The sequence below is a fragment of the Oculina patagonica genome, chromosome 5 (genome assembly GCF_052425735.1).
Source record: "Oculina patagonica isolate OP01 chromosome 5, crgOcupat, whole genome shotgun sequence".
Lineage (NCBI taxonomy): Eukaryota > Metazoa > Cnidaria > Anthozoa > Scleractinia > Oculinidae > Oculina > Oculina patagonica.
Genome location: NC_135762.1, coordinates 32,891,422 through 32,948,314, shown reverse-complemented (window position 1 = coordinate 32,948,314; position 56,893 = coordinate 32,891,422). Strand labels below are relative to the sequence as shown.

At 37.1% G+C, this 56,893-nt stretch overlaps 3 protein-coding genes and 1 long non-coding RNA gene across 4 annotated transcripts; all 4 read left to right on the top strand.

Annotated features, from left to right (window-relative positions):
* Positions 1-623: 623 nt before the first annotated feature.
* LOC144653526 (uncharacterized) lies at positions 624-3,180 on the top strand. Its single transcript, XR_013570756.1, has 2 exons — positions 624-778; positions 3,067-3,180. It is a non-coding gene; the product is annotated as an uncharacterized LOC144653526 (long non-coding RNA).
* Positions 3,181-12,480: 9,300 nt separating this feature from the next.
* On the top strand, positions 12,481-21,038 carry LOC144654931 (zinc metalloproteinase nas-15-like). Its single transcript, XM_078515167.1, has 8 exons — positions 12,481-12,561; positions 13,879-14,052; positions 14,985-15,108; positions 16,319-16,410; positions 17,287-17,370; positions 18,594-18,730; positions 19,605-19,714; positions 20,922-21,038. The coding sequence occupies exons 1-7, from the start codon at positions 12,504-12,506 to the stop codon at positions 19,692-19,694; spliced, it is 759 nt and encodes a 252-aa protein (XP_078371293.1). The 5' UTR covers positions 12,481-12,503; the 3' UTR covers positions 19,695-19,714; positions 20,922-21,038.
* Positions 21,039-28,080: 7,042 nt separating this feature from the next.
* On the top strand, positions 28,081-36,633 carry LOC144654933 (zinc metalloproteinase nas-15-like). Its single transcript, XM_078515168.1, has 8 exons — positions 28,081-28,219; positions 29,567-29,740; positions 30,851-30,974; positions 32,201-32,292; positions 33,120-33,203; positions 34,161-34,297; positions 35,176-35,285; positions 36,517-36,633. The coding sequence occupies exons 1-7, from the start codon at positions 28,162-28,164 to the stop codon at positions 35,263-35,265; spliced, it is 759 nt and encodes a 252-aa protein (XP_078371294.1). The 5' UTR covers positions 28,081-28,161; the 3' UTR covers positions 35,266-35,285; positions 36,517-36,633.
* Positions 36,634-43,795: 7,162 nt separating this feature from the next.
* On the top strand, positions 43,796-51,531 carry LOC144653790 (zinc metalloproteinase nas-15-like). The gene is made up of 8 exons (XM_078513891.1): positions 43,796-43,876; positions 45,174-45,347; positions 46,277-46,400; positions 47,636-47,727; positions 48,546-48,629; positions 49,572-49,708; positions 50,092-50,201; positions 51,415-51,531. The coding sequence occupies exons 1-7, from the start codon at positions 43,819-43,821 to the stop codon at positions 50,179-50,181; spliced, it is 759 nt and encodes a 252-aa protein (XP_078370017.1). The 5' UTR covers positions 43,796-43,818; the 3' UTR covers positions 50,182-50,201; positions 51,415-51,531.
* Positions 51,532-56,893: the final 5,362 nt, after the last annotated feature.

Sequence of the window (56,893 nt, the reverse complement as noted above, 5' to 3'; positions counted from 1 at the left end):
CCGTCTTCACGGTGAAATAAGACCTGTTATCCTTGCGCTTGTGCTTGTGCCTGTGCTTGCGTCTCTAGTGAAAACCAGACTTTAGTCGTCGTCCGTGTAGCGTAAGGACATATTGAGAATCCCGTAACAGGACCAAAAACTCTAATTTTCTTTTATTTCGTCGAAAGGACCTATTTGGTGAATATTTTTGAATATACTGTTTAAAAGTTCCATTGAGTTTAAATTTTTTGTGAAATCCACGAAAGTTCGAAATACCCCGAAAGAGCCAACAATAGCGAATGGAATTTACGCAAAATAGAGCACTTTCAACATACTCGTGCAGAGAGAAGAAAACTCGCCTTGGATTTATTTTACACAGTTTGCTATTTGCCTTTTATCACTTTGTCGAGCTAAATATCATCTCAAATAAATAGGTTTTGTCCATTCTTAGCCGTTTGAAAAACACAACTATACAACTGCATGTCAGTGATCAATTTAAACAAATAAGCATCAGAGAATATTTGATTGGTGAACTAAAATGGCTGATAGTGTGCGACAGCTGAGGGAATCGTAATGCAGCATGTGCATTAGTAAATAAGTAGAATTTTTCTTGGTAGGGTCTATAAATATTGTATTGTTAATCCGTTTGATTGCATTTTTAGGTCTCGCGTTCGCTTTTCAGAAGCAAAAAGATACTGACTCCCTTGGGTTCCCGTATGATTACGGTAGTATAATGCATTACGGCCCCAAGTTTTTCAGCAAGAACGGGAAACCTACAATCGTTCCAAAGGAGAAAGGGGTAAGGTGCTGCTGTCAATAGGGACCTCCGCTCTTTTGACAAGATGACGTTGAATTGTTTGAAGAAATGCCTTCATTCCAACTAATTTTACAGGATAAAGAAGATACATAACATTTAAAATCAACAAAAAGTGGAAAAGGTTATCGCTTCTAAAGTTCATGAGCACCGCTATTTTTGATTATATGACGTGAAATGATTAAACTCAAATTATTGAGATGACGCCAGGAATATGCTTTACTGCCGGAGATAAAACAAAGCGGTCCTTAATAAAACAAGCGCTCAACGAAAGCGCAAAATCAAATGCCTGATAGATTCGACATGCTGGAAGCTGTCAGTCTGCTGTATAGCTAAAGAAAGATTATGAATGAAAAATAACTGTGCACGGCGACGCTTGAACTAAAGAGTTCGAAATAGCCTATAGTAAATTACTTAAAGGCAAGTTCAAGGGATATGGGTTTAGTTCGAAATTACGGGAAATTCGAAATAAATGAGTTCGAATTAGCGGGGTTAAACTGTACCTTGTACCGACTTGTACGAACATGAACACCCGCTGAGGTTGCGTCCAAGAAAAATATATTAATCCATAATTTGGCAATGAAGGAATATAAGCAAAAAATAAATTAGCTAGCGGAGGCAATAGTTAGAGCTTTTTAAAAGTAGAAACAGTTCGCCCTTTCGCTAAAAATTTATCCGTTAAGAATTATAGCAAAACAAGGAGCTAAACTGAGTTAAACAATGGCGTGTTATTGTGCATAACGCCCCCTTTTATAGGTGGTTTTCACTGTCACGCCACTGTCAAGCCGCAAAAAAATATATCCAAAACTATTGAGTCAGAAAATTCAAGAATATTACAGGTTGTAGAAAACTACTATTTAAACTACTTGTCCAAGTCTCAGGTCTGTACGTTATTCCGTACTCGAGTTATCAGTCAAAATGTTTCACGCAAATTTAGAGAGCACAGTATGGAAACGACATGTTGGAGTCTAACTGCTTGGGCTCCAACATGGCAGCTGGAAATCAATGAAAACATCTGGCATTAAATTTTGCTACAAAAAGCGGTCAAATAATCCGCATGAACAAGTAAACATTCACATAAGCACTTCCGCAAAACCTCAACTGTCCAGATTGTTAAAAACGGCAGGATAAGGCATTTTTTAAGTAATGTTACAGCCTTCTGGCGGCCATCTTTGATCTCGGGTGGCGTGAAACTCTAAAATTCAAAATGCTCTATCTTAAAGACAGCGAATGCTTTCGAGCTAAAAACCTTCAACAAGATATATGTTAAGAACGTCTAACAGCCAGTGAAAGATAAAAACTCAGGGGTCTTGCGATTCTGGGTTAAAAATTTTTGATGACGTCACGTGAAAACCAAGAATTAAAATGTGCAGAAAATGAACTATTGTGTTCAATAGCAAACAGTAATTGTGCACTTATCTTATGAAGAAGAATAGCTCCAGATATATATCTCGAGGGATGTCGCAGAGCATCAACCATGGAAAAAACCATCGGTATCTTCTCGCCACGCAGAAAATTGTCGTCGCTTGCTAGACATGTAACGAAAGAGAATTCACCACGCTTGCCTCGATTCTATATAAGGACACATGAAGAATATCCCGTATGGCCGGAAATAACCCCCAGACTGGAAGTTGGTAGATGCATACGTCGCAAGCTGCATAAAATTATTTATTTCTACAAATAAATAGCATAATATTGCCGCTTTTCTTTGGAAGCGGGGGATCTTTTGTGTTAAACAATTGGGCAGCATTACACGTCATAAAATTCAAAGTGGCGGAACGCGGGAAATTTAAAAGCCATAATCTTTTCTATTTTTGGTTGCTTTTGAATGCCAATTTGCCCTTGTCCTTTTAAATTGGGAATAAGGCATAACTTCAAACCATTTAACGTCAAATTGTTGTAAGAGCGGAGGCTCCCTTGAAAGAAGTATTGATCATAAGGGAGCGTGACTTGGGCTTTTTATGAACCAGCAAACATCTATAGGAATTGAAACCGTTTGTTTGTCTCGAAGTCTCAGAAAACTCTTCGCATTTATTGATACATGGTTTTTATGAGGACTTGTTTTTGAGTAAAAGGTAAATGCATTCATATTCAATGATTTTAGACCCCTTTTTCAGCAAGAAATTGTTGTCACAACGACAGAAATAAATGTTAACAGATTCGCATGAACTCCCATGGCTAAGCCAATCAAACTCTTGAATTGGATCATCTTATGCTCCAGTTTTTAACGATTTCAAATATCGATTCGCGTAATTCTTGTTTTTCTTTTACAGGTTACAATTGGTCAGCGAGAGGGCCTCAGTGATATAGATGCAGAACAGATGGACGCGAAGTACAAAAAAGAATGTAAAAATCGACGGTAATAAAATTGCCTTAGTCTGATGTTAGTCTGTGTTTAATAATTTATTTGGTTCTGTGCCTATTTAATGCAACCCTTTATATGTTGAAACATTTTCGTCCCAAGAGCCCCTTGTCCTTGTTAGCTGTCCGCGAGAAACAAGTGGCTCTGGAGACACATGATTTAAATGGCGACATTTTAACAAAGGATCCGGAGTTTCAAATCAAGCCAATCAAATCAAGTAAACCATTTCAAACTCTAGTATATTAAAAAGGATTTTATAACGAATCCTTTGATTGGATGTTCCTTTGGTTAAAATTGCAGCCAATCAGATCATGCATCCCCAGAGCCACTTGTTTTATCATGCACGGGCTCAACCGGCTATAAGGAACAAGCGTCTTCGGAGACGAGAATGGTGTTGAACCGGGCAGATTAAGCCCTTGAGCGAGGGAATCCACGGTCCACGGTCTTTCTAGCTCTCTATTCTCGTTTTTACCAGAAAGGTGCTTTTTCGCACAATTACCATAATATTGTGGCTTAGTACGCGGCTGTTCCAATGAGAGTTAATATGGAACGGTCCATCCCACTGTAAAGTTTTCAAATAGAACACCCTCATCCCCGACCATTGTGTTTGCTCCTTTTCTCCTAACGAGTTCATCGAAGAGTAGAATGTGACGGTGGATGTAATAATTGTAAAAAAGTGCATTGGTTAGGGGGGGGGGGGGGAAAGGTGACTCTATTGTTTCCAGTTGTTTATTCGTGACCGACTCATCACTGCCAGTATGACGTCACATGGCAACGCGCGAGCGATTCCCTCGGTTTGGTCAGATGAGCGGGATTAAATCGCGAGTACGCCACAGCAGAGGTGTAGAAAGGCTTATCATTAGTGCTTATATCGCTATTGTTCGCTAATTCTTTCCCAGTAGTTAGGTTTGATGCCTTAACTTTCTGTGTGTATGATCTGTTTCTGTTTTGTAGCGCCCGTTTTCTTGTAATTTGGTTATTATTTTTAACTCTTGAACGGGACAATAGGCGGGACCGCCATTTTGCTTTCGGGTCAAGCGAAGTCCATCAAAAACATCCACCTTTTCACCCAAACATTTTTCTCCTTGAATATTAACGATTTATCTCTGGGCCCTTCTGTGTCGCTTGAATTAGCCAAACTTCATGTCTTTCCGTTCGAGTGCAAAGGTATAATTTTTATCCAGAACATGTCAACAACGCCGATCGCTGCTTCGCGATCTCATGTAGAATTCTTTTTCCATATATTTTTATTCGCATTCATTGGCTTATTATAATGTTTTACTGTTGGTATCTGTGCAGTTCTGTTGTATTTTGGGGCTTTCCTCGCCGTGACGACTCTTAAATTTCATTAATTGCATACCTCCTGAAAAAAAAAAGAAAAAGAAAAGCTTACAACACGGGGTATTTCGAGTCGGGCACCCATCCAAGAGGTGACCCCGCCCAGCAAGCCTCAACTTTGGCCAGCTTGAATTGAGCAAGCGCTTTCATTGTGGTTTGAACGAGGAAAAACGTGTTGTGCGAAATAGACATAAGCTCAAATTCGTTGCCGCAAGACAAGTAGTAAAAAATTACCGATTAATTAAGACTTGAGTAAAGTTATTCTGTGTTGTTTTTCTATAATACCCAATGAAAGCGCAGGCTCCATCCGATCTGGCTGAAGTTAAGTCCTGTCGGGCGAGGTTAATACATGGATGGGTGACCAACTGGAATTACCGTGTAGCGCCTTTTTCCTCTTGATTGCTCCGATTTTCACCTTTAAGGGGAAAGACATGAAGATCCACGAATGCTGAAAGTCTGATACTGCACGTACATCAAGAACCGTACATCCTGTGCCAAATCTCCTATTTCTGTTACAATAAAAATAAAATTCGCTGTGCAAGGACCCTCGAAAGCTCGACCTGTTTACAGATTTCATCGATCATTCTACAAAAGTGTTTCTGTTGATTTAAAAAAATGAATATAACGTCTTATCTACCAAAAAATAGCAGAAGAGAGACGGTTGCATTCGCTAACATCTCTGCGTTATTGACTTGAGTAAATGAAGGAAGGTAACAGAGTAAAATGCCACATTCTTGACTCGTTTCTCGATCGACGCTTGCCCGCCATCTTTAATATCACTCATGCGAAGCGTGACGTCATACTGGCAGTGATGATTGAACCAACATTTTCCTTAGAGACACCTCCCCCCCCTGGCATTGGTTTACACGTCGTTCTTAAAAGTGGAAATTTTTGAAGCCTAAATTGCCGTTCAGTACAATGTTTGAGATTTGCCCAAACAAAAAAGGGAAAATTTTGGGATTTAGGAAAATTGCGCGAAAAAAGAAGAATGATTGTGCGTGCAATAATCTCAGTGTCGACTTATCGGCACTGATAAGGGCTTTTATAAAATTCTTGCAGGTCATTTTGTATCCGGAAATTGAACATTGATACAGAAGTGGTTTTAAATTTAGAAAACTTAAATGGCAGTATCGGAGTTAAGAAGTCTAGAAATTCAGGAGACTTATATAAAAGTGGCCCAAATCTCTTTATTTACGCGATGGTTGCATTTTTTAATCGCGCTTTTTGGCAGAAAAAAATTCACTGATTTTTTTCGAATATTTGCGTCCTGAATGAAAAATGTTTGAAGTTACGGAAAATGGCATTCGTTTTTCAGTCGGAACATATTTGAACATATTTTCAAAATGTAGTTTTTACCAAAAATGTCTATAACTTTAAAACCCGACGACAGATTTCTCCTAAACCTTAGCAATTAAGCCTCAGAGCTCTCAAGTTTTGTATCAGGAAGTTTCATGACAATCCTGACCATGCAATTCGCTGCACAAAATTTCTCAAATTGGTCAAATTTTATCTACAAATGCTGCGCTAATGCATTCATGTCAACTAACTCACAAATAGCGGAACAGTGAAGCCAAACTATCGGTCATCTGCAAGAATAATGCTAACCAAAACCTTATCAAAAGAAAGGGAGTAATCAGCCGACCTACAGCAAATACAAGCGCAACAAGAAGCACAATTTTATGACGCAATTAAATATATTATATTCACTTCACCTATCACAAATTCGTTCATTTATTTTCGAAAACATCTTAGCATATCAAGAATGAACATCTACGAAAACCACTTACCAGTTTTCGTCACAGCAGGTTCCCATTCTGAGGAGAAATGAAACCGCCAAGTTGAGTACTTTCCACCATCGGCTTTTCGACTGCAATGAAAACCCTGTGCCTGATAATATATTCAAGCTAGCTGACTTTGTTTTCGCATTCCTTACGACCAGTTTGCCACTTGGGGATAACAAGTTTCGGGAAACATTAAAACATCATTTTAATAAGAAAACCAACTGTCATATTTGAATTAACACTCGCAATGCCCAAGTAGTGAGGAATTCGAAAACAAAGTCAGCTATCGTGAATATATTATTGAGCACAAAGGTTCTCGATGCAGTCGAAAAGCAGATAGTTAGAAGTACTGAACTTGGCAACTTTATATTTCTTCTCAGAAGGAGAACCCATTGTGAAAAAAACTGGTAAGGGTTTTTCGTAGATGTTCTTGTTGTGATGCTTGTGTTTGCTGCAGGTTTCCGATTCGTCACTTTCTTTTTGATAAGGTTCTGGGGATCATTATCCTTGCAAATGACAGGTAGTCCGGCTGCACTGTCCCGCTATTTGTGCGTCAGTTGACATGAATGCATTAGCGAAGCGTTTTTAGATAACATTTGACCAGCATTTTGTGCAGCGAGCTGCATGGTCAGGATTGTCATGAAACTTCCTGATACAAAACTAGAGAGCTCTGAGGCATATTTTCAAAAATCTGGGAGAAATCTGTCGTCGTGTTTTAAAATTATGGACATTATTGGTAAAAACTAGATTTGAAAATATGTTCAAATCTCAAAAGATTTTTTTTCCGACTGAAAAACGAATGCCATTTTCCGTAACTTCGAACATTTTTCATCAGGACGCAAAACGTCGAAGAAATCGGTGAAATCTTTTCTGTATAAACCGCGATTAAAAAATTCAACCATCGCGTAGATAAATTGGTTCGGGCCACCTTCAATGGAGTAAATGTAAATCACTTAGAAGCAAAATAAAAGCATTATAAACTGCATTTCTTGGGTTTTGTCATAAAACTCCGAAACCAAACCCATTTTTTTTTTTTTTTTTCTCTTTTTTTTTTTGGGGGTCCCCTTACCTCCCCGTGGCCCCATATAAAAATAAACAAAAAATCTAAAAATCTAACAATCTAAAATTACAAAATGAAGAAAGCATCATCAAAGTATGACAAATCCATGTCAAGTTCGTGACTATGGCTTCAGAAGTCTGAATAGGGAACATTAACTTTAAAATGAGCTTTACCAGATTACCAAAAATAGAATTGATGTCATCCAACACGCGTGAACTGTAAAAAGTTTTCATGAACATGGTCATTTTCTAAGGATAATCGACAAAGCCGGCAATTTTTCGGGGCCGTAACTAGCAAGAGGCAAGACGAGGTACTTGCCTCGTCTAAATTGTAACCCTAAATTGAAAAAAAAAATATATGTTTCTTGTCGGAAAAAAAGCGTAACAAGACCGAATGGCAGTATGGGTACAAGTAAAGAGCTACTACACGTGCTGAATACTAATAAGATGGCGACATGACAAACGCGAATGTGCACGTTTTCTTTCTTTTCAGACATGTGGAAACAAAGTACTTTTAGCCCCCTTAAGTTTAGATGAATTTTCAAAACTCAAAGAAATGCGACAGTAAGCTACAGAAGAAGACCTCCTGAAAGGGAAAACAAAATCTTCACGCCGGTGCAAAAATAAAAACCTGTACATTTCCTCTAGGCCAACAACCTTTCTCGAATTTGCTGTATATTAGAAATCTCATCCGTTCGCTACGCTCACTCGTTCGATTTCTGATACTTCACCAACTCGTGCGCCAAACACCGTACGCGCGCACTTTCCATAAAGTGCACTATCTATATTCGATGACTTCTGCTCTATCTTTTCCACATTATTTTGTTTCATAATATATTACTCTTGGGTTTCCACTGAAAATAGTATACCATATTTTGAAACACAAAAGGTAAATAATTCGATTCGCAGATTTGCAATAAAACAGGCTACGTTTCTACTCAAAATGAGATTCATCCAAATTTTTAAGTTGGCTTATCTTAAGGCGATATTTTACAGACCGGTCGAAACGGCTTAATGAATGTGTTTTTCCTTGTTAGTTGTTAGTGGTTTCGCCTGGATAGTACTTCTCTGCAATTTTACCCCAATGTCTCGAACCCGCAGATTCCTCGAAGCAATTTTGTTTTGTCCTGGAGGTTCGAGAAATCGCGATTTTACTGTATAAGTTATGAAGTTTTCGTGGTAACGGTGCTTGTTTTCTGTTGGTTATCCCATTTTAGTGCATTTTATTCAATTTTATTTAATACGTAAGAATTCCGGGATCCTTTTGGGTGAAATAAAAAAGCCAATAACTCGTTCATAGCCTTAAACCTAAGAATCGACATACATGGTGATCCACAGGCAAATACCAATTTAAGCATCAGCTTATCAGGAGGATCAACTCGAATCAAATGAATGATGCTCGCTAATGTTATGAACAGGAATTAAAAAGAATTGGATTGCAAATTGTGCTAATTTTACATAAGAAAATGATTTAAACCGAAGTTAACGAAATGACCAAAGTACTATGACGGGAATAATGTGAGATCCATTAATATACATTAGGTTTGACATACCTGTTTGAAATATTTTGTTCCACAGCTTTCCGCCCTATCGTCACCTACCCAGCCCACCCATTGAAATTCAATCTGTAGGCCTATGGTCTTATGGTGATGGCCATCTGTTACAAACTCTATTGATATTTTAAAACCGGGATCAAGCAATAAAGTAAAAACCCGCGAGTAAGAACATAACATTTTGGAACCTGCTAGGCTTAATTTTGCAAATTAGAATCCTTTTCGTAAGAACCTATTTAGCCTAAAATAGGTTCTTATTTTCTAAAATTGATTAAAAATGTTTACTTTTGGGAAAATAAGTTTGGACATGGCATTACTGTTATACATGTGAACACATTGGATAATGTAGTATTTCAAGCTGTAGAGTTCAATGTAAAAACTAATTGTTTCGGCAGCGCTGCCTTCAACAGTAGTAAAAAGTGAAAATTTCGTTGCTCACGTATACAAAAGAAACGATGGGAATTTAAATTAGCGAGTGCGATAAAAGCGCCTACGAGTCGAAAGTCTTGGTTTAGCCCGCTAAATGAATCGCATTTTTTCACGCCTTCTCTTTGTTTGGTCAGCCAGGTTTGCTCTAATCACTGCGACCATCATGTCGTTCAGGTTGTGGCTTGGTTTTGTAAAATGTTTCCGCTCCGGCAGCTCAACGCCTTTCCGTATGACATCCAAACGGTGCTCTCTGAAGCGATCTCCAAGCCGACGGCCTGTCTCTCTAATGTAGACAATCCCGGGGCATTTTCGGCACGAAATGCAATAAATAAGTTGACTTGTGGTGCACGTATAATGTCCTGAGATCTTGATTTGTCAATTGTAAGTTCTTATTTCTTCACTGAAGTTTACAAAAGGACAAGTTCGGCAGTCACGTCGGTTGCATGTGAAAGTACCGACTTGAATCTGGGGATCTGAGGGCAGAATAGAATGTACTAATTTATCTTTGAGATTTTTTGCACGTCGAAAGGCTTTTAGCGGCGGCTTGTTGTAAATGGCGCTCGTGCGAATGACTATCAGTGCCTTTGTAGTAAACTGATGTTGCTATGAAGTTGCCACGTGGAATCATGTAGATGTCCAGGAACGGGAGTTTGTCGATCAAGACAGACCACGTGTAGTCAATCTTGGCTAACCTGGAAAAATTAGATTTTTACTCGAGAGGTTTAAAGCAGGTTGATTCCCTTCTTATCTGTGAAAGTTGTCTAGAATTGTTTGAAAACTTCGAGCGTTGGAAAATCTAAATTTTCAACTAAAACACGTTCGTTTGACCGTTATTACCTGTACTGTATCTCTTCAATATCCTCTCGAAGACAAATGCTTCATCAACTGTGAAATTTGGCTATTTTTTTTATAAAACAAAGTGAACTACGAACAACTTACACCCGAAAGTCCGGTTTTTCAAATCATTATTAACGACCGTTTTCCTAGCGATGCCCAACTTTTTGAACAAATTAAACGGCGCCAGCAGATTTCTTTTATAAACTCCCCCAGAAAGAATGAATTTGCAAATATTCAAGTATAGTGCGGAATATTAAATAAACCTCGTGGTAACCCCCCATATCTACAATACCCAAAACGTCTCCTGCCTTGTTAAACACAACCGACCGAATAAGAAATATCAGAAGTACTATACTTACAACGGAACCCTTATTGCGGCAATAGTTACATTCGAAGTCATCTACTGAAAGATGGACGAAATTTTTATGACACATCTCAAGCAAAAATGCCGCTATCCTAAATACGAGCTTCTGAATTCAGCTAATTTTTGTGTTGACGTGAGTTACAATGTGCCAGGCGTCCCTCCCTTATGCGTAGCTTCACTTATTGGGCTTTGAAAGTCGATTAAAGTGACTTTTATATTTAAAAGATAAAGTAAAATCTCATCTTAATGCCTAGCTGTTCCCTCATTTTTTTCCAGATTGAATTTGGCGACTAGGGCCTTCAACTTTAATCGTTTTTAGATCGATCTTTGACGACTCTTTAGAAAGAAAGCGGTGACTGAATCAGACTGGAAACGAGTTGTGGTGGTGGTGCAGCCGCGCTTTTTCGCGCGAAACTCAGAGCAATACAATTAATTTTTAATTGTTCAGCTATCCATATAATTTGGAATAAATTTTTTTGGCAAAAGGCAAAGTTTGAGAAAAATCTCAGTGCAGGTTCTATTTCAGTCAAATGACCGTTAAAGGAACAGAACACGTCCAAACGGTGAAATGAACAATCTTCGTAAAGATTAATTTTAACCATCACTCGATGATCTCGACCAATACTGAGCAGCCTTATCAGTAAACGTCAACCTGAAATAATATTTCGTTTTAAAAAATGAGTCCTTTAATCCAGTTATGTACATATCAATAACCAGAGAAACATTCGAGTAAAAAACAGACAGGCTACCGCTACTAACAGAGAACAGCTTTGATAGCATTAATCTACAGGTTGAATTTTTATGTGGGATGTTTGGAGGTGGTGAGGGCAGGGGAAATATGCTGCGGTAAATAAGAATCTTATGACGTGGAGACTGCCTTTGAATTCACTCATACTATATTGCCATTTCAGTTTACTTCATATTTTGATTCATTTATTGCAATATCTTCAAACATTATCTGGATCCAATTTTTATTCAAACTCTATTTCTAATTTTTTGCTTCCTTGGCGAGATAAATTTTATTTATTTCTAAAGTTTATCTCTGCTTATAGTATTTGTCATGCTAGCACAAAATGTCAATCAATGCTGCACAATAAAATATTATTACGTGATATTCATTGAAATTAATTTAATGGGATTTGTCACGGATTTTAACAGGTGTTTGAGAAGACAAAATTTATATTTGCGTCGTACGAAACCATAAAATTATGGTCAAAATTTATTAACAGTTGCTATATTAGAGCACTGAAACACGCGTCTTTGGCGTCAAGCGTGTTTTTCCCTTTAGCTGTTCAATGTTTTTCGTAGGTAAAGTTGCCCAACACTAATTTAAGAATTGCTCAGACCAAAATCAGCGAAATCCCTGAGACCAAGCTCTTTTAATAACACCTGATTGCGTAATGCCATGTGGTGCGAAGCCCGGGAGGCGAGGGGGGGGGGGGGGACTCCCATATGAAAGGGACGGGGATGCTCGTCGTCTCACTTAGCGGTATAAATTTTGGACTTTGGGTCTCGCTTAGGGTGTTTTGGACAAAATGGCAAAATTTTTAGCCGTCAGGGTCTCTTTTAGGGATGCACACGAAGAAATATACAAATATAAATTTTCTTTTCAGAATTATGGTATCTTTTGGGGGTCTTAAATAGCTTGAGCCACGCCCAGATGGGTCTCTTTTAGAGGTTCTTTTAAAAATTTCAGATGAGCATCCCCGTCCCTTTAATATGGGAGTCCCCCCAGGGGTGCGAAATTAGTTTGCTATTTGTCGTCTTTCACCTGTAGCATGTATTTGAACAAAATTTTCAGATGACTTCCCACGGCTAGTCCAATTTACTGATTGTGTTTAGACAAGAATCAAACACCTCAAACATACTTAAAACAGAAAAAACAAAGTTTCGATACCTTTTCCAGGTGAGTTAACAATTGTGGTCCATAAATTCTCAGCCATTTCGCCGTTTTCGTCACACTACTTCGGCACCGTGAAGAAGCAGCATGGAGTGGCTATACCTTCTTGTTCTGTGCGGAGTGGCGCTCGCCCAAAGTCCTGAAGGTAAGCAGTTTTCTTTGCAGGTTTTTAAGGGCAAACGTCAGATTTAATGCAAATGGAACTTATCAATTTATAGTTACACCCATCAACTTTATATATAGAATTATTTTATAGTTCAATATATGATAAATTAGTAGGAATTGGAAAGGCCTTTGTTAAACCAGATATAGAGCGGTCATCTAATACACTCGCAACGCTTAAAGCATTCATTCTTTTTGTTGAAAACATACACAAGTTACCATATTTAATCGTTTCTGTAACCATTTTCGACTAGAGCTGCTTCTCAGGCTAGTGTCAACGAAACTTTGGTAGTTCGCAAAATAAAAATTAAAAAAAGAGAAGAGGCTGAAGGAAAGTACTGGCTTCCTGAAAAAACAATAGGGTTTCAGTGGAACCGGCGGGCAGCCAATTACATCTTGACATCCTAACCAGTCGGCAATGTGGTTAGTTTAGTGGAAAGTAGATAAAAAAAGAGTTCAGCTTAGGCTCGGGATCACACTTATCTGACAAAGATAGTGATCTGATAGTCTGTACTGTACAGGAGAACCAGAGTCAACTGATCATATTTTCATTGAACACTGTCAATTCACTTAGAACTTCATTGATGTATGCAATTTTGCATTGGTTTAAAAAAACATTGGTTGTAAATTCGCTTCAGCCGCAATCGGGTGCTTTAGTAAAAAAAGAGATAGAAATTGACACAACTATTTTATTTATGTTTTAACGTCATGAATGGAAGAGGGTCAAATGCAAAAAGACACTTCTCGGATTTCACAATTAAACTAACTTTAACGAGGCTCGATGTATTTTTTTTGCCTCTGGGTGGTGGTTTTGAAAATAAAAATTCGCTTGGAAGCTAGTATTTGAGTTTCGTCAAACTACAACATAATAATGAAATATCGACTTTTTGACACAATTCTTCTATTTTTCCAGTTTTCTAAGGCAAAAGTCGTATATTTGAATGCTCCATAACCATTTGGGATATAGTTTGTATTACTTTCCGTAAAAAAAAGTGTATTAATTTTCGTAAATTCCAATAAGGGGGATCCAAGATGGCGGATCTCATGACGTTATGGCTGGATTACCAACAAAGTCAGTCAGTCAGTCAGTCAGTCAGTCAGTCAGTCAGTCAGTCAGTCAGTCAGTCAGTCAGTCAGTCAGTCAGTCAGTCAGTCAGCCAGTCAGACAGACAGACAGACAGACAGACTGGCAGGCGCGCAAGCAGGAAGGCAGACAGGCAGGCAGGGCTGGCGGGCAGTTGTTCGTAGGTTATTTTGTTGATACCTGCATTGATTGATTTTTTTTTATGTTTGACTCAAGAAAATGTCGGTGTTAATAACCCGAATTTGTATGAGGGAGACATAATCCTAAACGCTGAACAGCGCATGGCGGTTGCGATGGGACTGGACATAGATAATCCATTCGGAAGAGGTGTACGTAGAGGCAGAAATTGGCCAAAAGGAGTGATGATTTATGCCATCCACCCCACTCTAAGTAAGTTTATAGAAGGTTAAAAAGTAACCATTAAGAAGAATTAAATACAAACTGCTGCTACAAAAATAGCATATGGACTATATATGGTTTGAAAACCTACTTCGCCACTTCTAAATAGGGGTGTGCTGTAGCAAACGAAACTTTAACTTAATACTGGTGTTTTTTTTTTCAAACCATGTGTAGTCCAAGTGAAATTTATGTTTGCATTCATTTCTTCTCAAATTGAAATGACCAAAGAACAAGAGCCATAAATACTTCTTTATTCAGTGAAACAACATGGAATCGCCCAAAATATAATGAGTAATAAGAGTTGTAAAAAATGCCCGCCTGATAGCCCAGATAACAATTAAGAGACATAATAACATGTACAAGACATTTAGGTAAGTTGATTCTATTGTCAAAATATCATTATATTTAGCTGTAAATTCGAAAGAGTTTTCTCCCATTCAAACCTTTATTAATATGAACTGTTGTAGCACAATAGCTTCATATAGAGTATTATGTTAATTATTTCAACTCCTTTCATCGTGAGCTTGGGCCGCCTTTGAAGGAGACTTAAAGTTCCTTAAATGCCAACTAAGGGGTTCAACGGCCTTTAAAACATTTAATTGAAAGGTTAAAGTTGGATTACCAACTTATGTAATACCTTTGATTTTCCGTAAATCTCTATTTTCATGCTGGGTCGTTCGCATACGTTTTCCTGCGCTTCACGCCAGTTACATGCAATTACTTTGAGATTGGTTTAATGGACTGTCTGCGTCTTTTGTGATTTGCCAGAGTGATTAATTTGGTTTTGGTGTTACGACACTCAAATGAAAGCTGCTCAACGATTAAACAGTTCATTGTTATTTCACGATTGATTGACGTTTCACATGCAAAGGTTGGGACTGAAGTGCATGCGCATTACTGTTCGGTTTTGTTGTGTTTTCCAGGGCGTAATCGTCGGGCTATGCGGGCCATTAGTCAAGGAATGCGAGAATGGACGAGAACATCTTGCGTCCGCTTCAAGCATAGGAGAAGGGAAAGAGCGTTTGCATACTTCGTACCTGGCTCAGGGTAAGCAACATCTTGGAAGTCTTAAAAAATATTATTTCTGTTTGATATGTTATTGACAGTGCGCTAAAATGCCTAGATTTGCTTTTAGTGTAAAGGTTTTGACAGTCGATGAACGTTCAGGCTACACGTTTCGAGAGTGAGGGGCACAGAATGTATATTTCTATAAATATAAATAAAAAAGTGTAGCAATACGCAGGTGATGGCTGGAAGGTGTAGACCCCGCTAAAGCCATTATTATTAAAGCAATTATTATTATTATTACTATTATTATTATTATTATTATTATTATTTTCTAAATGCATTTATTAAACTATCAGAACTAGTCTAGTCAAATTTTTATTTTTTTTAACTAGAAATTATCTGTAAGCCAAACATTCATTGGATGTTCTATTAGTTATTATATGGCTGTGTCTCAAAAGGACTGGGAACTACCAAATTCAATAATTTGATGGCTGAGATCGATATTGACTTCAGTTTGGACCTTCTAGACCGGCATGTAGGCCGACGACATTTGCTGTGAGAAAGTTACAAACAAAAAGTACAAAAGCAATGACTTCTCATTGATGAAAACAATGAAAGGAAGAGCCAAATTTAAAAAGCTTGAGGATCATGAACAAAAAGTGAAGAGAACGAGAAAAATTTGGCAAATTATGATTCAGCTTCAATGTCATCAAAATATTAGCTGAAGACGATATTGCAAAAGATTGCAAGGCCAGAAGGAACGCAACACGACTGCTGAAAGCAACTTAAACGCCTGTAAAAATGTCCTGTCAGTCAATGAAAGAGGCTAGAGAAATCAAAAACATATAGGTCGGTGATTTCGACCTCATCTTGTCCATTTTTTTTTACCGCAATTTGCAAGCAAAACTTCTGCGAGTACGAGCCTGCTATTTAAACAATTTTGAGACTTTTTGCTTGGCCATATGAAGAAACCGAGCCTTAACACTCAGTCGGATTCAATTCGAGCGAAAGTATTTATTTAGGCTTTCAACAGACAATGCACTCATAACCAGTGTTTGTCACCTCACTGGAATGAACATGAACATGAACACTGAACAGTTATTATTTTAATCATATGATAAACATCTTATTAATCAAGTTTAGTCCGACTGTGTGAGAAAATCTTAATCTCGGTCAAGATTCTCCCATGTAGACCTCCTGCTAGACTATTTAGACCAGAAAATATGTCATGATTATATTTCTACATTAGGTGTTCATCACATGTGGGAAGGCAAGGGAATCGTCAACATATCACACTTGCACCAGGATGTTGGACCAAGGGAATTGCAGCTCATGAAATTGGTTAGTGTTACGGCTGATTTAATAAACTTGTTTTTTCCCTTGCGAATTACTTTTCAATCCTAATATGTTTTAAAGAACAGCTTCTTTGTAAGCTCATAGATTAAGAACACTTATAAGGAAAAACCGAGCATTGAGTAACAGAAGTTGAAAAATCGATTATTTCCCCCAGTTTTGGTTAAAAGGGCTAAAATATCTCATGTTTATAGACAGAGCCCAAACTTCCCTTACGAAAACGAAAATTGTGGGGTTAAAGTTTTTCAAATCTGGGACTCCCTTCACGCATACCTAACCTGAAAAACATATATATATCTTCCGAAAACAGACTACACTGGATTTCTTACGTTGTTAAGAGAGACATTTAGAAAAAATTGAGCAAAATCTTGATTTGGTTGGAAGAAGCTCAAAAAACGTTTTATTTCTTTTTTCTTTTTGTTCATATATAGCTATAAGGTTGGAAACAAACCTGATGTAGTTAGTTTTCGCCAAAAGCCCTTTAATTCGAAAAACTAAGGAAATCGGTTTTCGAGGTCCAAGTCACAAATTTGCCAAATTTCAAACCAGTAGTAAGCTGTCGTAAACACTCCTTGCGTTCGAACCCGAAGTGAGCTGTCATGAACACTCCTTGCGTTCGCTTACAAAACAAAAATTTGGACAATTTCCATCAACAGAAAAACTCTTTTCCTGTTCACTAGAATTTGATTTCACGGCAGTTTAGCGAATCTTTTGAATCAAGGAGTAACAATTACAATTTTCAATTCTCGTTTTAACGCACATGTACATATCCATCTAAAACATACCTAGGAGTTGGCTTGGGTTGTTGTAGGCAACCTCTTTACCAATGACCATCGTTCTTTAGACCCGACTTCTTTTTTTCAGGTCACGCATTGGGATTCTATCACGAGCAGTCTCGTCCTGACAGGGACAGATACGTCAGAATCCTGTGGCATAACATCCGTAACAGTAAGTAAAACAACCCCATTGCTTTGGGTGATTCAGTCTTTCTAAGTTTCTTATTTTTCTAAGTTTTATAAATAAAGCCTGGTTTTCACTAGCGACGCAAGCACAAGCGCAAGCACTAGCGCAAGGCCGGATAACAGCTCTTATTTCACCGTGAAAACGGCTTTGACTCAAGCAAAAGCACAAGCGCATTGCATTTTGATGCTTGTGCTTGTGCTTGCCGCAAGCAAAAATACAAGGATCTAAATTTGTCTTTGTTGCGTGATTGAGCTTGTGCTTGCGCTTGTGCTTGCGTCGCTAGTGAAAACCAGGCTTAAGTGTACTTTTTTCGTTTTTGAAAACATCCATAATGGCAAGTTTCGTTTCGTTCATTTTAGAAGTTAGAAGTTAGCAGTCGTATTCGATTCGTTTAAGGAGACTCAAAACAGTTTCCAGTACTTTCCAGTATTTTCTCATACTTTGATTGGTCAGTGCTACAAACAATCAGTTACCACTACAAAATTGTATAAGACAAATGCACAATCATTGACAAACAAATTTTGTTTTTTTCTGACGTCACTGGTAACCATAGCAACGGGGTAACTTGTTAAAATCACCCTTAATTTTCTCTTTTAGTTCTTATAACTCAAAAAACAAGTCCGGTGACCCCCATTTTTTACTGTTGAATAATGATTAGCATGTTAAGATACAACTTTTTGCAAAGTGAAAAAAAAATTCTCTGGGGCAGTTTCAAAGCCACCTTAAATATTTTCGAAAATGCCGTTACTATGGTAGCAGGTGACGTCATGAAAACGACCACAACTTGTTAAGCAATGATTTGGTATTTGTTTGATACCATTTTTGAAGTGGTATCTGATAAGTGTTTGTAGCACCCATCAAAGTATGAGAGCTGGAAAGAACTAAAAACCGTTGCGAGCCTCTTTAAGTAAAGTCAATAACGAATTCCTTTACATTTTACAAGCAGCTATCAGCTCAATTCAATTTGAAATAAATTTCGAGTTTTTAAAGTTGCCCCACAGCGACTGTACTATAAATAATCACGAAATCAATATTTAAATCTGTCTCCGAAAAAAAATCACGTGATTTTGTAGACTACCAAGCCACTGTACACCAATGGTTGATAGTGAACGATAGCTCAGTTAATCATATTGTAAAATTTGCTTTAACATACCAGTAGAATCTACTAACTGCAGTTATATTGTTTCTCCAACTCATTGAATGTCTAGATGCAAAGCACAATTTCCAAAAAGCTGGCGATATTAACTCCCTTAACTCCCCGTATGATTACTGGAGTGTGATGCATTACGGAACCAAGTTCTTCAGCAAGAACGGGAAACCTACAATCCTTCCAAGGCGAAGAGGGGTAGGTTTCACTTTTTACAGAACTATCGATAGGAGTAAAGCGTTTTGTGTGTCTTAAATCTGATGAAATGCAATCAAATTTCTAGAAACCCCTTTTATATATATATCAGATACATCAGGCGCTTAATTGATTCGAACATTGATTTGATAATTAATTTTGACATGGAAAAATGAAATTGTGTTTTCATTACTGAGTTTCAGCCCCTCAAAGAAATCAAATTTTACTTCCGGCCCAGTGTGTGCGCAAAGTTAAGTCCTGGGGCAAGTCGAGCCGTGACGTCAAAACAAGAATGCTTTTCGCGTAGTTACCCTGTCTTCCTCTTTTGTGCTAATGTTTTGTTTATAGACAAAATTAAGATGAAGTTATATGCGAGGAATGACAAAATTTCAGTTAATTGATGGTTTTTGACCCAACCGGAAATAAAATTTACACTCTTGAATGGCTAAAACGCAGTAAAGGGAAAACGCATTCGATTTTGTCTTTGATTGTTCAAAGCAGGATCGGATGTAGATAGGATCAAACAAATAAAAAGGACTTTTTTCTTTTAAATTGCTTAATGCTTTCTGTGCTTATTTAGTCGCAATCTTCGTACATTTTCATAAATTTTCAACTGAATGTTTCATATTTAGCCCAGTGTATCTCTTAGTAGAGCTCATTGTGCAGGTTTTTGAGTGGCAGGAAAATGCCACCTATATTTTATGGTTTTAGCCACCTTTTACAACAAAGGATCTTTTCACACAAAAAAAATGTTAACATATTCGCATGAGTTCCAAAGGCCGCTAAGCCAATAAAACGCTAGAAATAAATTAACGTATGCTCCAGTTTTTAGCTTTTTCAAATATCGATTCGCGTAATGTTTGTCTTGCTTTGACAGGCTAAAATTGGTAATCGGAAGTATGTAAGCAAGCAAGATGGAATACAGATGCACAGAAAGTACCATAGAGAATGTCGCAAACGAGGTTGATAAAACTACCTAAGTCTGAGGTAACGTCTGCGTCTACCAATTTATTGTTTTATTTGGTTCTGTTCTATTGAATGCATGTAACCCTTTAGAAATAGTCCATTTTAAAATTGCCTGCCAAGTGACCTGGCCTTTGAATGTTAGTGAGGCTGGAGGTGACCTTGCATTGATACAAACCTCTCTGCTTTTTCATGTAAATGCAAACTAGTTTGCATCAAAACAGCATGATTAACACAACAAAAGCAGTGAGGTCTGTATCAACACAAGGTCACCTCCAGCCTCACTTTCATTCAAAGGCCACGTCACTAGCAGAAAACTGTAAAATGGACTATTGAACCGGACAGATCGAGCTTTTGCGAAACTTGACAGTTATCTGGTTGTCCTTGAGCGAGGAAAAGTAGTTGTTCCGCTGAAAAATCAAATGGTACGGTCCTTTTCGAAAAAAAAATTGAACACTTTCAGAGGTAGTTCTCTTTTCTCGTAATTACTGGAAAGCTCGGAATATTTAGTACTGTTAAGAAACATTTGCTTTTTCGCACTATCACCATTTAGCATAATACGTGGCCGTTCCGATAGGAAATGAAAATGAAACGGCCCTTTCTACTGGAAAGTTTTCAAATGGTACACAATCGCCCAACTGTTGCGTTTGCAAAAATCGAAAGTGCTTCTTTTCTTCTGATGAGTTCATCAATGAGCGGAATGTGAAAGTCGATTTGTCAACTTAAATATTTCCTCTGGTTTACGCGACATTGAATGTGTTTAAAAGGTTCCAGCTCGGTCAAATAACATGTGAGACTCAATATGACGTAGTAAAACAAAGGTGGTTATAATATGGAAAATTTCACAGGCTCGTTGACCGGGGTAAACCTTTTAAAATGTTTTTTTTTTTTTTTTTTTTTTTTTTTTTTTTTCCAAGAGATTTGCTCTTTGTGACGGCGAAACCAAAACGGGGTGGATTTCAGCGAGACCAATTCTCACATACTCACATACAGCTGCCCTAGCCTGACTGGCTTTAATTTGTGTCACATGATACCGTGCGAACAAGTATGAATGAAAACTAACAATTTGTGATTATATCGACATAAGATTTGCTCGGCGTTAAATGCAAACGAACAATAATAATTGAACTAATAATTCAATACGCTAACTGTGAATATGAAAGAATGAATGCGCATGCTAAAATCTGTGATGACTTCTTGGGACTAAACTGCTTGTATTTAATTCTTGCAGGAGATATTCATCTGGAAATCAAAAATTGAAGTGGTTTAAAATTTAGAAAAAAATAGAGTTAAAAAGAATAAATGTAAACCACTTAGTATAGCAAAATAAAAGCATTATAAACTGTCAGTTTGTGTCTGTTATGAATTTTTTAAGTTATGTAAAAATAATCCGGCACTAGGGCCCTCTTTTTATAGAAACCACCATGAAAAAAATATAATAGACATATGTCTTGTTCGCAAACATGGCTGAGTAATGGAACATAAACTTTAAAATGCGCTTTGCCGCATTACAAAGGACAGAAATGATGCCATTTAACACGCGGGAACTGTAAAATGTTTTTTTTTTATATATATAAGGATCAACAAAGCAATTTTCTCCATAAGTTAAGAAGTAAAGAAAGGCAAGGAATTGAATTTGACTGACCAACTGTTGTATTTAATAAGTGTAAACACGTGTGGCCTGTGATCAGAAACTAAATTTTTGTTCGAACATTGATCGGCGCTTGCCTATTATTGAAGTTGACTAACAGATTCAAATTTCAAATACGCTTCACTTGGCACGACTGTCAAGGACCATCGTGTTTTTTTTTTTTCAAAAATTATCGTTGTGATGTTTTGGAAGAGGATAATTTTGCAAGTTTTAATTAACTAAACTTAATCATTAATTATGCTTTAGAAAGATCTTAACAATTCGAACTGTGGGATATTCTGTGCTGGTTCTCGGGATTCCAGATTGAGAAATATCCTACTGTAATATATATGATGTGAGTGCAACTTTTAATTTTCTTTGACATTTATTAAGTTTTTAAAAAGAAAATAATGCAACCCAGCCTATAAATAGTTCCACCCTGATGTGTTTTATTTTAATTTACCACACTATGCTACCTTATTCTGTTAGTAAGTGAAATTTTGGCCAAGAGAAAATTTGTGGAGGACAGAAAACTGACTGCGAACAAAGCTATTTAAATCCATCATTGCTGTTCGTAGTATATCAAACATTCATTTCTCATTTTAATAAAATGATGAGAAAGCTAGGCAGCAACTGCCAACCTGAAATAATGTTTTCTTTTCTGTGATAGACAACAATTAAATTAGTGCAAAGCTAGAATACGGCGGTAAAAGTTCGAAAACCTGAGCCTAATGTCGTGACCCTATTTCTTCCTTGTCGGCCGTACTTACTTTATTAACGGGAGCCCCTCTTGATCACTGTGCGGAGCACGATGGCTAGGTTTAATAGTTAGAGCTCTAGACTTTAAATAAAGCGGTCCGGATTCGTTGTGTTGTGTTTAGGGGTAGACACTTTCTTCCAAACTGCCTCTCTTAGACAAGGTGAAAATTTGTTACTGGTAAAGTAAATGCCGGTGATAACCTTTGCGATGGACCAGCATTCGTACCGGAGAATAAAAATACTCTTAGTCACTCTATTCAATTGTGGCCGATGACCGAAAGCCGACCTGATGTGCCACTGGGATCTCAAATTGTCATTGTTACACGAATTATTAAAGATAATTGTAACAGCGCAGATATTTAATGACCGGTAATAACCAGAAGGAAACAGAATCAAGCCTCTATTGTTCTTCAAACCCCTTCTTTGATGTGAATTTTTGTAAAAGACGGCTGATGTAAAAAGATATGTTCAAACTTGTATAACAAGCGTAGACAAATATCAAACGAATTTGCTAGCGACAGACGATGGGGAAAAAGGGGGAAAAGCTAATAAAACTGCGTTTTGTTCAAATACCGATCAAAGCTAAACAAACGTCACGGAATTTGAATTATGCAATGTTTTATTGAAACTGCGTTATATACATAAACGTATGAAGTTTTGATTATTCTGGATTTTTTTTAATGTTATTTGAATTTATCTAGTTGTTTAGGCTTTAAAGAATGTGAGCTGCAAATCAAATTATTTGCTCTTTAAAAGACGAATGAAATAAGGGAAACTAAACTCACGTTAAAAGACGAATGAAAAGAAGAAACTAAACATGGACCGTGATATAGTGCGATCAATACTAGACTTCTCGGTGGCTTTTTTTTCACCTCGTTCACAACAGAAACGTTTAACTTCTTCTTTGGTTGCCATGGCAAAAAATAATAATAAATATAAGAACCGCCCCGATTGGCTTTTAAGTACTAGCATACAAGATCTTATTGGGCTTATATGGCGTTAGCAAGGTATTTTTTACAAGAGCTATATAAAAGAACCCTGAACTAGTTGATACTTTCCTCCAAACCTTGCTGATTAACAAAGTAGTTTTACGCCATAGCGTACACTGTTGAGTTATGGATGTACGCGAGAGGTTGCTAAAGAAGCGTAAGAGTCTAGCTTCTTGAGTGCTTAGCAAGCCGCCCTAGTACATCCATAACTAAAAAGTGTACGCTATGGCGTTTACCATTTGTTTCACAGCACAACTTTTAGGGGATTTATTACAGTTTCTTTGAGGTAAAAGTAAGCGTTCTTATTAAAACAAATGCGTGTAGTGCTCGCGTAAACGCTGACGAAAACTAGAAAGAAAAAACAAACAAACAAACTTTTGAAATAATTCAGACGTGCCTTATGCCTAAACGTCTTTCAGTATTATGGAGATATGGATTTTCTTATGAAGTTCGAAAAAAAATATGTAAGTTATGAAGTTTTCGTGGTAACGGTGCTTCTTTTCTGTTGGTTATCCTATTTTAGTGCATTTTATTTAATTTATGCAAATAAGTTCAAGAAGGGAGTCTGCAGTAGGATTAGGCAGAACGTAATAATTCCGGGATCCTTTTGGGTGAAATAAAAAAGGCAATAACTCGTTCATAGCCTTAAACCTAAGAATCGACATATATGATGATTCACAGGCAAATACCAATTTAAGCATCGGCTAATCAGGAGGACCAAATCGAATCAAATGAATGATACTCGCTAATGTTATAAACAGGAATTAAAAAGAATTGGATTGCAAATTGTGCTAATTTTACATAAGAAAATGATTTAAACCGAAGTGACTAAAGTACTATGACGGGAATAAGGTGAGAACCATTAATAATATAATAATATATGTTTATAGTGGTCATGCACTTAGCTTCATATCTCAATGAGATAGCTAGTTTACAGGCATGCCACTGAAACAGAGGAAACAAATAATTTTAAATGAACATAACAAGGTTAATAATCCCAACTGGCAGGAGGCAGACCAGTTGGCTATATACAAAGCGTGGTCGAGGATTTAAACTCGGGAAAATCGAGAAACAAATCCAGCTATCCATACCTGTTTGAAATATTTTGTTCCACAGCTTTCCGCCCTAGCGTCACCATTCACCTACCCAGCCCACCCATTGAAATTCAATATGTAGGCCTATGGTCTCATGGTCATGGCCATCTGTTACAAACTTTATTGATATTTTAAAACCCGGATCAAGCAATAAAGTAAAAACCCGCGAGTAAGAACTTAACATTTAAGAACCAACCAGGCTTAATTTTGCAAATTAGCATCCTAAAATTTGGAAATAGGTTCTTATTTTCTAAAATTGATTAAAAATGTTTCCTTTTGGGAAAATAAGTTTGGACAAGGCATTACTGTTACATGTGAACACATTGGATAATAGTGTTTAAAGCTGTAAAGTTCAATGTAGAAACTAATTGTTTCCGCAGTGCTGGCTTCATCAGTAGTAAAAAAGTGCCAAATGCCGTTGCTCACGTATACAAAAAAAAAAAAAAACGATGGAAATTCAAATTAATAGAATCTTGGAACTCGCGCGGGCAAAACTCGCATACGAGTTCAAAGTCTTGGTTTAGCCCGCTCGGTGCCAGGGTCTTGTAATTGAGGATGAATCGAATTTTTTTACGCCTTCTCTTTGTTTGGTCAGCCAGGTTTGCTCTGATCACAGCGACCATCACGTCGTTCAGGTTGTGGCCTGGTTTTGTAAAATGTTTACGCTCCGGCAGCTCAACCCTTTTCCGTATGACATCCAAACGGTGCTCTCTGAAGCAATCTCCAAGCCGACGGCCTGTCTCTCTAATGTAGACAATCCCGGGGCATTTTCGGCTCGAAATGCAATAAATAAGTTGACTTGTGCATGTGGTGCACGTATAATGTCCTGAGATATTGATTTGCAAATTGTAAGCTCTTATTCCTTCACGGAAGTTTACAAAAGGACACGTTCGGCAGTCACGTCGGTTGCATTTGAAAGTACGGACTTGAAGCTGGGGATCTGAGGGCAGACTAGAATGTACTAATTTATCTTTGAGATTTTTTGCACGTCGTAAGGCCTTTAGCGGCGGCTTGTTGTAAATGGCGCTCGTGCTTTGGTCATCGCGTAAGATTGAAACGTTCCGCAGTATGATGTTACGAACATCGACGTTCTTGGGATGATACGTGATGACCAGAGATGGGTGGTCGACGGCTTTTTCTATTTCCTGTGGTGGATACAAGCAGATCTTTTCTTCGTTTTGCTTCCGCTCGTACGCGTGCTCTTGTTATTAGGTCTTGTGGATAGCCATGTGCCGCAAAATGCGTTTCCATGTTAACTGTCTCGTGGTGAAAATTATCATCGTCACTGCAGATCTTTCGCAGCCGTAGGAACTGACTATACGGAATCGATGATTTGCACTTGGATCGGGATGCGATGATCTAAGTGCCCTGAAGTGTCCTATCAGTGTCCTTGTAGTAAACTGATGTTGCTATGAAGTTGCCACGTGGAATCATGTAGATGTCCAGGAACGGGAGTTTGTCGATCGAGACAGACCACGTGTAGTCAATCTTGGCGAATCCAGAAAAATAAGGTTCTTAATCGAGGGTTTTTAAAGAAGTTATGACAGCGGGTTATTAAAGCCGGTTGATTCCCTTCTTATCTGTGAAAGTTGTCTAGAATTGTTTGAAAACTTCGAGCATTGGGAAATCTAAATTTTCAACTTAAACACGTTCGTTTGACCGTTATTACCTGTACTGTATCTCTTCGATATCCTCTCGAAGACAAATGCTTCATCAACTGTGAAATTTGGCTATTTTTTAAATATAACAAAGTGAACTACGAACAACTTAGAACCGAAAGTCCGGTTTTTCGAATCATTATTAACGACCGTTTTCCTAGCGGTGCCCGCCGTTTTGAACAAACGGGGCCAGCAGATATCTTTTATAAACTCACCCAGAAAGAATGAATTTGCAAATATTCAAGTATAGTGTGGAATATTAAATAAACCTCGTGGTTACCCCCCATATCTACAATACCCAAAACGTCTCCTGCCTTGTTAAACACAACCGACCGAATAAGAAATATGAGAAATGTTATACTCACAACGGAACCCTTATTCCGGCAATAGTTACATTCGAAGTCATCTACTGAAAGATGGACGACATTTTATGACATACAGTCTCAAGCAAAAATGTCGCTATCCTAAATACGAGCTTCTGAATTCAGCTAATTTTTGTATTAACGTGAGTTAAAATGTGCCAGGCGTCCCTCCCTTATGCGTAGCTTCGCTTATTTTGCTTTGAAAGTCGATTAAAGTGACTAAAAGATAAAGTAAAATCTCATCTTAATGCCTAGTTGTTCCCTCATTTTTTTCCAGATTGAATTTGGCGATTAGGGCCTTCAATGTTAATCGTTTTTAGATCGATCTTTGACGACTCTTAAGAAAGAAAGCCGCGACTGAAGCAGACTGGAAACGAGTTGTAATGGTGGTGCAGCGGCGTTTTTTGGCGCGAAGCAATATAATTTTTTTTTAATTGTTCAGCTATCCATATAATTTGGAATAAATTTTTTTGGCAAAAGGCAAAGTTTGAGAAAAATCTCAGTGCAGGTTCTATTTCAGTCAAATGACCGTTAAAGGAACAGAACACGTCCAAACGGTAAAATGAACAATCTTCGTAAAGAATAATTTTAACCATCACTCGATGATCTCGACCAATACTGAGCAGCCTTATCAGTAAACGTCAACCTGAAATAATATTTCGTTTAAAAAAATGATTGCTTTAATCCAGTTATATACATATCAATAACCAGAGAAACATTCGAGTAAAAAACAGACAGGCTACCGCTACTAACAGAGAACAGCTTTGATAGCATTAATCTACAGGTTGAATTTTTATGTGGGATGTTTGGAGGTGGTGAGGGCAGGGGAAATATGCTGCGGTAAATAAGAATCTTATGACGTGGAGACTGCCTTTGAATTCACTCATACTATATTGCCATTTCAGTTTACTTCATATTTTGATTCATTTATTGCAATATCTTCAAACATTATCTGGATCCAATTTTTTATTCAAACTCTATTTCTAATTTTTGCTTCCTTGGCGAGATAAATTTTATTTATTTCTAAAGTTTATCTCTGCTTATAGTATTTGTCATGCTAGCACAAAATGTCAATCAATGCTGCACAATAAAAGATTATTACGTGATATCTATTGAAATTAATTTAATAGGATTTGTCACGGATTTTAACAGGTGTTTGAGAAGACAAAATTTATATTTGCGTCGTACGAAACCATAAAATTATGGTCAAAATTTATTAACAGTTGCTATATTAGAGCACTGAAACGCGCGTCTTTGGCGTCAAGCGTGTTTTTCCCTTTAGCTGTTCAATGTTTTTCGTAAGTAAAGTTGCCCAACACTATTTTAAGAATTGCTCAAACCAAAATCAGCGAAATCCCTGAGACCAAGCTCTTTTAATAACACCCGATTGCGTAATGCCATGTGGTGCGAAGCCCGGGAGGGGGGGGGGGGGGGAGCTCCCATATGAAAGGGACGGGGATGCTCGTCGTCTCACTTAGCGGTATAAATTTTGGACTTTGGGTCTCGCTTAGGGTGTTTTGGGCAAAATGGCAAAATTTTTAGCCGTCAGGGTCTCTTTTAGGGATGCACACGAAGAAATATACAAATATAAATTTTCTTTTCAGAATTATGGTATCTTTTGGGGGTCTAAAATAGCTTGAGCCACGCCCAGATTGGTCTCTTTTAGAGGTTCTTTTAAAAATTTCAGATGAGCATCACCGTCCCTTTAATATGGGAGTCCCCCCAGGGGTGCGAAATTAGTTTGCTATTTGTCGCCTTTCACCTGTAGCATGTATTTGAACAAAATTTTCAGATCACTTCCCACGGCTAGTCCAATTTACTGATTGTGTTTAGACAAGAATCAAACACCTCAAACATACTTAAAACAGAAAAAAACAAAGTTTCGATACCTTTTCCAGGTGAGTAAACAATTGTGGTCCATAAATTCTCAGCCATTTCGCCGTTTTCGTCACACTGCTTCGGCACCGTGAAGAAGCAGCATGGAGTGGCTATACGTTCTTGTTCTGTGCGGAGTGGCGCTCGCCCAAAGTCCTGAAGGTAAGCAGTCTTCTTTTGCAGGTTTTAAAGGGCAAACCTTTGGATTTAATGCAAATGGAACTTATCAATTTATAGTTACACCCATCAACTTTATATATAGAATTATTTTATAGTTCAATATATGATAAATTAGTAGGAATTGGAAAGGCCTTTGTTAAACCAGATATAGCGCGGTCATCTAATACAATCGCAACGCTTACTCGAAAGCAGTCATTCTTTTTGTTGAAAACATACACAAGTTACCATATTTAATCGTTTCAGTAGTCATTTTCGACTAGAGCTGCTTTTCAGGCTAGTGTCAACGAAACTTTGGTAGTTCGCAAAATAAAAATTAAAAAAAGGGAAGAGGCTGAAGGAAAGTACTGGCTTCCTGAAAAAACAATAGGGTTTCAGAGGAACCGGCGGGCAGCCAATTACATCTTGACATCCTAACCAGTCGGCAATGTGGTTAGTTTAGTGGAAAGTAGATAAAAAAAGAGTTCAGCTTAGGCTCGGGATCAAACTTATCTGACAAAGATAGTGATCTGATAGTCTGTACTGTACAGGAGAACCAGAGTCAACTGATCATATTTTCATTGAACACTGTCAATTCACTTAGAACTTCATTGATGTATGCAATTTTGCATTGGTTTAAAAAAACATTGGTTGTAAATTCGCTTCAGCCGCAATCGGGTGCTTTAGTAAAAAAAGAGATATAAATTGACACAACTATTTTATTTATGTTTTAACGTCATGAATGGAAGAGGGTCAAATGCAAAAAGACACTTCTCGGATTTCACAGTTAAACTAACTTTAACGAGGCTCCATGTATTTTTTTGCCTCTGGGTGAGTGGTTTTGAAAATAAAAATTCGCTTGGAAGCTAGTATTTGAGATTCGTCAAACTACAACATAATAATGAAATATCGACTTTTTGACACAACTCTTCTATTTTTCCAGTTTTCTAAGGCAAAAGTCGTATATTTCAATGCTCCATAACCATTTGGGATTGAGTTTCAATCAATCAATCAATCAATCAAACTTTATTTGTATTACTTTCCGTAAAAAAAAGTGTATTAATTTTCGTAAATTCCAATAAGGGGGATCCAAGATGGCGGATCTCGTGACGTTATGGCTGGATTACCAACAAAGTCAGTCAGTCAGTCAGTCAGTCAGTCAGTCAGTCAGTCAGTCAGTCAGTCAGTCAGTCAGTCAGTCAGCCAGTCAGCCAGACAGACAGACAGACAGACAGACTGGCAGGCGCGCAAGCAGGAAGGCAGACCAGCAGGCAGGCAGGGCTGGCGGGCAGTTGTTCGTAGGTTATTTTGTTGATACCTGCATTGATTGATTTTTTTTATGTTTGACTCAAGAAAATGTCGGTGTTAATAACCCGAATTTGTATGAGGGAGACATAATCCTAAACGCTGAACAGCGCATGGCGGTTGCGATGGGACTGGACATAGATAATCCATTCGGAAGAGGTGTACGTAAAGGCAGAAATTGGCCAAAAGGAGTAATGATTTATGCCATCCACCCCACTCTCAGTAAGTTTATAGAAGGTTTTTATTTTATTTTTTGTGGGGGAAAATAAAAAAAAAAAAAAAAAAAAAAAAAATTTAAAAATTATTATTTTAAACAAAAAATTTTTTTTTTTTTTTTAATTAAAAAAAAAAAAAAACCCGCAAAAACCCCACCCCCAAACCCCCCAACAGACTCCCCCATATTTTATCTACTACAACAGTAGCCATTAAGAATAACTAAATAGAAAACAGCTGCTACAAAAAATAGCATATGGACTATATATGGTTTGAAAACCTACTTCGCCACTTCTAAATAGGGGTGTGCTGTAGCAAACGAAACTTTAACTTAATACTGGTGTTTTTTTTCAAACCATGTGTAGTCCAAGTGAAATTTATGTTTGCATTCATTTCTTCTCAAATTGAAATGACCAAAGAACAAGAGCCATAAATACTTCTTTATTCAGTGAAACAACATGGAATCGCCCAAAATATAATGAGTAATAAGAGTTGTAAAAAATGCCCGCCTGATAGCCCAGATAACAATTAAGAGACATAATAACATGTACAAGACATTTAGGTAAGTTGATTCTATTGTCAAAATATCATTATATTTAGCTGTAAATTCAAAAGAGTTTTCTCCCATTCAAACCTTTATTAATACGAACTGTTGTAGCACAATAGCTTCATATAGAGTATTATGTTAATTATTTCAACTCCTTTCATCGTGAGCTTGGGCCGCCTTTGAAGGAGACTTAAAGTTCCTTAAATGCCAACTAAGGGGTTCAACGGCCTTTAAAACATTTAATTGAAAGGTTAAAGTTGGATTACCAACTTATGTAATACCTTTGATTTTCCGTAAATCTCTATTTTCATGCTGGGTCGTTCGCATACGTTTTCCTGCGCTTCACGCCAGTTACATGCAATTACTTTGAGTTTTTATTGGTTTAATGGACTGTCTGCGTCTTTTGTGATTTGCCAGAGTGATTAATTTGGTTTTGGTGTTACGACGCCCAAATGAAAGCTGCTCAACGATTAAACAGTTCATTGTTATTTCACGATTGATTGACGTTTCACATGCAAAGGTTGGGACTGAAGTGCATGCGCATTACTGTTCGGTTTTGTTGTGTTTTCCAGGGCGTAATCGTCGGGCTATGCGGGCCATTAGTCAAGGAATGCGAGAATGGACGAGAACATCTTGCGTCCGCTTCAAGCATAGGAGAAGGGAAAGAGCGTTTGCATACTTCGTACCTGGCTCAGGGTAAGCAACATCTTAGAAGTCTTAAAAAAATATTATTTCTGTTTGATATGTTACTGACAATGCGCTAAAATGCCTAGATTTGCTTTTAGTGTAAAGGTTTTGACAGTCGATGAACGTTCAGGCTACACGTTTCGAGAGTGAGGGGCACAGAATGTATCTTTCTATAAATATAAATAAAAAAGGGTAGCAATACGCAGGTGACCAGTAGAAGGTGTAGACCCCGCTAAAGCCATTATTATTAAAGCAATTATTATTATTATTATTATTATTATTATTATTATTATTATTATTATTATTATTATTATTTTTTCTAAATGCTTTTATTAAATTATCAGAACTAGTCTAGTCAAATTTAATTTTTTAACTACAAATTATCTGTAAGCCAAACATTCATTGGATGTTTTTATTAGTTATTATATGGCCGTGTCTCAAAGGGACTGGGAACTACCAAATTCAATAATTTGATGGCTGAGATCGATATTGACTGCAGTTTGGACCTTCTAGACCGGCATGTAGATCGACGACATTTGCTGTGAGAAAGTTACAAACAAAAAGTACAAAAGCAATGACTTCTCATTGATGAAAACACTGAAAGGAAGAGCCAAATTTAAAAAGCTGGAGGATCATGAACAAAAAGTGAAGAGAACGAGAAAAATTTGGCAAATTATGATTCAGCTTCAATGTCATCAAAATATTAGCTGAAGACGATATTGCAAAAGATTGCAAGGCCAGAAGGAACGCAACACGACTGCTGAAAGCGACTTTAACGCCTGTAAAAATATCCTTTCAGTCAATGAAAGAGGCTAGAGAAATCAAAAACATATAGGTCGGTGATTTCGACCTCATCTTGTCCATTTTTTTTTACCGCAATTTGCAAGCAAAACTTCTGCGAGTACGAGCCTGCTATGTAAACAATTTTGAGACTTTTTGCTTGGCCATATGAAGAAACCGAGCCTTAACACTCAGTCGGATTCAATTCGAGCGAAAGTATTTATTTAGGCTTTCAACAGACAATGCACTCATAACCAGTGTTTGTCACCTCACTGGAATGAACATGAACATGAACACTGAACAGTTATTATTTTAATCATATGATAAACATCTTATTAATCAAGTTTAGTCCGTCTGTGTGAGAAAATCTTAAGCTCGGTCAAGATTCTCCCATGTAGACCTCCTGCTAGACTATTAAGACCAGAAAATATGTCATGATTATATTTCTACATTAGGTGTTCATCACATGTGGGAAGGCAAGGGAATCGTCAACATATCACACTTGCACCAGGATGTTGGACCAAGGGAATTGCAGCTCATGAAATTGGTTAGTGTTACGGTTGATTTAATGAACTTGTTTTTTCCCTTGCAAATTACTTTTCAATCCTAGTATGTTTTAAAGAACAGCTTCTTTGTAAGCTCATAGATTAAGAACACTTATAAGGAAAAATCGAGCATTGAGTAACAGAAGTTGAAAAATCGATTATTTCCCCCATTTTTGGTTAAAAGGGTTGAAATATCTCATGTTTATAGACAGAGCCCAAACTTCCCTTACGAAAACGAAAATTGTGGGGTTAAAGTTTTGCAAATCTGGGACTCCCTTCACGCATACCTAACCTGAAAAACATATATATATCTTCCGAAAACAGACTTCACTGGATTTCTAAGCAAAATCTTGATTTGGTTGGAAGAAGCTCAAAAAACGATTAATTTCTTTTTTTTTGTCCATATATAGCTATAAGGTTGGAAACAAACCTGATGTAGTTTGTTTCCGCCGAAAGCCCTTTAATTAGAATTTCTTTAATTTCTTTAATTTCTTTAATTCGGTTTTCGAGGTCCGAGTCACAAATTTGCCAAATTTCAATCCCGTAGACAGCTGTCATGAACACTCCTTGCGCTTGCTTACAAAACTGCACGGGAAAATTTGGACAATTTTCTATCAACAGAAAACCTCTTTTCCTGTTCACTAGAATTTGATTTCACGGCAGTTTAGCAAAACTTTGGAATCAAGGAGTAATAATTACAATTTTCAATTCTCGTTTTAACACACATGTACATATCCATCTAAAACATACCTAGGAGTTGGCTTGGGTTGTTGAAAGCAACCTCTTTACCAATGACCATCGTTCTTTAGACCCGACTTCTTTTCTTCAGGTCACGCTTTAGGCTTCTACCACGAGCAGTCTCGTCCTGACAGGGACAGATACGTCAGAATCCTGTGGCATAACATCCGTAATAGTAAGTAAAACAACCGCATTGCTTTGGGTGATTCAGGCTTTCTAAGTTTCTTATTTTTCTTAGTTTTATAAATAAGTGTACTTTTTTCGTTATTGTTAACATCCATAATGCCAAGTTAAACAGTCGTAATCGATTCGTTCATTTTAGAAGTAAGATGTTAGCAGTCGTATTCGATTCGTTCAAGGAGGCGCAAAACAGTTCCCAGTACTTTCCAGCTCTCATACTTTGATGAGTCAGTGCTACAAACATTTATCAGTTACCACTACAAAATTGGTATGAAACAAATGCCCAATCATTGACAATCAAATTTTGGTTATTTTCTTGTCGTCACTGGTAACCATAGCAACGGGGTAACCAGTTAAAACACCCTTAATTTTCTCTTTTAGTTCTTATAACGCAAAAAACAAGTCCGGTGACCCCCATTTTTTACTATTGAATAATGATCAGCACGTTAAGATACAACTTTTTGTACAGTGAAAAAAAATCTCTGGAGCAGTTTCAGAGCCACCTTAATTTTTTTCGAAAATGCCGTTACTATGGTAACCAGTGACGACATGAAAACGACCACAACTTGTTCAGCAATGATTTGGTATTTGTTTAATACCATTTTTGTAGTGGTATCTGATAAATGTTTGTAGCACTTACCCATCAAAGTATGAGAGCTGGAAGAACTGAAAACCGTTGCGAGCCTCTTTAAGTAAAGCTCAATTCAATTTGAAATCAATTTCGAGTTTTTAAAGTTGCCTCACAGCGACTGTACTATAAATAATCACGAAATCAATATTTCAATCTCTTTCGGAAAAAAATCACGTGATTTTGTAGACTACCAAGCCACTGTACACCAATGGTTGATAGTGAACGATAGCTCAGCTAATCATATTGTAAAATTTGCTTTAATATACCAGTAGAATCTACTAACTGCAGTTATATTGTTTCTCCAACTCGTTGAATGTCTAGATGCAAAGCACAATTTCCAAAAAGCTGGCGATATTAACTCCCTTAACTCCCCGTATGATTACTGGAGTGTGATGCATTACGGAACCAAGTTTTTCAGCAAGAACGGGAAACCTACAATCCTTCCAAGGCGAAGAGGGGTAGGTTTCACTTTTTACAGAACTATCGATAGGAGTAAAGCGTTTTGTGTGTCTTAAATCTGATGAAATGCAATCAAATTTCTAGAAACCCCTTATATATATATATATCAGATATATCAGGCGCTTAATTGATTCGAACATTGATTTGATAATTAATTTTGACATGGAAAAATGAAATTGTGTTTTCATTACTGAGTTTCAGCCCCTCAAAGAAATCAAATTTTACTTCCGGCCCAGTGTGTGCGCAAAGTTAGGTCCTGGGGCAAGTCGAGCCGTTACGTCAAAACAAGAATGCTTTTCGCGTAGTTACCCTGTCTTCCTCTTTTGTGCTAATGTTTTGTTTATAGACAAAATTAAGATGAAGTTATATGCGAGGAATGACAAAATTTCAGTTAATTGATGGTTTTTGACCCAACCGAAAATAAAATTTACACTCTTGAATGGCTAAAACGCGGTAAAGGGAAAACGCATTCGATTTTGTCTTTGATTGTTCAAAGCAGGATCGGATGTAGATAGGATCAAACAAATAAAAAGGACTTTTTTCTTTTAAATTGCTTAATGCTTTCTGTGCTTATTTAGTCGCAATCTTCGTACATTTTCATAAATTTTCAACTGAATGTTTCATATTTAGCCCAGTGTATCACTTAGTAGAGCTCATTGTGCAGGTTTTTGAGTGGCGGGAAAATGCCACCTATATTTTATGGTTTTAGCCACCTTTTACAGCAAAGGATCTTTTCACAACAAAAAAAAATGTTAACATATTCGCATGAGTTCCAAAGGCCGCTAAGCCAATAAAACGCTAGAAATAAATTAACGTATGCTCCAGTTTTTAGCAATTTCAAATATCGATTCGCGTAATGTTTGTCTTGCTTTGACAGGCTAAAATTGGTAATCGGAAGTATGTAAGCAAGCAAGATGGAATACAGATGCACAGAAAGTACCATAGAGAATGTCGCAAACGAGGTTGATAAAACTACCTAAGTCTGAGGTAACGTCTGCGTCTACCAATTTATTGTTTTATTTGGTTCTGTTCTATTGAATGCATGTAACCCTTTAGAAATAGTCCATTTTAAAATTGCCTGCCAAGTGACCTGGCCTTTGAATGTTAGTGAGGCTGGAGGTGACCTTGCATTGATACAAACCTCTCTGCTTTTTCATGTAAATGCAAACTAGTTTGCATCAAAACAGCATGATTAACACAACAAAAGCAGTGAGGTCTGTATCAACACAAGGTCACCTCCAGCCTCACTTTCATTCAAAGGCCACGTCACTAGCAGAAAACTGTAAAATGGACTATTGAACCGGACAGATCGAGCTTTTGCGAAACTTGACAGTTATCTGGTTGTCCTTGAGCGAGGAAAAGTAGTTGTTCCGGTGAAAAATCAAATGGTACGGTCCTTTTCGAAAAAAAAAAATTGAACACTGTCAGAGGTAGTTCTCTTTTCTCGTAATTACTGGAAAGCTCAGAATATTCAGTACTGTTAAGAAACATTTGCTTTTTCGCACTATCACCATTTAGCATAATACGTGGCCGTTCCGATAGGAAATGAAAATGAAACGGCCCTTTCTACTGGAAAGTTTTCAAATGGTACACAATCGCCCAACTGTTGCGTTTGCAAAAATCGAAAGTGCTTCTTTTCTTCTGATGAGTTCATCAATGAGCGGAATGTGAAAGTCGATTTGTCAACTTAAATATTTCCTCTGGTTTACGCGACATTGAATGTGTTTAAAAGGTTCCAGCTCGGTCAAATAACATGTGAGACTCAATATGACGTAGTAAAACAAAGGTGGTTATAATATGGAAAATTTCACAGGCTCGTTGACCGGGGTAAACCTTTTAAAATGTTTTTTTTTTTTTTTTTTTTTTTTTTTTCCAAGAGATTTACTCTTTGTGACGGCGAAACCAAAACGGGGTGGATTTCAGCGAGACCAATTCTCACATACTCACATACAGCTGCCCTAGCCTGACTGGCTTTAATTTGTGTCACATGATACCGTGCGAACAAGTATGAATGAAAACTAACAATTTGTGATTATATCGACATAAAGATTTAAGTTTTGCTCGGCGACATAAGATTTGCTCGGCGTTAAATGCAAACGAACAATAATAATTGAACTAATAATTCATTACGTTAACTGTGAATATGAAAGAATGAATGCGCATGCTAAAATCTGTGATGACTTCTTGGGACTAAACTGCTTGTATTTAATTCTTGCAGGAGATATTCATCTGGAAATCAAACATTGAAGTGGTTTAAAATTTAGAAAAAAATAGAGTTAAAAAGAATAAATGTAAACCACTTAGTATAGCAAAATAAAAGCATTATAAACTGTCAGTTTGTGTCTGTTATGAATTTTTTAAGTTATGTAAAAATAATCCGGCACTAGGGCCCTCTTTTTATAGAAACCATCATGAAAAAAATATAATAGACATATGTCTTGTTCGCAAACATGGCTGAGTAATGGAACATAAACTTTAAAATGCGCTTTGCCGCATTACAAAGGACAGAAATGATGCCATTTAACACGCGGGAACTGTAAAATGTTTTTTTTTTTTTTTATATATATATATAAGGATCAACAAAGCAATTTTCTCCATAAGTTAAGAAGTAAAGAAAGGCAAGAAATTGAATTTGACTGACCAACTGTTGCATTTAATAAGTGTAAACACGTGTGGCCTGTGATAAGAAACTAAATTTTTGTTCGAACATTGATCGGCGCTTGCCTATTTTTGAAGTTGACTAACAGATTCAAATTTCAAATACGCTTCACTTGGCACGACTGTCAAGGACCATCGTGTTTTTTTTTTTGTCAAAAATTATCGTTGTGACGTTTTGGAAGAGGATAATTTTGCAAGTTTTAATTAACTAAACTTAATCATTAATTATGCATTAGAAAGATCTTAACAATTCGAACTGTGGGATATTTTGTGCTGGTTCTCGGGATTCCAGATTGAAAAATATCCTACTGTAATATATATGATGTGAGTGGAACTTTTAATTTTCTTCGACATTTATTAAGTTTTTAAAAAGAAAAAAATGCAACCCAGGCTATTAATAGTTCCACCCTGATATGTTTTATTTTAATTTACCACACTATGCTACCTTATTCTGTTAGTAAGTGAAATTTTGGCCAAGAGAAAATTTGTGGAGGACAGAAAACTGACTGCGAACAAAGCTATTTAAATCCATCATTGCTGTTCGTAGTATATCAAACATTCATTTCTCATTTTAATAAAATGATGAGAAAGCTAGGCAGCAACTGCCAACCTGAAATAATGTTTTCTTTTCTGTGATAGACAACAATTAAATTAGTGCAAAGCTAGAATACGGCGGTAAAAGTTCCAAAACCTAAGCCTAATGTCGTGACCCTATTTCTTCCTTGTCGGCCGTACTTACTTTTTTAACGGGAGCCCCTCTTGATCACTGTGCGGAGCACGATGGCTAGGTTTAATAGTTAGAGCTCTAGACTTTAAATAAAGCGGTCCGGATTCGTTGTGTTGTGTTTAGGGGTAGACACTTTTTTCCAAACTGCCTCTCTTAGACAAGGTGAAAATTGGGTACTGGTAAAGTAAATGCTGGTGATGACCTTTGCGATGGACCAGCATTCGTACCGGAGAATAAAAATACTCTTAGTCACTCTATTCAATTGAGGCTGATGACCGAAAGCCGGCCTGATGTGCCACTGGGATCAAAAATTGTCATTGTTACACGAATTATTAAAGGTAATTGTAACAGCGCAGATATTTAATGACTGGTAATAACCAGAAGGAAACAGAATCAAGCCTCTATTGTTCTTCAAACCCCTTCTTTGATGTGAATTTTTGTAAAAGACGGCTGATGTAAAAAGATATGTTCAAACTTGTATAACAAGCGTAGACAAATATCAAACGAATTTGCAAGCGACAGACGATGGGGAAAAAGGGGGAAAAGCTAATAAAACTGCGTTTTGTTCAAATACCGATCAAAGCTAAACAAACGTCACGGAATTTGAATTATGCAATGTTTTATTGAAACTGCGTTATATACATAAACGTATGAAGTTTTGATTATTCTGGATTTTTTTTAATGTTATTTGAATTTATCTAGTTGTTTAGGCTTTAAAGAATGTGAGCTGCAAATCAAATTATTTGCTCTTTAAAAGACGAATGAAATAAGGGAAACTAAACTCACGTTAAAAGACGAATGAAAAGAAGAAACTAAACATGGACCGTGATATAGTGCGATCAATACTAGACTTCTCGGTGGCTTTTTTTTTCACCTCGTTCACAACAGAAACGTTTAACTTCTTCTTTGGTTGCCATGGCAAAAAATAATAATAAATATAAGAACCGCCCCGATTGGCTTTTAAGTACTAGCATACAAGATCTTATTGGGCTTATATGGCGTTAGCAAGGTATTTTTTACAAGAGCTATATAAAAGAACCCTGAACTAGTTGATAATTTCCTACAAACCTTGCTGATTAACAAAGTAGTTTTACGCCATAGCGTACACTGTTGAGTTATGGATGTACGCGAGAGGTTGCTTAAGAAGCGTAAGAGTCTAGCTTCTTGAGTGCTTAGCAAGCCGCCCTAGTACATCCATAACTAAAAAGTGTACGCTATGGCGTTTACCATTTGTTTCACAGCACAACTTTTAGGGGATTTATTACAGTTTCTTTGAGGTAAAAGTAAGCGTTCTTATTAAAACAAATGCGTGTAGTGCTCGCGTAAACGCTGACGAAAACTAGAAAGAAAAAAACAAACAAACAAACTTTTGAAATAATTCAGACGTGCCTTATGCCTAAACGTCTTTCAGTATTATGGAGAGATGGATTTTCTTATGAAGGTCGAAAAAAAATATGTAAGTTATGAAGTTTTCGTGGTAACGGTGCTTCTTTTCTGTTGGTTATCCTATTTTAGTGCATTTTATTTAATTTATGCAAATAAGTTCAAGAAGGGAGTCTGCAGTAGGATTAGGCAGTACGTAATAATTCCGGGATCCTTTTGGGTGAAATAAAAAAGGCAATAACTCGTTCATAGCCTTAAACCTAAGAATCGACATATATGATGATTCACAGGCAAATACCAATTTAAGCATCGGCTAATCAGGAGGACCAAATCGAATCAAATGAATGATAGTCGCTAATGTTATAAACAGGAATTAAAAAGAATTGGATTGCAAATTGTGCTAATGTTACATAAGAAAATGATTTAAACCGAAGTGACTAAAGTACTATGACGGGAATAATGTGAGAACCATTAATAATATAATAATATATGTTTATAGTGGTCATGCACTTAGCTTCATATCTCAATGAGATAGCTAGTTTACAGGCATGCCACTGAAACAGAGGAAACAAATAACTTTAAATGAACATAACAAGGTTAATAATCCCAACTGGCAGGAGGCAGACCAGTTGGCTATATACAAAGCGTGGTCGAGGATTTAAACTCGGGAAAACCGAGAAACAAATCCAGCTATCCATACCTGTTTGAAATATTTTGTTCCACAGCTTTCCGCCCTAGCGTCATCACCATTCACCTACCCAGCCCACCCATTGAAATTCAATATGTAGGCCTATGGTCTCATGGTCATGGCCATCTGTTACAAACTTTATTGATATCTTAAAACCCGGATCAACTGAAGCAATAAAGTAAAAACCCGAGAGTAAGAACCTAACATTTCGGAACCTGCTAGGCTTAATTTTGCAAATTAGAATCCTTTTCGTAAGAACCTATTTGGCCAAAAATTTAAAAAATAGGTTCAGTTTTCTAAAATTGATTAAAAATGTTTACTTTTGGGAAAATAAGTTTGGACATGACATTACTGTTATACATGTGAACACATTGGATAATAGTGTTTAAAGCTGTAATAGTCAATGTAGAAACTAATTGTTTCCGCAGTGCTGGCTTCATCAGTAGTAAAAAAGTGCCAAATGCCGTTGCTCACGTATACAAAAGAAAGGATGGAAATTCAAATTAATAGAATTTTAAAACTCGCGCGGGTAAAACTCGCATACGAGTCCAAAGTCTTGGTTTAGCCCGCTCGGTGCCAGGGTCTTGTAATCGAGGATGAATCGAATTTTTTCACGCCTTCTCTTTGTTTGGTCAGCCAGGTTTGCTCTGATCACAGCGACCATCATGTCGTTCAGGTTGTGGCCTGGTTTTGTAAAATGCTTAGGTTCCGGCAGCTCAACCCTTTTCCGTATGACATCCAAACGGTGCTCTCTGAAGCGATCTCCAAGCCGACGGCCTGTCTCTCTAATGTAGACAATCCCGGGGCATTTTCGGCTCGAAATGCAATAAATAAGTTGACTTGTGCATGTGGTGCACGTATAATGTCCTGAGATATTGATTTGTCAATTGTAAGCTCTTATTCCTTCACGGAAGTTTACAAAAGGACACGTTCGGCAGTCACGTCGGTTGCATTTGAAAGTACAGACTTGAAGCTGGGGATCTGAGGGCAGACTAGAATGTACTAATTTATCTTTGAGATTTTTTGCACGTCGTAAGGCCTTTAGCGGCGGCTTGTTGTAAATGGCGCTCGTGCTTTGGCCATCGCGTAAGATTGAAACGTTCCGCGGTATGATGGGATGATACGTGATGACCAGAGGTGGGTGGTCGACGGCTTTTTTTTTTATTCCCTGCGGTGGATACAAGCAGATCTTTTCTTCGTTTTGCTTCCGCTCGTACGCGTGCTCTTGTTATTAGGTCTTGTGGATAGCCATGTGCCGCAAAATGCGTTTCCATGTTAACTGTCTCGTGGTGAAAATTATCATCGTCACTGCAGATCTTTCGCAGCCGTAGGAACTGACTATACGGAATCGATGATTTGCACTTGGATCGGGATGCGATGATCTAAAGTGTCCTATCAGTGTCCTTGTAGTAAACTGATGTTGCTATGAAGTTGTCACGTGGAATCATGTAGGCGTCCAGGAACGGGAGTTTGTCGATCGAGACAGACCACGTGTAGTCAATCTTGGCTAATCCAGAAAAATAAGGTTATTAATCGAGGGTTTTTAAAGAAGTTATGACAGCGGGATATTAAAGCCGGTTGATTCACTTCTTATCTGTGAAAGTTGTCTAGAATTGTTTGAAAACTTCGAGCGTTGGAAAATCTAAATTTTCAACTTAAACACGTTCGTTTGACCGTTATTACCTGTACTGTTTCTCTTCAATATCCTCTCGAAGACAAATGCTTCATCAACTGTGAAATTTGGCTTTTTTTATATAACAAAGTGAACTACGAACAACTTACACCCGAAAGTCCGGTTTTTGGAATCATTATTAACGACCGTTTTCCTAGCGGTGCCCGCCGTTTTGAACAAACGGCGCCAGCAGATTTCTTTTATATTAAAACTCACCCAGAAAGAATGAATTTGCAAATATTCATGTATAGTGCGGAATATTAAATAAACCTCGTGGTAACCCCCCATATCTACAATACCCAAAACGTCTCCTGCCTTGTTAAACACAACCGACCGAATAAGAAATATGAGAAATGTTATACTCACAACGGAACCCTTATTCCGGCAATAGTTACATTCGAAGTCATCTACTGAAAGATGGACGACATTTTATGACATACAGTCTCAAGCGAAAATGCCGCTATCCTAAATACGAGCTTCTGAATTCAGCTAATTTTTGTATTAACGTGAGTTAAAATGTGCCAGACGTCCCTCCCTTATGCGTAGCTTCGCTTATTTGGCTTTGAAAGTCGATTAAAGTGACTTTTATTTTTAAAAGATAAAGTAAAATCTCATCTTAATGCCTAGTTGTTCCCTCATTTTTTCCAGATTGAATTTGGCGATTAGGGCCTTCAATGTTAATCGTTTTTAGAGAAACCTTTGACGACTCTTAAGAAAGAAAGCAGCGACTGAAGCAGTCTGGAAACGAGTTGTAATGGTGGTGCAGCCGCGTTTTTTGGCGCGAAGCAATACAATTATTTTTTAATTGTTCAGCTATACATACATACATACATACTTTATTTAACGTGGAAAAAAGTATCCATATAATTTGGAATAAATTTTTTTGGCAAAAGGCAAAGTTTGAGAAAAATCTCAGTGCATTTTCTATTTCAGTCAAATGACCGTTAAAGGAACAGAACACGTCCAAACGGTGAAATGAACAATCTTCGTAAAGATTAATTTTAACTATCACTCGATGATCTCGACCAATACTGAGCAGCCTTATCAGTAAACGTCAACCTGAAATAATATTTCGTTTTAAAAAATGAGTCCTTTAATCCAGTTATGTACATATCAATAACCAGAGAAACATTCGAGTAAAAAACAGACAGGCTACCGCTACTAACAGAGAACAGCTTTGATAGCATTAATCTACAGGTTGAATTTTTATGTGGGATGTTTGGAGGTGGTGAGGGCAGGGGAAATATGCTGCGGTAAATAAGAATCTTATGACGTGGAGACTGCCTTTAAATTCACTCAAACTATATTGCCATTTCAGTTTACTTCATATTTTTGATTCATTTATTGCAATATCTTCAAACATTATCTGGATCCAATTTTTATTCAAACTCTATTTCTAATTTTTGCTTCCTTGGCGAGATAAATTTTATTTATTTCTAAAGTTTATCTCTGCTTATAGTATTTGTCATGCTAGCACAAAATGTCAATCAATGCTGCACAATAAAAGATTATTGCGTGATATCTATTGAAATTAATTTAATAGGATTTGTCACGGATTTTAACAGGTGTTTGAGAAGACAAAATTTATATTTGCGTCGTACGAAACCATAAAATTATTGTCAAAATTTATTAACAGTTGCTATATTAGAGCACTGAAACGCGCGTCTTTGGCGTCAGGCGTGTTTTTCCCTTTAGCTGTTCAATATTTTTCGTAAGTAAAGTTGCCCAACACTATTTTAAGAATTGCTCAGACCAAAATCAGCGAAATCCCTGAGACCAAGCTCTTTTAATAACACCTGATTGCGTAATGCCATGTGGTGCGAAGCCCGGGAGAGGGGGGGGGGGGGAGCTCCCATATGAAAGGGACGGGGATGCTCGTCGTCTCACTTAGCGGTATAAATTTTGGACTTTGGGTCTCGCTTAGGGTGTTTTGGGCAAAATGGCACAATTTTTAGCCGTCAGGGTCTCTTTTAGGGATGCACACGAAGAAATATACAAATATAAATTTTCTTTTCAGAATTATGGTATCTTTTGGGGGTCTAAAATAGCTTGAGCCACGCCCAGATTGGTCTCTTTTAGAGGTTCTTTTAAAAATTTCAGATGAGCATCCCCGTCCCTTTAATATGGGAGTCCCCCCAGGGGTGCGAAATTAGTTTGCTATTTGTCGCCTTTCACCTGTAGCATGTATTTGAACAAAATTTTCAGATCACTTCCCACGGCTAGTCCAATTTACTGATTGTGTTTAGACAAGAATCAAACACCTCAAACATACTTAAAACAGAAAAAAACAAAGTTTCGATACCTTTTCCAGGTGAGTTAACAATTGTGGTCCATAAATTCTCAGCCATTTCGCCGTTTTCGTCACACTGCTTCGGCACCGTAAAGAAGCAACATGGAGTGGCTATACCTTCTTGTTCTGTGCGGAGTGGCGCTCGCCCAAAGTCCTGAAGGTAAGCAGTTTTCTTTTGCAGGTTTTTAAGGGCAAACGTCGGATTTAATGCAAATGGAACTTATCAATTTATAGTTACACCCATCAACTTTATATATAGAATTATTTTATAGTTCAATATATGATAAATTAGTATGAATTGGAAAGGCCTTTGTTAAACCAGATATAGCGCGGTCATCTAATACAATCACAACGCTTAATCGAAAGCAGTCATTCTTTTTTTTGAAAACATACACAACTTACCATATTTAATCGTTTCAGTAGTCATTTCCGACTAGAGCTGCTTTTCAGGCTAGTGTCAACGAAACTCTGGTAGTTCGCAAAATAAAAATTAAAAAAAGGGAAGAGGCTGAAGGAAAGTACTGGCTTCCTGAAAAAACAATAGGGTTTCAGAGGAACCGGCGGGCAGCCAATTACATCTTGACATCCTAACCAGTTGGCAATGTGGTTAGTTTAGTGGAAAGTAGATAAAAAAAGAGTTCAGCTTAGGCTCGGGATCAAACTTATCTGAAAAAGATAGTGATCTGATAGTCTGTACTGTGCAGGAGAACCAGAGTCAACTGATCATATTTTCATTGAACACTGTCAATTCACTTAGAACTTCATTGATGTATGCAATTTTGCATTGGTTTAAAAAAACATTGGTTGTAAATTCGCTTCAGCCGCAATCGGGTGCTTTAGTAAAAAAAGAGATAGAAATTGACACAACTATTTTATTTATGTTTTAACGTCATGAATGGAAGAGGGTCAAATGCAGAAAGACACTTCTCGGATTTCACAATTACACTAACTTTAACGAGGCTCCATGTATTTTTTTGCCTCTGGGTGAGGGTTTTGAAAATAAAAATTCGCTTGCTATTTGAGATTCGTCAAACTACACCATAATAATGAAATATCGACTTTTTGACATAACTCTTTCATTTTTCCAGTTTTCTAAGGCAAAAGTCGTATATTTTAATGCTCCATAACCATTTGGGATTGAGTTTGTATTACTTTCCGTAAAAAACGTGTATTAATTTTCGTAAATTCCAATAAGGGGGATCCAAGATGGCGGATCTCATGACGTTATGGCTGGATTACCAACAAAGTCAGTCAGTCAGTCAGTCAGTCAGTCAGTCAGTCAGTCAGTCAGTCAGTCAGTCAGTCAGTCAGTCAGTCAGTCAGACAGACAGACAGACTGGCAGGCGCGCAAGCAGGAAGGCAGACAGACAGGCAGGCAGGCAGGGCTGGCGGGCAGTTGTTCGTAGGTTATTTTGTTGATACCTGCATTGATTGATTTTTTTTATGTTTGACTCAAGAAAATGTCGGTGTTAATAACCCGAATTTGTATGAGGGAGACATAATCCTAAACGCTGAACAGCGCATGGCGGTTGCGATGGGACTGGACATAGATAATCCATTCGGAAGAGGTGTACGTAGAGGCAGAAATTGGCCAAAAGGAGTGATGATTTATGCCATCCACCCCACTCTAAGTAAGTTTATAGAAGGTTAAAAAGTAACCATTAAGAAGAATTAAATACAAACTGCTGCTACAAAAATAGCATATGGACTATATATGGTTTGAAAACCTACTTCGCCACTTCTAAATAGGGGTGTGCTGTAGCAAACGAAACTTTAACTTAATACTGGTGTTTTTTTCAAACCATGTGTAGTCCAAGTGAAATTTATGTTTGCATTCATTTCTTCTCAAATTGAAATGACCAAAGAACAAGAGCCATAAATACTTCTTTATTCAGTGAAACAACATGGAATCGCCCAAAATATAATGAGTAATAAGAGTTGTAAAAAATGCCCGCCTGATAGCCCAGATAACAATTAAGAGACATAATAACATGTACAAGACATTTAGGTAAGTTGATTCTATTGTCAAAATATCATTATATTTAGCTGTAAATTTGAAAGAGTTTTCTCCCATTCAAACCTTTATTAATACGAACTGTTGTAGCACAATAGCTTCATATAGAGTATTATGTTAATTATTTCAACTCCTTTCATCGTGAGCTTGGGCCGCCTTTGAAGGAGACTTAAAGTTCCTTAAATGCCAACTAAGGGGTTCAACGGCCTTTAAAACATTTAATTGAAAGGTTAAAGTTGGATTACCAACTTATGTAATACCTTTGATTTTCCGTAAATCTCTATTTTCATGCTGGGTCGTTCGCATACGTTTTCCTGCGCTTCACGCCAGTTACATGCAATTACTTTGAGATTGGTTTAATGGACTGTCTGCGTCTTTTGTGATTTGCCAGAGTGATTAATTTGGTTTTGGTGTTACGACGCTCAAATGAAAGCTGCTCAACGATTAAACAGTTCATTGTTATTTCACGATTGATTGACGTTTCACATGCAAAGGTTGGGACTGAAGTGCATGCGCATTACTGTTCGGTTTTGTTGTGTTTTCCAGGGCGTAATCGTCGGGCTATGCGGGCCATTAGTCAAGGAATGCGAGAATGGACGAGAACATCTTGCGTCCGCTTCAAGCATAGGAGAAGGGAAAGAGCGTTTGCATACTTCGTACCTGGCTCAGGGTAAGCAACATCTTGGAAGTCTTAAAAAATATTATTTCTGTTTGATATGTTACTGACAGTGCGCTAAAATGCCTAGATTTGCTTTTAGTGTAAAGGTTTTGACAGTCGATGAACGTTCAGGCTACACGTTTCGAGAGTGAGGGGCACAGAATGTATCTTTCTATAAATATAAATAAAAAAGTGTAGCAATACGCAGGTGACCAGTGGAAGGTGTAGACCCCGCTAAAGCCATTATTATTAAAGCAATTATTATTATTATTATTATTATTATTATTATAATTATTATTATTATTATTATTATTATTATTATTATTATTTTCTAAATGCATTTATTAAATTATCAGAACTAGTCTAGTCAAATTTAATTTTTTAACTACAAATTATCTGTAAGCCAAACATTCATTGGATGTTTTTATTAGTTATTATATGGCCGTGTCTCAAAGGGACTGGGAACTACCAAATTCAATAATTTGATGGCTGAGATCGATATTGACTGCAGTTTGGACCTTCTAGACCGGCATGTAGGCCGACGACATTTGCTGTGAGAAAGTTACAAACAAAAAGTACAAAAGCAATGACTTCTCATTGATGAAAACAATGAAAGGAAGAGCCAAATTTAAAAAGCTTGAGGATCATGAACAAAAAGTGAAGAGAACGAGAAAAATTTGGCAAATTATGATTCAGCTTCAATGTCATCAAAATATTAGCTGAAGACGATATTGCAAAAGATTGCAAGGCCAGAAGGAACGCAACACGACTGCTGAAAGCGACTTTAACGCCTGTAAAAATATCCTTTCAGTCAATGAAAGAGGCTAGAGAAATCAAAAACATATAGGTCGGTGATTTCGACCTCATCTTGTCCATTTTTTTTTACCGCAATTTGCAAGCAAAACTTCTGCGAGTACGAGCCTGCTATGTAAACAATTTTGAGACTTTTTGCTTGGCCATATGAAGAAACCGAGCCTTAACACTCAGTCGGATTCAATTCGAGCGAAAGTATTTATTTAGGCTTTCAACAGACAATGCACTCATAACCAGTGTTTGTCACCTCACTGGAATGAACATGAACATGAACACTGAACAGTTATTATTTTAATCATATGATAAACATCTTATTAATCAAGTTTAGTCCGACTGTGTGAGAAAATCTTAATCTCGGTCAAGATTCTCCCATGTAGACCTCCTGCTAGACTATTAAGACCAGAAAATATGTCATGATTATATTTCTACATTAGGTGTTCATCACATGTGGGAAGGCAAGGGAATCGTCAACATATCACACTTGCACCAGGATGTTGGACCAAGGGAATTGCAGCTCATGAAATTGGTTAGTGTTACGGTTGATTTAATAAACTTGTTTTTTCCCTTGCGAATTACTTTTCAATCCTAGTATGTTTTAAAGAACAGCTTCTTTGTAAGCTCATAGATTAAGAACACTTATAAGGAAAAACCGAGCATTGAGTAACAGAAGTTGAAAAATCGATTATTTCCCCCATTTTTGGTTAAAAGGGTTGAAATATCTCATGTTTATAGACAGAGCCCAAACTTCCCTTACGAAAACGAAAATTGTGGGGTTAAAGTTTTGCAAATCTGGGACTCCCTTCACGCATACCTAAACTGAAAAAAATATATATATCTTCCGAAAACAGACTACACTGGATTTCTAAGCAAAATCTTGATTTGTTTGGAAGAAGCTCAAAAAACGATTAATTTCTTTTTTTTTTGTCCATATATAGCTATAAGGTTGGAAACAAACCTGATGTAGTTTGTTTCCGCCGAAAGCCCTTTAATTAGAATTTCTTTAATTTCTTTAATTCGGTTTTCGAGGTCCGAGTCACAAATTTGCCAAATTTCAATCCCGTAGACAGCTGTCATGAACACTCCTTGCGCTTGCTTACAAAACTGCACGGGAAAATTTGGACAATTTTCTATCAACAGAAAACCTCTTTTCCTGTTCATGAGAATTTGATTTCACGGCAGTTTAGCAAAACTTTGGAATCAAGGAGTAATAATTACAATTTTCAATTCTCGTTTTAACACACATGTACATATCCATCTAAAACATACCTAGGAGTTGGTTGGGTTGTTGAAAGCAACCTCTTTACCAATGACCATCGTTCTTTAGACCCGACTTCTTTTCTTCAGGTCACGCTTTAGGCTTCTACCACGAGCAGTCTCGTCCTGACAGGGACAGATACGTCAGAATCCTGTGGCATAACATCCGTAATAGTAAGTAAAACAACCGCATTGCTTTGGGTGATTCAGGCTTTCTAAGTTTCTTATTTTTCTTAGTTTTATAAATAAGTGTACTTTTTTCGTTATTGTAAACATCCATAATGCCAAGTTAAACAGTCGTATTCGATTCGTTCATTTTAGAAGTAAGATGTTAGCAGTCGTATTCGATTCGTTCAAGGAGGCGCAAAACAGTTCCCAGTACTTTCCAGCTCTCATACTTTGATGAGTCAGTGCTACAAACATTTATCAGTTACCACTACAAAATTGGTATGAAACAAATGCCCAATCATTGACAAACAAATTTTGGTTATTTTCTTGTCGTCACTGGTAACCATAGCAACGGGGTAACCAGTTAAAACACCCTTAATTTTCTCTTTTAGTTCTTAGTCCGGTGACCCCTATTTTTTACTATTGAATGATGATCAGCACGTTAAGATACAACTTTTTGTACAGTGAAAAAAAATCTCTGGAGCAGTTTCAGAGCCACCTTAATTTTTTTCGAAAATGCCGTTACTATGGTAACCAGTGACGACATGAAAACGACCACAACTTGTTCAGCAATGATTTGGTATTTGTTTGATACCATTTTTGTAGTGGTATCTGATAAATGTTTGTAGCACTTACCCATCAAAGTATGAGAGCTGGGAGAACTGAAAACCGTTGCGAGCCTCTTTAAGTAAAGCTCAATTCAATTTGAAATCAATTTCGAGTTTTTAAAGTTGCCTCACAGCGACTGTACTATAAATAATCACGAAATCAATATTTCAATCTCTTTCGGAGAAAAATCACGCGATTTTGTAGACTACCAAGCCACTGTACACCAATGGTTGATAGTGAACGATAGCTCAGCTAATCATATTTTAAAATTTGCTTTAATATACCAGTAGAATCTACTTACTGCAGTTATATTGTTTCTCCGACTCATTGAATGTCTAGATGCAAAGCACAATTTCCAAAAAGCTGGCGATATTAACTCCCTTAACTCCCCGTATGATTACTGGAGTGTGATGCATTACGGAACCAAGTTTTTCAGCAAGAACGGGAAACCTACAATCCTTCCAAGGCGAAGAGGGGTAGGTTTCACTTTTTACAGAACTATCGATAGGAGTAAAGCGTTGTGTGTGTCTTAAATCTGATGAAATGCAATCAAATTTCTAGAATATATATCAGATATATCAGGCGCTTAATTGATTCGAACATTGATTTGATAATTAATTTTGACATGGAAAAATGAAATTGTGTTTTCATTACTGAGTTTCAGCCCCTCAAAGAAATCAAATTTTATTTAGCCACCTTTTACAACAAAGGATCTTGTCACAACAAAAAAAATGTTAACATATTCGCATGAGTTCCAAAGGCCGCTAAGCCAATAAAACGCTAGAAATAAATTAACGTATGCTCCAGTTTTTAGCAATTTCAAATATCGATTCGCGTAATGTTTGTCTTGCTTTGACAGGCTAAAATTGGTAATCGGAAGTATGTAAGCAAGCAAGATGGAATACAGATGCACAGAAAGTACCATAGAGAATGTCGCAAACGAGGTTGATAAAACTACCTAAGTCTGAGGTAACGTCTGCGTCTACCAATTTATTGTTTTATTTGGTTCTGTTCTATTGAATGCATGTAACCCTTTAGAAATAGTCCAAGTGACCTGGCCTTTGAATGTTAGTGAGGCTGGAGGTGACCTTGCATTGATACAAACCTCTCTGCTTTTTCATGTAAATGCAAACTAGTTTGCATCAAAACAGCATGATTAACACAACAAAAGCAGTGAGGTCTGTATCAACACAAGGTCACCTCCAGCCTCACTTTCATTCAAAGGCCACGTCACTAGCAGAAAACTGTAAAATGGACTATTGAACCGGACAGATCGAGCTTTTGCGAAACTTGACAGTTATCTGGTTGTCCTTGAGCGAGGAAAAGTAGTTGTTCCGGTGAAAAATCAAATGGTACGGTCCTTTTCGAAAAAAAAAATTGAACACTTTCAGAGGTAGTTCTCTTTTCTCGTAATTACTGGAAAGCTCGGAATATTCAGTACTGTTAAGAAACATTTGCTTTTTCGCACTATCACCATTTAGCATAATACGTGGCCGTTCCGATAGGAAATGAAAATGAAACGGCCCTTTCTACTGGAAAGTTTTCAAATGGTACACAATCGCCCAACTGTTGCGTTTGCAAAAATCGAAAGTGCTTCTTTTCTTCTGATGAGTTCATCAAGGAGCGGAATGTGAAAGTCGATTTGTCAACTTAAATATTTCCTCTGGTTTACGCGACATTGAATGTGTTTAAAAGGTTCCAGCTCGGTCAAATAACATGTGAGACTCAATATGACGTAGTAAAACAAAGGTGGTTATAATATGGAAAATTTCACAGGCTCGTTGACCGGGGTAAACCTTTTAAAATGTTTTTTTTTTTTTTTTTTTTTTTTTTTTCCCAAGAGATTTGCTCTTTGTGACGGCGAAACCAAAACGGGGTGGATTTCAGCGAGACCAATTCTCACATACTCACATACAGCTGCCCTAGCCTGACTGGCTTTAATTTGTGTCACATGATACCGTGCGAACAAGTATGAATGAAAACTAACAATTTGTGATTATATCGACATAAAGATTTAAGTTTTGCTCGGCGACATAAGATTTGCTCGGCGTTAAATGCAAACGAACAATAATAATTGAACTAATAATTCAATACGCTAACTGTGAATATGAAAGAATGAATGCGCATGCTAAAATCTGTGATGACTTCTTGGGACTAAACTGCTTGTATTTAATTCTTGCAGGAGATATTCATCTGGAAATCAAACATTGAAGTGGTTTAAAATTTAGAAAAAAATAGAGTTAAAAAGAATAAATGTAAACCACTTAGTATAGCAAAATAAAAGCATTATAAACTGTCAGTTTGTGTCTGTTATGAATTTTTTAAGTTATGTAAAAATAATCCGGCACTAGGGCCCTCTTTTTATAGAAACCACCATGAAAAAAAATATAATAGACATATGTCTTGTTCGCAAACATGGCTGAGTAATGGAACATAAACTTTAAAATGCGCTTTGCCGCATTACAAAGGACAGAAATGATGCCATTTAACACGCGGGAACTGTAAAATGTTTTTTTTTTTATATATAATGATCAACAAAGCAATTTTCTCCATAAGTTAAGAAGTAAAGAAAGGCAAGGAATTGAATTTGACTGACCAACTGTTGCATTTAATAAGTGTAAACACGTGTGGCCTGTGATCAGAAACTAAATTTTTGTTCGAACATTGATCGGCGCTTGCCTATTTTTGAAGTTGACTAACAGATTCAAATTTCAAATACGCTTCACTTGGCACGACTGTCAAGGACCATCGTGTTTTTTTTTTCAAAAATTGTCGTTGTGATGTTTTGGAAGAGGATAATTTTGCAAGTTTTAATTAACTAAACTTAATCATTAATTATGCATTAGAAAGATCTTAACAATTCGAACTGTGGGATATTTTGTGCTGGTTCTCGGGATTCCAGATTGAAAAATATCCTACTGTAATATATATGATGTGAGTGCAACTTTTAATTTTCTTAGACATTTATTAAGTTTTTAAAAAGAAAAAAATGCAACCCAGCCTATAAATAGTTCCACCCTGGTGTGTTTTATTTTAATTTACCACACTATGCTACCTTATTCTGTTAGTAAGTGAAATTTTGGCCAAGAGAAAATTTGTGGAGGACAGAAAACTGACTGCGAAAAAAGCTATTTAAATCCATCATTGCTGTTCGTAGTATATCAAACATTCATTTCTCATTTTAATAAAATGATGAGAAAGCTAGACAGCAACTGCCAACCTGAAAGAATGTTTTCTTTTCTGTGATAGACAACAATTAAATTAGTGCAAAGCTAGAATACGGCGGTAAAAGTTCGAAAACCTGAGCCTAATGTCGTGACCCTATTTCTTCCTTGTCGGCCGTACTTACTTTTTTAACGGGAGCCCCTCTTGATCACTGTGCGGAGCACGATGGCTAGGTTTAATAGTTAGATGGCTAGACTCTAAATAAAGCGGTCCGGATTCGTTGTGTTGTGTTTGGGGGTAGACACTTTCTTCCAAACTGCCTCTCTTAGACAAGGTGAAAATTTGTTACTGGTAAAGTAAATGCTGGTGATGACTGCGATGGACCAGCATTCGTACCGGAGAATAAAAATACTCTTAGTCACTCTATTTAATTGTGGCCGATGACCGAAAGCCGGCCTGATGTGCCACTTGGATCGAAAATTGTCATTGTTACACGAATTATTAAAGATAATTGTAACAGCGCAGATATTTAATGACCGGTAATAACCAGAAGGAAACAGAATCAAGCCTCTATTGTTCTTCAAACCCCTTCTTTAATGTGAATTTTTGTAAAAAACGGCTGATGTAAAAAGGTATGTTCAAACTTGTATAACAAGCGTAGACAAATATCAAACGAATTTGCAAGCGACACACGATGGTGAAAAAGGGGGAAAAGCTAATAAAACTGCGTTTTGTTCAAATACCGATCAAAGCTAAACAAACGTCACGGAATTTGAATTATGCAATGTTTTATTGAAACTGCGTTATATACATAAACGTATGAAGTTTTGATTATTCTGGATTTTTTTTAATGTTATTTGAATTTATCTAGTTGTTTAGGCTTTAAAGAATGTTAGCTGCAAATCAAATTATTTGCTCTCTAAAAGACGAATGAAATAAGGGAAACTAAACTCACGTTAAAAGACGAATGAAAAGAAGAAACTAAACGTTAACATGGACCGTGATATAGTGCGATCAATACTAGACTTCTCGGTGGCTTTTTTTTCACCTCGTTCACAACAGAAACGTTTAACTTCTTCTTTGGTTGCTTGGTTGCCATGGCAAAAAATTAATAATAAATATAAGAACCGCCCCGATTGGCTTTTAAGTACTAGCATACAAGATCTTATTGGGCTTATATGGCGTTAGCAAGGTATTTTTTACAAGAGCTATATAAAAGAACCCTGAACTAGTTGATACTTTCCTCCAAACCTTGCTGATTAACAAAGTAGTTTTACGCCATAGCGTACACTGTTGAGTTATGGATGTACGCGAGAGGTTGCTAAAGAAGCGTAAGAGTCTAGCTTCTTGAGTGCTTAGCAAGCCGCCCTAGTACATCCATAACTAAAAAGTGTACGCTATGGCGTTTACCATTTGTTTCACAGCACAACTTTTAGGGGATTTATTACAGTTTCTTTGAGGTAAAAGTAAGCGTTCTTATTAAAACAAATGCGTGTAGTGCTCGCGTAAACGCTGACGAAAACTAGAAAGAAAAAACAAACAAACAAACTTTTGAAATAATTCAGACGTGCCTTATGCCTAAACGTCTTTCAGTATTATGGAGAGATGGATTTTCTTATGAAGTTCGAAAAAAAATATGTAAGTTATGAAGTTTTCGTGGTAACGGTGCTTGTTTTCTGTTGGTTATCCTATTTTAGTGCATTTTATTTACCTTATTCTCACTTAATTTCGCGAGTACTAAATTTCGCGATTTTCGCGATTTTGAAAAAAACGCGAAATTTAATACTCGCGAAATATAAGACACGCGAAGTTTAAAATCGCGAAATTTAATATCGTGCTGATAATATAAAAAAATAATGAAACTCGATGTGTTTTATCATAGTTATTCTAACATGTCGGAGCTTTATGTTTAGGAGTTTTTTGTTTGATTTTGTCCATTAGTTATCTCCCACTCGATCAGTGGCACTGTTCGAACTGTTCTCTGTAGCCAAGTTCCTCAAAATCTCGCTCTTGCAGTCGTGGATGAACCTATTAGGGATTTAGACTGTTAAATACGTTATGTTTTGTTATGTGTAGATTGTTTTGTTTGCTGTTTTTACGATGACTTTCATATTTATTATGTTGTTACAGTTTCGAGGTCAAAGCTTCATATTGAAGAATAGGTAAAAATCGCGAAATTTAATACACTCCAATTGTACCTTCCTCTCAAAATCGCGAAATTAAGTACTCGCGAAATATGGCTCTTGATTTTTCGCGAAATTAAGTACTCGCGAAATTTAGTGAGAATAAGGTAATTTATGCAAATAAGTTCAAGAAGGGAGTCTGCAGTAGGATTAGGCAGTACGTAATAATTCCGGGATCCTTTTGGGTGAAATAAAAAAGGCAATAACTCGTTCATAGCCTTAAACCTAAGAATCGACATATATGATGATTCACAGGCAAATACCAATTTAAGCATCGGCTAATCAGGAGGACCAAATCGAATCAAATGAATGATACTCGCTAATGTTATAAACAGGAATTAAAAAGAATTGGATTGCAAATTGTGCTAATGTTACATAAGAAAATGATTTAAACCGAAGTGACTAAAGTACTATGACGGGAATAATATTGTGAGAACCATTAATAATATAATAATATATGTTTATAGTGGTCATGCACTTAGCTTCATATCTCAATGAGATAGCTAGTTTACAGGCATGCCACTGAAACAGAGGAAACAAATAACTTTAAATGAACATAACAAGGTTAATAATCCCAACTGGCAGGAGGCAGACCAGTTGGCTATATACAAAGCGTGGTCGAGGATTTAAACTCGGGAAAATCGAGAAACAAATCCAGCTATCCATACCTGTTTGAAATATTTTGTTCCACAGCTTTCCGCCCTAGCGTCATCACCATTCACCTACCCAGCCCACCCATTGAAATTCAATATGTAGGCCTATGGTCTCATGGTCATGGCCATCTGTTACAAACTCTTTTGATATTTTTAAACCCGGATCAAGCAATAAAGTAAAAACCCGCGAGTAAGAACTTAACATTTAAGAACCAACCAGGCTTAATTTTGCAAATTAGCATCCTAAAATTTGGAAATAGGTTCTTATTTTCTAAAATTGATTAAAAATGTTTCCTTTTGGGAAAATAAGTTTGGACAAGGCATTACTGTTACATGTGAACACATTGGATACTGTAATGTTCATCGCTGTAAAGTTTAATGTAAAGTTTAATGATACTCGCTAATGTTATAAACAGGAATTAAAAAGAATTGGATTGCAAATTGTGCTAATGTTACATAAGAAAATGATTTAAACCGAAGTGACTAAAGTACTATGACGGGAATAATGTGAGAACCATTAATAATATAATAATATATGTTTATAGTGGTCATGCACTTAGCTTCATATCTCAATGAGATAGCTAGTTTACAGGCATGCCACTGAAACAGAGGAAACAAATAATTTTAAATGAACATAACAAGGTTAAGTTAATAATCCCAACTGGCAGGAGGCAGACCAGTTGGCTATATACAAAGCGTGGTCGAGGATTTAAACTCGGGAAAATCGAGAAACAAATCCAGCTATCCATACCTGTTTGAAATATTTTGTTCCACAGCTTTCCGCCCTAGCGTCATCACCATTCACCTACCCAGCCCACCCATTGAAATTCAATATGTAGGCCTATGGTCTCATGGTCATGGCCATCTGTTACAAACTCTTTTGATATTTTTAAACCCGGATCAAGCAATAAAGTAAAAACCCGCGAGTAAGAACTTAACATTTAAGAACCAACCAGGCTTAATTTTGCAAATTAGCATCCTAAAATTTGGAAATAGGTTCTTATTTTCTAAAATTGATTAAAAATGTTTCCTTTTGGGAAAATAAGTTTGGACAAGGCATTACTGTTACATGTGAACACATTGGATACTGTAATGTTCATCGCTGTAAAGTTTAATGTAAAAACTAATTGCTGAGGTAGTGCTGCCTTCATCAGTAGTAAAAAGTGAAAATGTCTTTGTTCACGAATGCGAACGAAACGATGGAAAATTTTGAACTCGCGCGTCCGATAAAAGCGCGCGCGGGCAAAACTCGCATACGAGTCCAGTCTTGGTTTAGCCCGCTTGGTGCCAGGGTCTTGTAATTGAAGATGAATCGCTTTTTTTCATGCCTTCTCTTTGCTTGGTCAGCCAGGTTTGCTCTTATCACTGCGACCATCATGTCGTTCAGGTTGTGGCCTGGTTTTGTAAAAGTTTCGGCTCCGGCAGCTCAACTCTTTTCCGTATGACATCCAAACGGTGCTCATTGAAGCGATCTCCAAGTCGACGGCCTGTCTCTCTAATGTAGACAATCCCGGGGCATTTTCGACTCGAAATGCAATAAATAAGTTGACTTGTGGTGCACGTATAATGTCCTGAGATCTTGATTTGTCAATTGTAAGTTTTTATTCCTTCACTGAAGTTTACAAAAGGACAAGTTCGGCAGTCACGTCGGTTGCATTTT

What these genes read in the sequence shown, in the direction of transcription:
- LOC144654933 (XM_078515168.1), top strand. Translation starts at nt 28,162, where the DNA reads ATGGAGTGGCTATACGTTCTTGTTCTGTGCGGAGTGGCGCTCGCCCAA. An exon ending in TGCCATCCACCCCACTCTCA is followed by an intron (nt 29,741 to 30,850) that starts GTAAGTTTATAG and finishes TGTGTTTTCCAG; the next exon opens with GGCGTAATCGTCGGGCTATG. An exon ending in TCCTTCCAAGGCGAAGAGGG is followed by an intron (nt 34,298 to 35,175) that starts GTAGGTTTCACT and finishes TTGCTTTGACAG; the next exon opens with GCTAAAATTGGTAATCGGAA.
- LOC144654931 (XM_078515167.1), top strand. Translation starts at nt 12,504, where the DNA reads ATGGAGTGGCTATACCTTCTTGTTCTGTGCGGAGTGGCGCTCGCCCAA. An exon ending in GCTCGCCCAAAGTCCTGAAG is followed by an intron (nt 12,562 to 13,878) that starts GTAAGCAGTTTT and finishes GTTTGACTCAAG; the next exon opens with AAAATGTCGGTGTTAATAAC. An exon ending in AATTGCAGCTCATGAAATTG is followed by an intron (nt 16,411 to 17,286) that starts GTTAGTGTTACG and finishes TCTTTTTTTCAG; the next exon opens with GTCACGCATTGGGATTCTAT.
- LOC144653790 (XM_078513891.1), top strand. Translation starts at nt 43,819, where the DNA reads ATGGAGTGGCTATACCTTCTTGTTCTGTGCGGAGTGGCGCTCGCCCAA. An exon ending in AATTGCAGCTCATGAAATTG is followed by an intron (nt 47,728 to 48,545) that starts GTTAGTGTTACG and finishes TCTTTTCTTCAG; the next exon opens with GTCACGCTTTAGGCTTCTAC. An exon ending in GTGGCATAACATCCGTAATA is followed by an intron (nt 48,630 to 49,571) that starts GTAAGTAAAACA and finishes TTGAATGTCTAG; the next exon opens with ATGCAAAGCACAATTTCCAA.